At 43.0% G+C, this 72089-nt stretch overlaps 2 protein-coding genes and 2 long non-coding RNA genes across 8 annotated transcripts in view; 2 read left to right on the top strand and 2 right to left on the bottom strand.

The window, feature by feature from the left end:
• Positions 1-33864: 33864 nt before the first annotated feature.
• On the bottom strand, positions 33865-34952 carry LOC140650486 (uncharacterized). Its single transcript, XR_012042016.1, has 3 exons — positions 34886-34952; positions 34244-34282; positions 33865-33969 (listed from the first exon to the last, which is right to left on the bottom strand). It is a non-coding gene; the product is annotated as an uncharacterized lncRNA (long non-coding RNA).
• Positions 34953-47373: 12421 nt separating this feature from the next.
• SUB1 (SUB1 regulator of transcription) lies at positions 47374-60041 on the bottom strand. The gene is made up of 5 exons (XM_072859368.1): positions 59971-60041; positions 58009-58081; positions 56136-56255; positions 50122-50230; positions 47374-47694 (listed from the first exon to the last, which is right to left on the bottom strand). Exons 2-5 carry the CDS (start codon positions 58078-58080, stop codon positions 47615-47617), a joined length of 381 nt encoding a protein of 126 aa, XP_072715469.1. The 5' UTR covers position 58081; positions 59971-60041; the 3' UTR covers positions 47374-47614.
• Positions 59300-63534, top strand: LOC140650691 (uncharacterized). 3 transcript variants are annotated; one of them, XR_012042143.1, is made up of 4 exons: positions 59300-59436; positions 60450-60521; positions 60849-60909; positions 62330-63534. It is a non-coding gene; the product is annotated as an uncharacterized lncRNA (long non-coding RNA). The 3 variants fall into 3 exon arrangements; XR_012042142.1 differs by having other exon boundaries at positions 60450-60609; XR_012042141.1 differs by having other exon boundaries at positions 60450-60909.
• A 5271-nt stretch (positions 63535-68805) lies between these two features.
• The window catches only part of ZFR (zinc finger RNA binding protein), a 49779-nt gene continuing 46495 nt past the window's right edge, over positions 68806-72089 (top strand). For all 3 annotated transcript variants that reach the window (XR_012042003.1, XM_072858744.1, XM_072858745.1), the window contains exons 1-2: positions 68806-68915; positions 69209-69293. Coding sequence is in view for 2 of the 3 variants with exons in the window: in XM_072858744.1 (XP_072714845.1) it covers positions 68879-68915; positions 69209-69293 (122 nt within the window). In the remaining variant the exon portion in view is untranslated. The remainder of the gene's footprint in view (positions 68916-69208; positions 69294-72089) is intronic.

Genomic DNA, 72089 nt, shown 5'->3' with positions numbered 1-72089 from the left:
CTTGGGCTGTACATCCTCAATGCTGAGGGCTCAACTGCAGCTCTGTACAGGAGCCATTCAGGGAAATGGAAGAGAACTGCAGTGAGAAGCAGAGAGATAGCATTAGAGGAGCACTGACTGGGTGGCTGGCCACATCACAGCCCCTTGTGTTGTGGACTTTTCTTTGGGCATCTCAGCGAGCCTCTCCCAGGGTCTCCCCCAGCCTGACACTTTCAGTGAACACAGTCTTGATCCCAAGACCACTGAATAAAACCTGTGACTCAGGAGCTAGGAAACTGAGTGCTACTTGTGGAAGCCTCCTCTCTCCTGCCCCTGGGCAGGGCAGCTCCATGTATCCCACCACAGCCATGGGTGACAGGGCTGCAGCAGAGGATATGCACTGGAAGGCTGGAGCTGCCCCAGCTCACCTGCTGGATTTCCTGCATCACCAGGCACATGGAAGAGTGGAGGCGAGGGAAGGCCCACTGGTTGCCTCCCTCCTTGCGTGGGCTTGGCTTTGTCCTGCTCTTATCCAGGCTCTGTTGCTCTTGGCAATTCTGTACTAGCGTTCCCCTGTGTGTGCAGAAGAGGCCAAGCTGCTTGGCCAGAATGGGACACCCCCAAGAGAGATGCTGCCACAGGGACTCTATCAGGTCAGGACACAGTCCATGCCCCACCCCCTTTTACTGCTGCAGATCCTCAACATTCACCTGCCCACAGGGAACAGTCAGTATCTCCATGAAGGGCTGGACGCCCACAGTCTGGTGATACTGAACCAGTTCAGGGAGTGAGGCGTGAGCCTGGTCTTCCCCCAGGATGACATAGTGTGCATTGGGCTGCATCAAGATCATGTAGTGTCTGCAGTGGCCTTCACCCCTAGGGAGATGGACAGACAGAAATAGTCATGGCACGGGGCTGCAACATCTCTCTAGGACCCAGTCATTGCTTTCTGCGCTTGTTGTCTCAAGAGGCCAGGTGTGATCAGGAGCCACAGCAACAAATATCACAAAGATGCAGGAGATGCTCCATCCTGGAGTGTCACACGCTGTGCTAATAGATGCTGCAGGAGCAGCATTTTCCCCAAAGTCAGTGACAGGGGCAGGAGAACCCTGGCAACCAGATTCAAACCCCAGCAGACTGTACTGCCTCCCATGCCTGTTGTCCACACTACAACTCTGCCCTACCCCTTTCCTGATGCTGTACAAAGACCATGCCCTTGTAGCACTTTGATTGCCTCTCCTCAGGCCCTCCTCTAGACTCATCTCCTCTTGTGCTGGTTTTGTCTGGGATAGAGTTAATTTTCTTCCTAGTAGCTAGTATGGGGCTATGTTTGGGATTTGTGCTGAAAACAGTGTTGATAATACAGAGATGTTTTAGTTGTTGCTAAGCAGTACTTATACTAGTCAAGGACCTTTCAGCTTCCCATTCTCTGCCAGGTGCACAAGAAGCTGGGAGGGGGCACAGCCAGGATAGTTGATGCAAACTGACCAAAGGGCTATTCCATACCATATGATGTCATGCTCAGCATATAAAGCTGGGGGAAGAAGAAGGAAAGGGGGGACATTCGGAGTGATGGCGTTTGTCTTCCCAAGTAACCACTACGTGTGATGGAGCCCTGCTTTCCTGGAGATGGCTGAACACCTGCCTGCCCATGGGAAGTAGTGAATGAATTCCTTGCTTTGCTTTGCTTGCGTGCGCGGCTTTTGCTTTACTTATTAAACTGTCTTTATCTCAGCCCACGAGTTTTCTTACTTTTACTCTTCTGATTCTCTCCCCCATCCCACTGGGGGGGAGAGTGAGCGAGTGGCTGTGTAGTGCTTAGTTGCCGGCTGGGGTTAAACCACGACACCTCTGCTCCAGTCAATGCTTCTTCCAAACCGATTTGCCCACTCGGCCGTATAGCACAGCCCAAGCAGGACCTGCATCCTGCATGCCTTGGAGCCGCAGCACCCCACCCACAAACAGATCTAGTTTTTGGCAAAAGAGAGACTCTGCAGTGTCCTGTCTGCTACTCCAAACTGTCCGAGGCACCCACAACAGGAGAGGCTGAGCATCATCCTCAGTGGACTCCTCTGTGGAGGAGGTTAACTCCTCCAGCCATGCATAGCTCAGTTTAGGACCTTCTTTCTCCTTCTCTGCAAGGCTCATTATCTGTATGTCAGGGTGTAGCCTGGTCAGCTCTGGCTGATCTGAACAAGGAAGCAACCCAAAGGCTTGTCAATCAGCAAGTTTTCAGCTTCCCTGGAAACAAGAAAGAGTTTTTCAGTGGACAGTGAGCAGCTGCCTCTGTGCAGGGATTCCCAACTTATCTCACATGCTACCATGGTAGTGCTCCCAGTCCACAGGGAGGCCAGCATCAGCTCCATGTGTTCCCAGCTAGGTTTCCAGACTCAGGCTTGCTGGTGCAGCGAGGCATTAACATGCTGAGAAGGAACAATACTCTCAGCCAAAGCCTCTCCAAGCAGGGCTGCTCCAAACCTGCTCCAGCAGTCTGACTAGTGCAATAGCAACAGCTGCCTTCCAGCACAGAGCACATTACAAAGCATCACTGAGATGAGGAGGCTGTGTACATGCGCACTTCCTACGCTCCAGGGCTGACGGAAGAAGTCAGGATGCTATGGGGTAGTGGTGCTCAGCACAAGGTAAGCCCAGTGCCTTGGAAAAACACCAACTTGGATTACACCACTCTGGCTCTCTAAACTTCCTGCTGGAAGGAGGTCTTCACCGTCTCTGCCTAACAGACAAAGCACTACTTTGTGCTTATCATTTGCCTCGCTCCAGGCTAACGGTGACTGCAAATCACCAGTGCAATTTGGGATTGCTCTGGCTGCTCTGTTATATGAGGCTGAGCTTACACTGCTGTACAGAGACTTAAATCCAGCAGCAGGAAACACCACTTAAAAAGTATTTAATCTTCACTATCTTTGGGAAGGATCTGCAGGCAGAGAACCTGCTATGTCCTTCATTGTGAAGTGCTCATGGCTAGCTGTCCTGGTTTTGGCTGGGATAGAGTTAATTTTCTTCCTAGTAGCTGGTATAGTGCTGTGTTTTGGATCTTAGTATGAGAATAATAGTGATAACACACTGATGTTTTGGCTGTTGCTAAGCGGTGCTTATACTAGTCAAGGACTTGTCAGCTTCCCATGCTCTGCCAGGTGCACAAGAAGCTGGGAGGGGGCACAGCCAGGATAGTTGATCCAAATTGGCCAAAGGGCTATTCCATACCATATGATGTCATACCCAGTATATAAACTGGGGGGGGGAGTTGGCCAGGGGGTAACGATCGCTGCTTGGGGACTGACTGGGCATCAGTCAGTGGGTGGTGAGCGGTTATATCACTGGTTTTTTATTCCCTTGGGTTTTGTTCCTCTCTTGCTCTCTTGTTGTTTTCCTCCTCATTACAATTTACTTCTATTATTATTATTTTGTTCCAATTATTAAACTGTTCTTATCTCAACCCACAAGTTTTCTTAATTTTGCTCTTGCGATTCTCTCCCCCATCCCACCGGGGAGGGAGGGTGAGCGAGCAGCTCTATTGTACTTAATTGCCAACTGGGGCTAAACTACAACAGTCCTTTTGGGGTTAAGATCCAATGGACGTATGCTCGCGTGGGTTCGAACCCCACTCCTTTTTGTATCCACCCCTTATTCTATACCATCTACGTCATGCCCAGGATCTACCCTTTCCAATACATTCCAATTAATCACCACCACTTTTCCTGTCTTTTGATAGATACACACAGATATCATTCCCTTGGTCTATGGGCCATCCCTCTAAAATGTCCATTGAGTTCATTTACTCCATGACTTTGGGCTCCATCTGTCATAACAGTCTTTCAGGGCAGAAGAGATGGTGTGTGCTGTTGGATTGTTGCATGCTGAAGCCAGTTCTGGTTCCATCACTGCTGCACTTTGCTTGGTTTCATCAAAGTTCCTTCTTCATTAATCCGGGTGATTCTTACTGAAAAACCATTGATATGGTGTATAGCAACCATAAAAGTGATGACATACAGTATTATATAGCAATTAACATCATACCATTTAGTTCATTGGCTATTCTCACCCAAAATCAAATCTCCTTGAGGTACACAGCGGACTTCCCCATCCTTTCGCATTACCCACCAAGTGCACCCGGGTCCTTGAGCAAAAGCAATCCCACGAATGGGCTTGCCTTTGCCTGAGGCAGGAGTAACCCAGACTGTCTTCCCCAGCATATTTTTTACATGTACTACAGGGACTTTATCTCCCTCTACAGTACGTAAAAGTTTTGATTGGGCAGGGCCAGCTCGATTGACAGATCCCCTAGTGTTGACTAACCAGGTGGCCTTTGCTAAATGTGTATCCCAATGTTTGAATGTCCCACCACCAGTAAAGACTACTCAGTGTAGTCTTTAACAGTCCATTGTATTGTTTGATTTTTCCAGAGGCTGGTGCATGATAGGGGATGTGATATACCCACTCAATGCCGTGCTCTTTGGCCCAGGTGTCTATGAGGTTGTTTTGAAAATGAGTCCCCTTGTCTGATTCAATTCTCTCTGGGGTGCCATGTCGCCACAGGACTTGCTTTTCAAGGCCCAGGATAGTGTTCCGGGTGGTGGCATGGGGTACAGGATATGTTTCCAGCCATCCGGTGGTTGCTTCCACCACTGTAAGCACATAGCGCTTGCCTTGGCGGGTTTGTGGGAGTGTGATATAATCGATCTGCCAGGCCTCCCCATATTTATATTTCAGCCATCGCCCTCCATACCACAGAGGCTTTAACCGCTTGGCTTGTTTAATTGCAGCACGTTTCACATTCATGGATAACCTGTGCAATAGTGTCCATGGTCAAGTTCACCCCTCGATCACGAGCCCATCTATATGTTGCATCTCTTCCTTGATGGCCTGAGGGGTCATGGGCCCACCAAGCTATGAATAATTCACCCTTATGTTGCCAGTCCAGATCCACCTGAGCCACTTCAATCTTAGCAGCCTGATCCACCTGCTGGTTGTTTTGATGTTCCTCAGTGGCCTGACTCTTGGGTACGTGAGCATCTACGTGATGTACTTTTACAACCAGGTTGTCTACCCGGGCAGCAATGTTTTGCCACAATGCTGCATCCCAGATGGGTTTGCCTCTGCGCTGCCAGTTGCTCTGCTTCCATTGCTGTAACCACCCCTGCCGGAGTGGGAGACGGACCCGGAGTAACGATGAGTCTCAATATGAGTATGGTCGTTCTCCTTTAATTAGACTATTCGACAGGTTTATATAGACAACCAAGCAAAGCACGCGCTAATAACAACTATACTATTGGATAACTACATTTGTCCATGCACCTAAAACAGTTACTTGGTTGGTACAAAGCTGCTGTTCACGCGCTGCTCACGCGAAGGGGGTCCGTCGACATTTCCCAGGCTTGGTTCCGCTTATCTTGTTTACCAAGTGCTCCTCCTGCTTTCTTCCTTATCTCAAAGACATTCCACCGTGACATCTGGTTCTTCAGCCATATCAAAGGCTGGAATGCTCACATCAATCAAATCGTGCCCTTTGTCACTCAACCACTCTCCCACAATTCCCCCTTCTTGTTTTTGAGCAATCCAGGCATGATTTACTATGGTTAAAAGGGTCCTTTTAATACAGCTAAATGCTATACAAAAACACAAACCTACAATAACTAAGATTATTAAAAGTCGCAACCCTTCAGCCAACAAGCCTTTTAGCCATTGCGGCAAAGGCCCAAATGAACTGGTTAACCATTCATCAAGAAACCCCTGATCCTGTTGAATTTTGTTGGCATGCTCTTTTAGCCGCTGCAGCTGTTTGTGAATTGATTCACCATGATCAGACAGGTTCATACAACACATGCCTTCAAAATCTTCACAACCATGACCTTGAGCTAATAGCAAAAAATCAATTGCTGCTCTATTTTGCAAAATTGCATGGCGCAAGCTATTTTGATCCTCTAATAAAGCCTCTATTATTTCGGTAGTGATATTTGCTTGTTTTTCGGCCCAACAGGCTAGTTGCCCTATCTGTTTTGAAAAGGTGTCTATAGTTACATGCGGATACTTCAATCGACCAAACTCGGGAACATGTGTGACATCCATCTGCCATAATTCTAATGCCTTTAGTCCTTTTGGATTCACTCCAGACCCTATAACCTGGACCATGATTTCCACATTTTGGACAGGCCTGAATTATACCTTTTGCCTCATTTTCTGTTACATTAAATTGTCTTTTTAACCCCTTAGCATTTTGATGGAAATTTTCATGACTTTGTCTAGCTTGTTGGAATTTATCCATAGGAGGTACATGACACACTGGACTGACTAGACTATCAGCCAGCTGATTACCTTGGCCAAGACCAATGTCCAATTGATGACTACGAATATGGATAATACAACAGGCTGCTGTTCGTTGACCTAATACAGATCGTAGTTTGACAAACAAATTCCCCAATCTAGGATTCGTTGTTTCCCTTAATAGGGCATCTTCTAGACGCGGCACTACTCCAGCCACATACATTGAATCAGTCACCACATTTAAGGGAATATTTATCCAGTTAGTCAAAGCCCAAACTACGGCAGTCAGCTCCAAAGTCTGGAGGGAATCTTGAGGTTGTCCCTCCATGATATGTCGCTTCCAATTGTCACCTTCCTTCCAGACACAGGCTGCACGCCGCAGATGCTTGCCGGCATCAGTGTAGACAGTGACACCGCCTGGCAATGGGTTCTTACTTACTTTGGATCTCTGTATCCATTGATTCCGCCTTAACAATTGCCATAATTTCCCTTGTGGCTGCTGAGAATGTATCTTGCCACCATAGCCTAAAAAGGCATTCTGTATGGCCTCATCATTACGAAGCCACCACTCCACATCTACGGCGCTAACGGGTATGCTAATATCTCCTGGCTCTTGGCCACTGATTTCTATGGTTCGTGACCGTCCTTTCCGTATTAGTTCACCTATTGCTTCAGTCCATGTTTGGATACTCATTTTTGGTTGTACACCTAAGAATACCCATTCCAAAATATTAAACATAGCTCCTTGTCCTTTGCATTTGGCAGTGGCATCTAACTGAAGGGGAGAAATGAATTCCCCTTTCTTGTTTTGCCACTGACAAATGACTGCATAAGGTGAGTCTTTTCCATTGCATATGATCAATGATATTGGTAGTGGCAGGATGCGGCGTGATGACCAAGCCGCGTGCATTTTTTGAATAATTTGTTGTAGCGCTGTGTGGTGCTCCATTGTTAACGTCACTTTGTCTGCAGGATTTGTTCCGCGCAACAGCGCAGTCAGGGGTGCAATATCAGTATTGGAAATACCAACACAGTTGCGAACCCATTGAATGTCTCCAAGCAAGGTTTGGACATCATGTAATGTATGCAGTTGAGTGGCAAGTTCTGTCTTTTGTGGTCGGATTTTTGAGTCTGAGATGGACCACCCAAGATATTTCCAAGGGGCAGTACGCTGCACCTTTTCTGGTGCAATGACAAGCCCTTTTTTTGCTAAGATGCAGGTAAGCTGCTGTAACGACCCGTCTGAGAATGGTTGTTCTTGACAAAGAATATCGTCCATATAATGACAAATTATTGTATTTGACCACTGGGCTCGAAGTGGTTGCAGCGCCCATGCTACATACAATTGACACAACGTGGGTGAATTTTTCATCCCTTGTGGCAAAACAACCCATTCGTATCGGTCTGCCGGTGCGGCCTCGTTCACTGTCGGCACCGAAAAGGCGAAACGTTGAGTGTCTTGCGGGTACAGTGGAATGGTAAAAAAGCAGTCTTTTAAATCAACTATCAAGACGTGCCATCCACGTGGTAACATACTAGGAGATGGCATCCCAGGCTGCAATGCACCCATAGATTGCATTTGTTCATTGACTTTATGCAAATCATGCAAGAGTCGCCACTTTCCACTCTTTTTTGGGATTACAAAAATGGGAGTGTTCCATGGACTAACAGAAGGTCTAATATGACCAGCTGCAAGCTGTTCAGCAACCAGTTGTCTGGCGATTTGCAGTCGCTCTTCAGTCATGGGCCACTGGTCAACCCACACAGGCTCGTTTGTAAGCCATGTCAATGGCGGGTTGGGCAACTGCTGCCCAGTGCCCATGACTGAAAATACTTCGTTGTTAAAACTGCTCCAATTTGACTCAAAACATCCCTTCCGATTAGTGCTTCTAATGTCCCAGGTAAAGGTAACACATACACCTTAAGAGTGGCATGCTGCCCTTCCGGAAATTGCAAATGTATTGGCTGTTTACTAATATAGGGTGTTGATTGTCCACCTACTCCTGCGATACATGATGTCGGTAACTCTACTGGCCACATTGAAGGCCATATGTCACGGCTGATGATTGTAACATCAGCCCCAGTGTCTAACATTGCATCAATTTTTTGTGATATGCCCTGTTGAGTAATGGTTATTTTTATCCTTGGCCGTTGGTTCAGTTTTGCTGTAAAACAAACGGCAGGTCCAGTGGACCCAAAACCGCGATTGCCTCGGTGAACATTTGATTGTGGCAAATGGCCTAGTGGATTGCAAACTGCGACTATCTGTGCGATTTTACTACCTCCAGGGATAAACAAAGGTGGACAAACGGTATAGACCATAATATAAATACGACCCGTGTAATCTGCGTCGATCACTCCGGGCAACACAATGAGACCTCTTATACCGGCGGAGGACCGGCCTAGTAACAATCCTCCAACGTTGCTATCTTGATGAACGAGAGGCCCTATAACGTTGCTGGGAATTCTTTGAACGTTAGAGTCAACAAGGGTGACATCTATTGTGGTTTCCACGTCGACTCCCAGACTTCCTCGGGTGGCTGGTTGGTACTATTGTAAAAACCCTGTGTTTCGTTTTGGGGGTTCATTTGTGTCTGCGCGCGACCTCTCCCCGCGCTCGGCTTCCAGTTTCCCGAGCATGCCTTGGTGGCATGAGTGCTTTTCTGACAGCGCTCACACCAAACTGCGACACGACAATTCGTTTTAACATGGCCTGACTCCCCGCAGCGGAAACAACTTCCCCGAAAAGGTTGTCCAGGTGGTCGATGAGACTTTCCCTTGGGAGCTGGGCCTTGTATTTTCTGCACCACTGCGGCTAGGGGTTGCATTATTTCTCGAACTGCTCCCTGGACCGCAGCAGCGACGGTGTTTCCATGTCGTTGTGCCTCGGCTCTTTCCACCCGCAGAAGCATTTCCTCTACTCCAGCTCCTTTGGGCAAACTGGCCAGCGTTTGTTTTGTCGTTTTATTGGCATTGTCAAAAGCCAATATTTTGAACATTTGTTGTTTGCTGTCTTCTGATAGATCAGGGTGATTCATGATCGCTTCCCAGAGTCGATCCACAAAATTACTGTATTTCTCTGTTGCACCTTGTTGTAGATTACTAAATGAGGGGACGCTTGATCCTGGTAAGCCAAGGAATGCTTCTAGTGCTAACTGAGCAGACAACTGCAACATGTTTGCCGGAAATGTAATTTGTACCTGAAGGTCACTGTATGGTCCTTGCCCTACGAGCATGTCGACGGTGATTCCACGAAGTGGATCCCCGTCCCTTTGTCTTTGAGCCGCAGCACTAGTGGCTTGTTGCTGCCAAGACGACATCCACAGTAGATACTGTGTTGGGGTAAGTAACAGTCTCATTAAGTTTCGACAATCCTGCGGACACATGAGGTCGGCAGCAAAAATCCAACTAACAATTTGTCGTGTTGCTTCGGACTTTACTCCATATGTTGAAATAGTGGTTCGGGCTTGTTGTAATATTTTCCAATCATGCGGCGCCCATTTTCCTTGCCCGTTCTCTTGTATGACCGGGAACGCTAATGTTGCAGGGCCCTCAGCCCCTCCAACAGGCTTCCATTGTCCTTCTAAAATTGCATCTTTGATGACAGCACTCCAGCGTGTAGTTCTAGGGAGTGCTGGAGGGTTCATTAAACATGGAGGCACAGCTTCTCCTTTCCTTTTTGCTTGTAATTCCAGATCGTCAAGACGTTTTACAACTGTTTGCAATATTTTTGCAGTGACATCTGAGGATTGTGGCAGCTCCTCCCCGCTAGTCGGCGTGGTGGTTCCAGAGGATTCGGTAGAGGGAGGCAGGGGCGGGTAGAGCGAGGATGAGGGTGGTACCGGAGGCGCGGAGGGTGGTTCACTGGAAGGGGCTGTAGGGGGGGGTCGGCAGGATGCTCTGCCCAAGTCATTAAGTTTCGTCAACCCTGCCCCTCTAGGGAGCCTTTGGCGGAGTTACTTCCGCATTTACTCCACAGTTCGCATCAGCTCTGCTAGCAGGAACTTCCGTTTTTCCCGGCGTTTGCATCGACCCCGACGTAGCACTACCCATTTCATTTAATGAGATGAGACCTTCTTTTTCCCGCAGTTCAGAAACATTTTTACAGACAGCTCCAGACATGCCCTTCACGGCAGGCAACCCAAAAAATCGCGCAATAGGTCCCGGTTTACTTCTGGGCTTATCACTAGACACTCCCGGACCTAACATTTGGGCAGCGGCGCAAGCTACTTCTCTCTCCGCCTTCATCGCTTTCAAAGTCTCTAACACAGCGTTCCAGAGCCCACGAACCGCTTTTATTTCCTTCTCATCCTTTTCATCTCCCTCTATTGTTTTTTGCCACATTGTTCCTCCAAAATCCCGCCATTCCGAGACGGAAAACAACATGCAGGTGTCAGAAAAGTGACCCCAACTTTGTCCCAGCTTAATTAATCGAATTAATTGCTTCACTGGTGCTTCTATCCCTCTCTTGGAGAGGATTCCAGCGAGCAGCGTGGCTGCAGCTTCTATTTCCATCACTGCACCTGAGAGGTGAGGAGCGACCTCACACCAGCGTCTGCCCCGCTCTGCCCCAAGCAGCGCTTCTCTCAGCCGTGGTTTCCCACTCCCCTCCTCTAGCTGCTTACCGCAGTCACGGAGATCTCACCGGCAAGTAATCATCCTCTGCTACCAGATGCCGGAGTGGGAGACGGACCCGGAGTAACGATGAGTCTCAATATGAGTATGGTCGTTCTCCTTTAATTAGACTATTCGACAGGTTTATATAGACAACCAAGCAAAGCACGCGCTAATAACAACTATACTATTGGATAACTACATTTGTCCATGCACCTAAAACAGTTACTTGGTTGGTACAAAGCTGCTGTTCACGCGCTGCTCACGCGAAGGGGGTCCGTCGACATTTCCCAGGCTTGGTTCCGCTTATCTTGTTTACCAAGTGCTCCTCCTGCTTTCTTCCTTATCTCAAGGACATTCCACCGTGACATCTGGTTCTTCAGCCATATCAAAGGCTGGAATGCTCACATCAATCAAATCGTGCCCTTTGTCACTCAACCACTCTCCCACACACCCCCACAGGGCATTTGCCACCATCCACAAATCAGTATAGAGATAGAGCACTGGCCATTTTTCTTGTTCAGCAATGTCTAAAGCCAGCTGGATGGCCTTTACTTCTGCAAATTGGATCGATTCACCATCTCCTTCAGCAGTTTCTACAACTTGCCGTATAGGACTCCATACAGCAGCTTTCCATCTCCGATGTTTTCCTACAATACGACAGGACCCATCAGTGAACAGGGCATATTGCTTCTCATTTTCTGGTAGTTTATTGTACAGTGGGGCCTCCTCAGCATGCGTCACCTCCTCCTCCGGAGATATTCCGAAATCTTTGCCTTCTGGCCAGTCCATAATTATTTCCAAGATCCCTGGGTGATTGGGGTTTCCTATTCGATCCCGTTGTGTGATCAGTGCAACCCACTTACTCCAGCAAATCACAGAATCGTATAGGTTGGAAAAGACCATCGAGTCCAACTGTAAACCTAACACTACCAAGACCACCACTACACCATGTCCCTAAGCACCTCATCCAAACGTCTTTTAAATACTTCCAGGGATGGCGACTCAACCACTTCCCTGGGCATCCTGTTCCAATGACTGACAACCCTTTCCGTGAAGTAAAATTTCCTAATATCCAGTCTAAACCTCCCCTGGCGCAACTTGAGGCCATTTCCTCTCATCCTAAAGACGTAGAGGGGACCCTCCCTTTGAACATCCAGCCCAGCACCGGCAGCCAGGGTGCCAGGAGGAGCAGTGCTTCAGTACCAACCACTTCCGAAGCAGCTCGAACCCCTTCATATGCTGCCAATATCTCTTTTTCAGTTGGAGTATAGTGGGCCTCGGATCCTCTGTATCCCTGACTCCAAAACCCTAGGGGTCGACCTCAAGTCTCCCCTGGTGCTTTCTGCCAGAGGCTCCAGGTAGGGCCATTCTCCCCAGCTGTGGTGTAGAGCACAGTTTTTACATCTTGCCCTGCCCGGACTGGCCCAAGGGCTACAGCATGAACTATCTCCCGTTTAATTCGTTCAAAGGCTTGTCATTGCTCAGAGCCCCATTGGAAATCGTTCTTCTTCTGGGTCACTTGGTAGAGAGGGCTTACAATCACACTAATTTGGAATATGAATTCTCCAAAAACCCACAACGCCTAAGAAAGCTTGTGTTTCCTTTTTGCTAGTTGGTGGGGACATGGCTGTTATTTTGTTGATCACATCCATTGGGATCTGACGACATCCATCTTGCCATTTTATTCCTAAAAACTGGATCTCCTGTGCAGGTCCCTTGACCTTCCTTTGTTTTATGGCAAAACCAGCTTTCAGGAGGATCTGGAACATTTTCTTCCCTTTCTCAAAAACTTCCTCTGCTGTATTGCCCCATACGATAATGTCATCAATGTATTGCAGATGATCTGGAGCTTCACCCTGTTCCAGTGCCATCTGGATCAGTCCATGGCCAATGGTAGGGCTGTGTTTCCACCCCTGGGGCAGTCGATTCCAGGTGTACTGAATGCCCCTCCAAGTGAAAGCAAACTGTGGCCTGCACTCTGCTGCCAAAGGGACTGAGAAGAACACATTAGCAATATCAATTGTAGCATACCATTTGGCTGCTTTTGACTCCAGAAGTTCCAGCATCTCTGGCATGGCAGTACTCAGGGGCGGCGTGACTTCATTCAGGCCACGATAGTCTACTGTTAGTCTCCACTCTCCATTAGACTTTTGCACTGGCCATATAGGACTGTTAAAAGGTGAACGAGTCTTACTGATCACTCCCTGGCTCTCCAGTCGACGAATCAGCTTATGGATGGGAATCAGGGAGTCTCGGTTGGTACAATATTGCCTCCAGTGCACTGTTGTGGTAGCAATTGGCACCTGTTGTTCTTCAACCCTCAGCAACCCCACAACAGAAGGGTCCTCCGAGAGACCGGGCAAGGTAGACAGCTGTTCTATTTCCTCCATCTCCAAGGCAGCTATACCAAAAGCCCACCAGTACCCTTTTGGGTCCTTGAAATACCCTCTCCTGAGGTAGTCTATGCCAAGGATGCACGGAGCCTCTGGGCCAGTCACAATGGGGTGCTTTTGCCACTCATTCCCAGTTACGCTCACTTTGGCCTCCAATACAGTCAGCTGTTGGGATCCCCCTGTCACTCCAGAAATACAGATGGGTTCTGCCCCTGTATAGCTTGATGGCATTAGGGTACACTGTGCACCTGTGTCTACAAGAGCTTTATACTCCTGTGGGTCTGATGTGCCAGGCCATCAAATCCACACAGTCCAGTAAACCTGGTTGTCCCTTTCCTCCACCTGGCTGGAAGAAGGGCCCCCCTAATCCTGGTCATAATATTAATTACCCACTTCTTGTATATACGAGTCAGGAGCTCCTTCATTAAAATCAGGAGTAAGATCAGCCCTTTTACTCTGTCTGGGGAACTGTCTGCTGGAAACCAGAGCAGAAATTTTCCTGGAAGAACTCCCTTTGGTGATTGTTTTTCCTTGCAACTCATGTACCCGTGCCTCTAGGGTTGAGGTAGGTTTTCCATCCCAATTCCTCATGTCCTCTCCGTGGTCACGCAGGTAAAACCATAGGGTGCCCCGTGGTGTGTACCCTCTATATCCTCTCTCTTGAGCAGAGGAACGCTGACTCCTAATAGCTGAGACACTGGTCTCTACAGGTGGAAAGTAGGACCTATCTTCTTCGAGTCGCTGGACCTTCCGGGACAGTTTCTCCACAGCCGAGACAAGGGAGAAAGAGATACTTTCTTCGTATTCCCGGAGCTAGCTAGCCGCTTCATCCACTGTTGGACCTTCTCTGTCTTTCCAGATCAGTATTGCCAATGAGTTGGCACACGACGATGGTGCGTTCTGCACCAACTTCCGCCACATGGGTCGTGTGCACTGGACCTCATCTGGATCTTTGGATAACCAGGTCACCATAATAGTCATCCAGGTCACCATAAACCACCTCCAGCACGGCTAATTCCCTCAGGTACTGGTTACCTTTCTCCATGGTGGTCCATTTCCCAGGGCGATATACAACATCTTCCTTGAAGGGATATCTTTCCTTCATAGCTGATAGGAGTTGCCTCCAGAGGCTGAGGGCTGGTGCCCCTTTTCCAATCACTTTGCCAATGCCCCCTTCCCTAGAAAGGGATCCCAGCTGGTTGGCTTCCTTACCCTCCAATTCCAGGCTACTGGCCCCGCTGTCCCAGCATCAGAGCAGCCAGGTGACAACATGCTCACCTGCATGATGGCTGAAATCTTTTTGCATATCTCGCAGCTCACTCAGGGATAGGGATCGGGTGGTTTCTGTCTCATCCACAAGTTCTTCCTCCTTTTCTCCTTGTGATGGCCCTGCTCTTTCATCTATCCTTTCTAAACGAGCTGACTTTCGCTTCCAGGATTTCTTCTTGTGTATAGGGGCGACTGATACTGACACGGGTTGGTTCCCTGGTTGAACCGCAGTGCCTGTCGCAGCGGGGGCTGGAGTGACCGCAGTGCCTGTCGTTTTGTCACCAGATCCTTGAGGGTTCTGAATAGTGTTGAACAGGGCTCGGTAGGCATGGGCCAGGCCCCAGCACATTGCAGTGATTTTTATCTCCTTAGAATTGTCAGGGTGACAACATACTTTTTCCAAATATTCTACTAATTTTTCAGGATTCTGCACTTGTTCAGGGGTGAAGTTCCAAAACACTGGAGGGGCCCACCGTCCTAGGCATTTGCCCATGCTGTCCCACACACCCTGCCACTCATAACTATCCAGCCTTGGGGCAGATCTCTGGATGATATTCTTAAATTGCTTATTAGCCTTACACAAAACCGAAACAATATTCCCAAGCAATACCAATAGATGTATCTTAACTACCCAAGGATGTTCAAGATACTGATAAGTTATTGTAACGAAGGAGGAAACATCATAGAAGAAGGTAGCGAAGGTGCCATTTTATATTTCCTCCATAAAAAACCTCTCAGAAGAAGAAGTATAATTGCTAATTGTCTCCATGAGGTGGTACCCAACATACAGTAATGGCTTCAGTACTGCACTTAGATACCAAAATAAACCCAAGGTCACTGTTTTAATAACAAATCTCACAGGAAAAACATCACCAATCACTACAGAGCACAGCAAACTGCAAAAACCAACACCGATCTTTAACACGTACAGCAAAAAAAATGATCATGGTGCAGATCAGGTAAACCAATATCGAGAACAGATGAATCAATATCATGGCCTGCAACTACTAACAGATCTAAATTCCTTAATACGCTCTGGTTAATCTGTTATCTGAAACCCTTCGTGCCCCACGTTGGGCGCCAAAAAGGACTGTTGTGGTTTAGCCCCAGTCGGCAATTAAGTACCACACAGCCGCTTGCTCACCATCCCTCCTCCCCAGTGGGATGGGGGAGAGAATCGGAAGAGCAAGAGTAAGAAAACTTGTGGGTTGAGATAAGAACAGTTTAATAATTGGAACAAAATAATAATAATAGTAATAAATTGTAATGAGAAGGAAAACAACAAGAGAGCAAGAGAGGAACAAAACCCAGGGAAAAAAAAAAAACCAGTGAGACAACCGCTCACCACCTGCTGACTGATGCCTAGCCAGTCCCCGAGCAGCGATTGCTACCCCCTGGCCAACTCCCCCCCCCACAGTTTATATACTGAGCATGACATTATATGGTATTGAATAGCCCTTTGGTCAGTTTGGATCAACTATCCTGGCTGTGCCCCCTCCCAGCTTCTTGTGCACCTGGCAGAGCATGGGAAGCTGAAAAGTCCTTGACTAGTGTCAACATTACTTAGCAACAACTAAAACATCAGTGTGTTATCAACATTATTCTCATACTAAAATCCAAAACACAGCACTATACCAGCTACTAGGAAGAAAATTAACTCTATCCCAGCCAAAACCAGGACACTAGCCTATATTCAAATTCAGACAGTTGTGTCTTCCAGGTGCTAGTTCCTCTCCTGCATTCTTGGATCTGTGGACAAAAGCATTAACACATGTGGGGACCTTGTTAATTATCTTAAAAAAAAAAAAAATGCAGGTACCAGAGAGTTGTCAGCTACTGTAGTGTCCTTTACTAAGCTGATGCGCTGTATAATGTCTCTCAGTAATGTTCACACTGATAAGCTAACAAAATCCAGCAACTTTTGATCTAATAAGACTGAAGGAGACTTACAGCTTTAATAGAAAAAAGTTATAAACTGGAACAAGATGATAAGAGTGTTCAAATGACAGGCATGTTTGGCAGCAATGCCTACACACAAGTCCCCTTAAATAAGGGACACTGGCAGTTAGCAAGCATGCAACACCATACATTAATTTGCACACAGAGGAAGCTATAGCCAGAAACTCTGATGTCTACCTACTAACCCCACTGTCTTGCTCCTATCGCATCACTGGCATAATCAGCATTTCACTTATTATCACACTGCTTGGAAAGAAGTAGTGCTTGGCTCAGCCAAGAGAGTGGAAACATACCCAGTAGCAGAATTTCAGGCATTTAAATAAAGGTTTTCCCAAAAAAGCTTGAGAGTTCAGAGTCTCCTAAACATCTTCACAAGAAGGTAGGGCTTTGTGGATGTCTCTCGCAGCCTAAAGGGTTGGAAATTCCACCTATGCTGCACTCTCCTTAGGTGGGCAGAGGTATCACCAAAAAGCCTTCCTTTTCCTGTTTCTGGGGGCTTTGGGGAATCTTGCTATTGGGTACTCACTAAATCACAGAATCACAGAATCATATAGGTTGGAAAAGACCTTTAAGATCATCAAGTCCAACCGTAAATCTAACACTACCAAGACCACCACTATACCAGGTCCCTAAGCACCTCATCCAAACGTCTTTTAAATACCTCCAGGGATGGCGACTCAACCACTTCCCTGGGCAGCCTGTTCCAATGCTTGATAACCCTTTCAGTGAAGTAAAATTTCCTAATATCCAGTCTAAACCTCCCCTGGTGCAACTTGAGGCCATTTCCTCTCGTCCTATCACTTGTTACCTGGGAGAAGAGACTGACCCCCACCTCTCTACAACCTCCTTTCAGGTAGTTGTAGAGAGCAATAAGGTCTCCCCTCAGCCTCCTTTTCTCCAGGCTAAACAACCCCAGGTCCCTCAGCTGCTCCTCATAAGACTTCTGCTCTAGACCCTTCACCAGCTTCGTTGCCCTTCTCTGGACATGCCCCAGCACCTCAATGTCTCTCTTGTAGTGAGGGGCCCAAAACTGAACACAGTATTCGATGTATGGCCTCACCAGTGCCGAGTACAGGGGCACGATCACTTCCCTAGTCCTGCTGGCCACACTATTTCTGATACAAGCCAGGATGCTATTGGCCTTCTTGGCCACCTGGGCACACTGCTGGCTCATATTCAGCCAGCTGTCAACCAACACCCCCAGGTCCTTCTCTGCCTGGCAGCTTTCCAGCCACTCTTCCCCAAGCCTGTAGCGTTGCATGGGGTTGCTGTGGCCCAAGTGCAGGACCTTGCACTTGGCCTTGTTCAACCTCATACAATTGTCCCCAGCCCATTGATCCAGCCTGTCCAGGTCCCTCTGTAGAGCCTTCCTCCCCTCAAGCAGATCAACACTCCCGCACAACTTGGTGTCGTCTGCAAACTTACTGAGGGTGCACTCGATCCCTTCGTCCAGATCATTGATAAAGATATTAAACAGAACTGGCCCCAATACTGAGCCCTGGGGGACACCGCTTGTGACTGGCTGCCAACTGGATTTAACTCCATTCACCACCACTCTTTGGGCCCGGCCATCCAGCCAGTTCTTTACCCAGCGAAGAGTACACCTGTCCAAGCCATGAGCAGCCAGTTTCTCCAGGAGAATGCTGTGGGAAACCGTGTCAAAGGCTTTACTGAAGTCTAGATAGACAACATCCACAGCCTTTCCCTCATCCACTAGGCGGGTCACCTTGTCATAGAAGGAGATCAGGTTGGTCAAGCAGGACCTGCCTTTCCTGAACCCATGCTGGCTGGGCTTGATCCCTTGGTTATCCTCTTAAAGCCCCTCAATACTTTTAAAAATAAATGTACATTGAATTCTGTATTCTCCTGCTGTAAACTGAGGTCTCCTCCAGACCTGAACTGAGAGATATGAGACACTCCTCCTAACAGAGCCAGGCAAATGACCTTCACCACGCTGCTCCTGCTCCCCACAGAGAAAGCAGCACTTTCAAATGGCAGAAACATTAGCACCTCCCTGCCCACTGCATTGGTGGAGCCCCCAGCCCCACAAGAGAGCCAAGGGCAGGCCATCATCACCTGGAGCTTATAACACTTCCAGGTGATCATAGCACAAGTGGCCATGCATGGGGGCAGTGGGAGTGGGAGCAACTCACTCTGGGTCTCTGCTTCCACCGCTAGCTGCTGGCTTCTTTCTCTCTCTGCCTCCTCCTGTAGCTGCTGTGCCTGAGCTCTCAGCTCAGCCACCAGTTTTAGGTAACTCTTCCTGCATCTGAATCCCCGGAAAGCTGTTCAGAGAAAAGCTGTGTTTAGAAAAAAAACGCTGACCATGCCTTTGTCACTCCCTGGGAGAAGCACACTGGGTGATATTCCTTCACCCAGTGCAGAGCCAACACCTAAACCACATTAAATAAAGAGAAATGCAGACTCTACTGTGAGCAGGCAGTCAAATCCACACGAGAACTGTCTTCTTCTCTCTAAACTGCCAGATCACAGATTTTAAAAAAAAAAAAAATCATCAAATTACAGATCTATGCTCTCATCTCTAATGCCAAGGCACAGGATGCCTAAAAAACAAAATCTCACAGAAGGGCCTCTGTTAACCATCTATCTCATCTCCCTGGTACCCTTCAGACACTACTCAATAAAAGCAAAGCTCTTCTGCACAGTAGACTGTATTTCCTTGGTGTCAGCCCACAGGATAACCTTTCCTATAAGCAGCCATCACAGGGTTCATCAGGAGCGTTAGAGACATTGCATTATCCCACCTACTTTACCAGGTACTAAAGCACATGAACTGAAAGCTGCACCCTCTCATTCCTCACTACCCACACATCTTCCCCACGGATGAGAACAAGGCACAGCACATGACTGCTCAGCTCAGTTCTCCTGTGCACATGCTTTCCCCTTCCAAGGCTCACACTGCCTGATGGCTCTCCCTGATTGAGGATGAGCACTGAGGAGGTGGCCTTGATATGGAGATGGTGCCTGGCCTACCTTTCTGTCATCTGCAAAGGTGCAATGGTGGATCAGGGACTGGAGAAAAGTTTTTCCTTGCCCTGGTCTGAGATCAGAGTTGAGGGACTCTCCTGCCCCAGTGCTCACCTTTCTGTATGACAACTGCTGCTCTTTCCAGTCACTCCATATACTTTGCCAGCTGTTCCTGGTGCCAATATTTAAAGAAAAGTTGTGACTTTCTGTGAAGTTGGGGAGAGAAAGAAGCAGTGAGAAACACTGTTTGTCTAAACTTGCATCCAATCATCCTTTGAATAGGCCTTTCCTACAGCTATAAAGTTCTCCCTGAAGGGAACCAGATAACAGTCTACATGTATAAAGTCTCTGCAGTTCAGGCCTCCCACTCCCAGCAACAGTGATCCACACCTACCCACATATTCAGCCTGTCAGCTCTGTACTTTGCAGTATCTCCAAGCAGCTGAGAGGAAAAAAATGAAATAAATAGTTTTCCACCCAAAGTGAACACTATGCAGCCAGTGGTTTTAGGTGCGTAAAGGGGGAGGAAAGTGCCTCAACATTTCTGCATTACATTCTCTGTCCCATCACCCGATCACATTCAGTAATTGGTTGTCAATCTGTAGCACTCCTTGAGGCACAGCTAGGATCACATTTGGGAACATCAGCAAAGGGGTTCCCAGAGACAGATTTCCTTCAGCTCCCTGGGAGGCAATTCTGCAGAGCCTATTTTATTCTTAGAACTGTTTTTCCTCATTTCATTTCCAAGCTCTTTGGAGCACACAAGTTGCAGGGTCGGCACACCAAGGCTTCCGGGAGAAAGCCTGTTTTCCAATTCCAGTTTCATTTTGCAGACTCTAGTGATAAAATTTGGGTCACTCAGAAAGATTCCCCAACATTTAAAACTGAAAGCAATACCCTGGCTACACCACACAGGCAGCTTCCTCTTGCAAATCCAGGCTGTGAAACCATAGTGGCACTTTTTGCTAATATCTCGCATAGCAAAGCGGAAGTGATTTTCCTTCTATCTCAGCCAACTTCCACTGTGCCAGAATCTATATCCAAGGTAATTCTTTCCTCAAGAGCATCCTATGGTTTTTGTGTCTGAAAATACACTGTGTTGCCTGTCTACCATCACCTCTCTCTCATCCATGAGATTCTCTCTCGACCTCACTTGGGTTTGCAATTCTTATTAATTCAGTATCGTCAGTAACTTCAAGGAAGCTCTGCGAAGGCTGGAGGAGTGATCTTTTCCAGGAGAACATTCAAATTCTTTTCTTAAAAGAAAAAAAAAAAATCAGCTGGCTGCCCTACATGCTTCATTCTCACTATCAGTCACAATTGACCATGGCAGGAAGGAGGGACTGGGAAAGTGGAGGAGAGGAGGTGGGGAATTGCTGCCCTAGATGTAGGAAGGAAAACACTGACAGGGTAAGACTGCAGAGCCAGAAGGACATTTACGTGTGTAAGGAACAAACAGTCAGGTTCTGAAAGTGCTGTGGGTATATTATGCCTGTACACGTAAAAAATTCTTGGACCAGAAACATCCTCTCTAGCCTGGGAGACATTCAGTGCTGGCTGCTTAATCAGCATTGTCTTTATTTTCTTTTTCTCCCATGAGACCATCAGGGAAAAACCTGGAGAGACACCTGGCAACTGTGCTGAGACCCTGCCATACCGAGTTCAGCGGACACCCTTGACCATTATTATGACTCCCTAAATTGAGTACGTTAGCCAGTTCTCATTCCACAAGATAGCAAGGCTTTATAGCAACTGAACTGAATTGCTACATAGCAATTCAAGAAAGATTTCATTCATCATTGTACCAAATGCTTTTTAAACACTAACTGTCTTTGTCTAGGAATTTGTGTTCCCCATCACCACAAAAACCCATCCTCACTTTGTTCCTTTTACTCAGTTTGCTATGCTACCCTGAGAGCAAAAGTCTCTGAAGAACAAACTGGATTACACATAACAAAGTAAGGGTTCCTACCTTTCTTTTATGAGGGAAACATCTGGTTTAAGTAGAAGAATTCCATATCTGTGAAAAACAAACCAATTCAGCAAGGTAAGAGCCCCGTCCTTGATGTGCTGAGCTGATCCATGTCACCCTCACAGCAAACAACAATAAATCAGTGTCCTTCCCACTCAGCCTCCCACAAACAACCCCATGATCTCAGGCACATGAACTTCAAAGAGGTAGTTTCACTCCCTGTCCATATCTGGTTACCAGGGTTGCTTCCCTAACAATATCTAAGAAGGAACATTCAGAGGTTTTAACAAACCTTTCAGCAAATTCCTCAAATGAGGGTCTCCAGGAGAAACTGTCTCTTTGGATCCGGATCGTCTCCAGCAGCCCATTGTACCAGAGCTGAAGCAGCACCACAAAGAGGATCAGATAAACAAACAGAAACATGTCATTAGGACATCAGTTTGTCCCTCTGCAGACAGAAATTCCTACGTTCAGCCCTAAACCTCTCTAGTTCAAAACAAAAAAGTTTCTTTCTGAAAATGTTTCCTTGGTTAAAGACTGAATTTACCACATCCTGTAACTCTGATGATTAATCACTCTCAGTTGAAAGTTGGAAACCATAAAAACCAATGACTGAAATAACTTCACCTTCCAGCCATGGGTACTGCAGAGGGTCCAGGTGATTAGAAACCATAAGCTAAGTGGTGCTATAAAATTCTGTACTATGCTACTTATAAAATTGTACTACACAGATTCTGCTTATAGAAATATTGTGCTATTCTGATTATAAGTTCTATGCTATGCTAATCATAAAATCCTGTTAAGAAAGTAAAGCTTTAATTGTAACTACAACTTAGTGCTGTCGTCATTCTGCCAAGGATCCCTAAAAGAACCTGTCTGTCCCCTTAGTGTCAGGTGACAATAGAGGCAAGCAGAAAACCCTGTAAAAAAAACAAAGGAGAAATTGTTGCAAGCAGATTGCTGTCTGCTCTTATTTTCAACCAATTCCTGTCTGTTCTCATTTTCAGCCAGTTTCTCAAATAATAAATATCAGGTAACTATGCCATCATTTATCACTTGTCATGTGGACCTGAAGTGCAATACCTTGGCTTTCACATGAGGCATCAGTGTCCCCATCCTGGAGATAGTGCCTGGAAGAACAGAGACAATAGTTAATTTCGTACCTTTGCTCGCAATCAACCATGTATAAACATTCAAACCTCGCTTCACACACAAATTTCACTACAAATATTGAATCACAGACAGGACTTTAGGTTTCACCATCTGGAAATACAAGGAAAGAGCTAAAGAAAGGGATAAGAAAATGCAAATATATGAAGCATACAATCCAGGCAATATTATTTTCTGCCACTGAGAAGACAAGGCAATCAGGTTATTGAACAACCCTAAATGACCTTCAAAAGAAATATCATCAACAACAGGCATCTAACAATGCAGAAAAAATTATAGATAGCAAATGGGAAGCTCACCTACAGCAGTCAACATGGGAGATTATATAAAATCAGATAACTAATTCAGTGACAAGATGAAAAATTCAGGGAAGTTGAATTTACTGAAGGATCTAATGACAGTCTTGCACACCCTTGATGCAACAGTCTTATGCGAATCATAGAAACACAGAATGGTTGAGGTTGGAAGAGACCTCTGGAGATCATCTGGGCTCTGGCAGATGACCCTTTGCTCAGCAGGGCCACCTACAGCTGGTTGCTCAGGACTGGACAACCAATCTGCACTGAGAACAGGTTATCTCTGCTGTTTATGAACTTTCAAAGAGTTGGAACTAGACTAAATATCTTCAGTAACAGTGAGGAAGTGGTAACAAAGAAAGATACTTCTGAGCAGAAGAGCTGAAAAACACAGCAGAGAACAGAAATGAAATTCATCACTTACTTGTAAATCCCAGGAAGTGGCTTGGACTGTGTGATGGATGCACTCGACCTCTTAACCAAACTAGCAGTAGTTTGGTACAGGCTCCAAAGGAGGTAAAGGCCTGAGCCGTAGCCGGGCCAAGAACTCCTCTGGTTCCAATCTGTTCTCTGAGAACCCACAAAGAAGCTGAGTGGCACAGTGAGCATTGATGCATATGAGCTTGGAACACCGATCATGCAATTGACACATGAATAGCAGGTGGCTTTTCCAAGACTCATTTATCAAGGAACAAAGAAAGTTGTGGATACAAGGAGCCTCATGCATATCTTTCCTATTGCATGTAATTTGACTACGAGCCAACCACTTTATCCCATAAATATGACAGCCAAAGTGAGCCTTCTTCGAGCTCTCCCTGCTAGGCAGTGTGGCTGCATGGCAGTGATCTCCCCTTGAGCTGGGACACCTCTCAAGGTTGCTCCTCGAGGCAGAAAGACCTTTTACCAATAGCAGATCTTTGGTAAGTGACCAATATCGTGCATAACCTTATAGTATGGTAACATTGATTTTGTCTTGGTATCTTCGACTGCATGCTGAATTGATAAATTTTGCATATATAATCCCTTAGACATAAACTGTTATCCAAGTCTGAGACTAAGATTGGACCTAGCCGCACCTAAGCTCCATCAGGAGTTTAGAAAGCGAGGGGGTCTATTCTGAACCTCGTGACTCAACAGGAGGGTCCTCCGTACCCTTTTATATCCTTGGTCTCTCTGTGAATCATTTTAACTCGAGTGTAACCCACTTTTCCTTTGTATGTTTCTTCCATGCAGTAATTAATAGAGTGAACCTTGCCATCGAACTTTGTTAAGTTGCACTTTTATAAATCACATTAAAACCACTTTTGCTATTACCTTTGACGGTGATTTTTTTTAAGTGATCTAAATCACTCATTCACGACAGACTGAACAGAACAACAAGAAAAAAAATTCTGCACCAGAAGCACTGTGTTCAGCCAGACAAATTCCAAAGAAGCATCCACCTGACTTTCCTTTAAACGTTTACTTTTATAGAAGCTTTGGAGACTCTGAAGGTTTATCAATAACTGGAAAAAGGGAGTGTAGTGGTGGGAGAGAAATAATGCATGACCTCAGAGTTTTTTTAACAAGTTATACCTGAAAAACAAAATGTGTTCAAAAAGGACCATCTCTACACCCATTGCTTGTGGCTCTACAGCACTCTATTTTCAGTGTGAACAGTTAGGAGCTATGGCTTTGTCCACCTTCATTTCTAGACAAGGACAGAGCACATGGAAAGGGCCAGTGGAGACAGTCCTGCACTGGCCCTGGAGAAGATGGGCTATCTGATCTGAGGGCAGACATCTGAGCAGTGGCTAATTCTCTGGAAGAAGATACAACCTGCCTTGCTTTCCAGCCATGGTCAAACCAAAAGATGCTGGCTAGAAAATCTACTGGGTAGATCCCAGGAGGTCTTGCTGATGGGAAAACTCACATCCTGCTTCAGCAAAAAGACAGCAATTAGCCAAAAACTGATCCCTGGAAAGAGCAGGCTCTGCTGTAAATACCATCTGTAAAGAAGGTCAAGCTTGTGGTCAGAACTATGCCTATGCAGTGGCCCTTCAATTCCACAGGAAGAACGCCTCTGAAGGCTATTCCTGCTATCGTGCCTAGGTACCAAGGGGAACAAACAGCTCCAACAGCTCGGTATGCTAGCAGCCCCACTCCAGGCTGCAGCCTTCCCAGAGTCTCCCTGAGGCTGCCAGCTGTGAAACACATTCGTAGTACATGAGCCTCATCCCCACACTTAGATCTTGCCAAGGTGGGCCCTGATTCACATGGGATATCCTATTGTAACAGAGGGACTTGCCTATGAACAGTATACTGAGCAAGGGGGTGATGCTGTTGATGAAGAGGCCATGAACATTGGCTGGCAAGGTGTCTCTCTTCTTCTCTAGAAAGCCCACAGCAGTATATTGTACCTAGGGGAAAGAGCAGCAAGTCACTAAGGCCAGCAGTGCCCACAGGCTTGCTGTGAAAGCCACTTCCACAGCTTGCCAGGAGCAACTGTTAAACTGAATGTACACTGGCTTGAAAGTGAATTCTGTAAATGCATATGCACCCCATTCAGATACAAATCCTGAGGAACAAAACCCAGAGGATGGCACTGAGGCATTAGAACCACAGGAGTGCAGCATAACGCTGAGACATTCACCTTTTCTTGTTCTGCTTTCCTTGATTATGAAGTTTAATTTACTTTTGGTTTATGCTTCACTTTTCCTTGCTCTCTCCCTCTTCCCTTTGAATAGGCTTCCCTCCAGTTGTCATGCATCCCCTTGTTTCTCTTGCTCCTTTTCTCATCTCCAGTCTGCCACTCTCCTCTCTATGTTAAGTGTTAATTTTTGTAATAAAGAATGTCACAAACTTAATCAATAATTGTAGGATTAGATTACATAGTAAAGTGACCCAATTTTAATCTCTGCTACTGCATCAAAAATTATCTCCAATCAATTCAACATATTTGGGACCATTTCTTTCATAACTGGTAGCAGTAAGGTTAGATGCAATAGTCCTAGAACCCAAGCTGCTTAGTTACCATTTGAATGGTAGGTCCTGCTTGACTAACCTGATCTCCTTCTACGACAAGGTGACCTGCTTAGTGGATGAGGGAAAGGCTGTGGATGTTATCTACCTGGACTTTAGTAAAGCCTTTGACACTGTCTCCCACAGCATTCTCCTGGAGAAACTGGCTGCTCATGGCTTAGGCGGGTGTACTCTTCGCTGGGTAAAGAACTGGCTGGATGGCCGGGCCCAGAGAGTTCTGGTGAATGGAGTTAAATCCAGTTGGCTGCCAGTCACAAGTGGTGTTCCCCAGGGCTCTGTGCTGGGGCCAGTTCTGTTTAATATCTTTATCAGTGACCTGGACGAAGGGATCGAGTGCACCCTCAGTAAGTTTGCAGACGACACCAAGTTGTGCGGGAGTGTTGATCTGCTTGAGGGGAGGAAGGCTCTACAGAGGGACCTGGACAGGCTGGATCGATGGGCTGGGGACAATTGTATGAGATTCAACAAGGCTAAGTGCCAGGTCCTGCACTTGGGTCACAACAACCCCATGCAACGCTACAGGCTTGGGGAAGAGTGGCTGGAAAGCTGCCTGGCAGAGAAGGACCTGGGGGTGTTGGTCAACAGCCATCTGAATATGAGCCAGCAGTGTGCCCAGGTGGCCAAGAAGGCCAACAGCATCGTGGCTTGTATCAGGAATAGTGTGGCCAGCAGGACTAGGGAAGTGATTGTCCCCCTGTACTCGACACTGGTGAGGCTGCACCTCGAATACTGTGTTCAGTTTTGGGCCCCTCACTACAAGAAGGACATGGAGTTGCTGGAGCATGTCCAGAGAAGGGCAACAAAGCTGGTGAAGGGTCTAGAGCAGAAGTCTTATGAGGAGCGGCTGAGGGACCTGGGGTTGCTTAGCTTGGAGAAAAGGAGGCTGAGGGGAGACCTTATTGCTCTCTCCAACTACCTGAAAGGAGGTTGTAGAGAGGTGGGTGTTGGTCTCCTCTACCAAGTAACTAGCGATAGGACGAGAAGAAATGGCCTCAAGTTGCATCAGGAGAGGTTTAGATTGGATATTAGGAAAAATTTCTTTACTGAAAGGGTGGTCAAGTATTGGAACAGGCTGCCCAGAGAGGTGGTGGAGTCACCATCCCTGGAGGAGTTCAAAAAACATGTAGACGTGGCACTTCAGGACATGGTTTAGTAGGCATAGAGGTGTTGGGCTGACGGTTGGACTAGATGATCTTAGAGGTCTTTTCCAACCTTAATGATTCTATGAATGTATAAATGAGTGCCTCAATTTTCGAAACATTAATAACCTGGCTGCTCTCACTATGTGTCATGGTTTAACCCTAGCCAGCAACTAAGCCCCACACAGCCGCTTGCTCACTCCCCCCCGGTGGGATGGGGGAGAGAATCGGAAGAGCAAAAGTAAGAAAACTCCTGGGTTGAGATAAAGGCACCTTAATAGGCAAAGCAAAAGCTGTGCACGCAAGCAAAGCAAAACAAGGAATTCATTCACTACTTCCCATGGGCAGGCAGGTGCTCAGCCATCTCCAGGAAAGCAGGGCTCCATCATGCGTAACAGTTACTTGGGAAGACAAATGCCATCACTCTGAACATCCCCCCTTCCTTCTTCTTCCCCTAGTTTATATATGCTGAGCATGATGTCATATGGTATGGAATATCCCTTGGGTCAGTTGGGGTCAGCTGTCTCAGCTGTATCCCTTCCCAACTTCTTGTGCACCCCCAGCCTACTTGCTGGTGGGGTGGTGTGAGAAGCAGAACAGGCCTTGACTCTGTGTAAGCACTGCTCAGCAATAATGAAAACATCCCTGTATTATCAACACTGTTTTCAGCACAAATCCAAAACATAGCCCCATACAAGCTACTATGAAGAAAATCAACTTTATCCCAGCCAAAACCAGCACACTGTGTTCCTCAGTGCTTGCAATAAAATAATGACTGCTATACTCTGGACCCCAATAGGTAAAGGTAAAGCTATTAGACTTCTTTTGGTGCTGCACAGTGGATGCAGGGCTTTTACTTTATAAAGGACTATTTTAAGACTAGAGCTCCAGTAGAGTGCTTTCCAATAGAAAGCCCCACTTTCCTCAGGGGTCCTCTCTTCCTATACCTTCTACAGAGCTCCCAGGGAACCCTAGGAGGCAACTCCCTGGGAACACATTACTTCTGTGTCGTGGTTTAGCCCCAGCTGGCAACTAAGCACCACGCAGCTGCTCGCTCACTCCCCCCTGGTGGAATGGGGGAGAGAATCGGAAGAGCAAAAGTAAGAAAACTCGTGGGTTGAGATAAAGACAGTTTAATAGGGAAAGCAAAAGCCGCGCACGCGAGCAAAGCAAAACAAGGAATTCCTTCACTACTTCCCATGGGCAGGCAGGTGTTCAGCCATCTCCAGGAAAGCAGGGCTCCATCACGCGTAATGGTTACTTGGGAAGACAAACGCCATCACTCCAAATGTCCCCCCCTTCCTTCTTCTTCCCCAGCTTTATATACTGAGCATGACGTCATGTGGTATGGAATAGCCCTTTGGCCAGTTTGGATCAACTATCCTGGCTGTGTCCCCTCCCAGCTTCTTGTGCACCTGGCAGAGCATGGGAAGCTGAAAAGTCCTTGACTAGTGCAGCAACAACTAAAACATCTCTGTATTATCAACGCTGTTTTCAGCACAAATCCAAAACATAGCCCCACACCAGCCACTATAAAGAAAATTAACTCTATCTCAGCTGAAACCAGGACATTCTGTTATATCATCTCCTTAACTTCAAAGTCTTATTTTTCAAGCAACACATTTCCCCCCTCCTACATACATTGCAACAGCATTCTTCCTGCAAAAAGTACATAACCTTCCTAGCATAGTGAATGATGCTGAAGCCCAAAACACGGCCTCGGCCTGGTTGGAAGTGTAAATTCCCTTTAAAGCTGCTGTTTAGTTTATCCACAAACATCAGTTGCCTGCAAGAGAGCAGATTTCGTAATCAAACTATAAGGCTGCAACAGAGACCTGATCAGAGCACATGGAAGCAAAACAGGGTTGGAAGTGGCCTTGGCTGTGCAACAGTTTCGTACTGTACTCTCTGACTCTCCACGGGGATGCCGGTATCATTAGACTGTCCCTGATCTGGCTGTCCTGTCTCATCAGTCACACATAGGGACACCTCTGCTCATCCTGCTCTTTATATTCACACTCCAACATAAGAGCTCTCTCTGCAGCCCAGATATTTATTGCTACATTCCCCATACCATTTTCTCTGCCCCCTATCTCATGCATACCTGAGGGAATGCACTCTGCTCATCCAGAAGAGACAGCAGCCCAAGTGGCTTGGCCAGGAGCAGATTCTGCAGGGAAAGGAGAAACATTACATATACCTAAAGCAGTACAGGGCATCTACTCTTGCCTACACCACCCTTTGAAGAGGTTCTTCCCAGGTGCATCTCCTCCCCATGACAGAAAGAGCAAGAGTCCTCTCTTGGCTGGATGGAGCACCTCTCTTCTGTCAGTCCTCTTTCACTCACCAGAACAGGTTCATTATTGTTGAATATGATAGTCTCCCAAGGCAGCTCTCCTTCCCTATAGGCAGCCTGCTCCAGCTGGAAAATATGCTGAGACAGAAAAAACAGAGGTTGGAGCACCCAGCAGACTTGGTTAGACAACCCCAAACATCTTCCTTCCCACCCTGAGCAGAGGACAAAGGTGTGGCTCTCTCACCCATGGCATCAGAGGCCCAAGATGAAACTGCTGTTCTGCATGCTCTTCCATAAGCTTGTCGCTCACTGATGCTGGTGCATAAAGCAGGAACACTTCGCAGAGTGTAAGTGTCCCTGCTCTGCCAACTTTGGTCATTGCTTGACCCTTCTACTCTTTCCTTCCCTGCACCAGTGGCTCCTCTACCACAGAAGAGAAGGTTGCTGCTCTCTACCCTGCTTCGCTAATCACCATTTCTGCACTTCCAGACAATAGACCTGTTTTCCCCCAAGCTCTCCTTCATATGCCAGGTAGATCAGTGCTCTGCTTTCCCCACCACACAAGGTGAGATCACCCACAGCAGACTTACATGGTTGAATAAGTGCTGCAGCTGCTCATTGGCCAAATTTATGCAAAGCTGTTCAAAATGATTCACTGCAAAGTTTTCAAACCCAAAAATATCCAAGATACCTAAAAGAGGGAAGACGAGCGCACCATGGAGCCTGCAGACCATCCCTACAGATAGCTGCATACCCCAACACACAACTAAATCTCCCATCACCCAGCTCTTGTGGCACATGGAACCCCCAGCCAAGTCACCCACGGCGCCTCTCCCATAACTCCTCTTGGAGAACTAGTTAGGAGAAATCCCACTCCAACCCCCAGCTCCTCAGCAAAGCCAGAGTGCCCCGGAACTACAGTCTCACAGTTGCTTTAGACCAACCAACTGCCCAGAGTTGGCTGAGGCCCTACAGACTTCATGCTGCTGACTAGTATCTCCAACATGATCACATTTTTGAAAATGGAGCCCTGTACGCAATTTCTGTGAAACCTCATATTGTGCCTTTCCTTCATCATGGCTGAGGGATGCACATTTGAGGACAGACCAGGAGCAAGGCAGGCAGAACTCACCTATCTCCCTCAGCTCCACCTCAGGATCCACATTCTCAGCCAGCAGCTCATTGATCTTGCAAACGATCCAGCCAAATGCTCGGCCATATGTCACCTTTGCAATGGAGTCCCAAGCATCTGCACAGAGAGAACAACAGCAGCTCACTGAAGGGCTCCGAGGAGAGTAGGGAACACAGCACACAAGCTGGCTCAACACATTCACCTCTAGCAACAATGTTTAGTGGTTTATGAAGCTATTTTAAAGATCAGATAAACATTAGATATCTGTCTGATCGTCCCTGCCCTCTGCAAGCTCACACAGAGCTCTTTCATTCAGAAATCTTCATTCAGACATCTTCACAATCTTTCTACAAGATCAGATATGGCATACTAGGGCATTAGTGAGACCATCTAAAATGGAAAATTTCATTTCCAAAAAAGTCCAGCCATTTTTTAGAATATCCAGAGACTTGCTTTCCCCTCTGCAGGTCTACTGAATATGGATCCCCTCACAGCTAAACCAAGCAAGAGGCTCCAAGTTGTACTTGGAAAATTGAATGGTTCTGTTCCTCCTGGCCCACAGCTGCAAAGTGTTTAAACACTGTGGGCAAGAGGAGGATGCAACTTACAGAAAACTTGCTGACATTCTAAGAAGGAGGAGACCAAATCAACATGACCTACTGCATGATGCACCTACTGATGGGAGATGTTTATTTTATTGTCTAGAGAAATGCAAGAGAAGACATTTGGGAAGCAGAACTAGATAATTTGCCGTTTGCACTTTTTTCTTCCATTTATTTTAAGCAATAATCTAGGAATCCTGGGATTTCATGCTTTTTTTAAAAAAAAAAAAAACAAAACCAAAACCACTTTTAACGGAACCTTTTTGTGCAGATTATCTTGGATTATTTTCTTTTCTTATTGAAAGGGAAAATAACACCTTGCGCTTGTTACTTTAACATACTTCCCTTTCATCTCACTCCTTCCCTGATACTGTGCTATCTCACTGATTCTCTCAGTTATTTCTCCATCTACTACCTAGAGCTCTGCACACTGCCAGCACTCTGCTACAGGAGCCTTCCCCTCTTTTGTACAAATACCTACAGTTTTCTTCTAGGCTGGATTGAGGGAGAAAGCAAGGATAATTCCTTGGTTTCTCATTTAATCTCTGCAGTCTCCTGGAGACTGTCGTGGTTTAGCCCTACTTGGCAATTAAGTACCACACAGCCACTCGCTCACCCTCCCTCCTGATGGGATGGGGGAGAGAATCGGAAGAGCAAAAGTAAAAAAACTCGTGGGCTGAGATAAAGACAGTTTAATAGGTAAAGCAAAAGCCACGCACGCAAGCAAAGCAAAGCAAGGAATTCATTCACTACTTCCCATCGGCAGGCAGGTGTTCAGCCATCTCCAGGAAAGCAGGACTCCATCATGCGTAACAGTTACTTGGGAAGACAAACGCCATCACTCCAAATGTCCCCCCTTTCCTTCTTCTTCCCCCAGCTTTATATTGCTGAGCATGACATCATATGGTATGGAATAGCCCTTTGGTCAGTTGGGGTCAGCTGTCCCAGCTGTATCCCCCCCCCAACTTCTTGTGCACCTGGCAGAGCATGGGAAGCTGAAAAGTCCTTGATTTAGCATAAGCACTACTTAGCAACAACTAAAACCTCTCTGTATTATCAACACTGTTTTCAGCACAAATCCAAAACTAGCCCCATACTAGCTACTATAAAGAAAATTAACTCTATCCCAGTCAAAACCAGCACAAGATCAAACAAAAGCAGCATTCACGGTCCTACACGTCAGTAAGAGACTAAGCAGATAAACACTGATATACTTGCCTTTGTGCAAGAGAAATGAGGAAGTGGCAGACAGACATCTTTGTTCCCAAGAAGTTGCACATGTGTGGGAACACCCTTCCATCAAATATGGTCAGTCTTTCTAGCCAGCACATCTGCAATTCATTATGTTTCTTACCTTCTGCCTGCTGCTGGGTATGAAAACACTGAATCTGCTTGCCTCGGGTCACCGACATTGTACAAATGAGGCATTTTAACAGTTCATCTTCTTGGACTCCAAACTGACCCTGGGAGAGAGGAAATAGATGAAGACAGTAAATACTAAACCCTTATTCTACATGTGAGGATTTTATCTCCTTGTGTCTGTGTGACACCCAGTGTAATGGGGCCATGATTCAGATTAAGGCCTTTGAGCTCCGCTGTAAAATAAGTATTACTGATAACATCTTGCAGCACTGGAGTCAGATGCACACTCTGAGATCTGCATTATCCCGTGTAGTGACCAAGCTCACTCTTGCGCTCTCTCTGAAATACTTTCCGTTTTGCTCTCCCAGTGCTGCCACCTTTCATCATCTTTGGGAGTCGCACCAATCCCTGCTGAATGGTTTGACTTATTGAACAGCACCACACCGAGGTGACTGTGCAGGTGCTGAGGTGTCTGAGCTTCAGCAGACATCAGAGTCACACGAACCCACAAGACAGGAAACAAAGGGAACTCAGATGCAACTGAACTCCTCAGTGATTGCTTAACAGGAATTCCCCTCCCGTGGGCAAAAACCAAGGAGCAGATTTTAAGAAGCAAGACGAAAAGAAGTTGGCTGCTGAACAGATGTAGGTGGTTGTTTCAGGTATGGTGTAGGAGGGAAACAGGCAAAGAGATGGGAGTGAAACCAAAAACCAAGGGTGCTAGGATTTCAAACGGGTCAAAATAAAAAGACATAGAAAAGGCATAGAAATATGTTACATTTTTCTGTTCTGTGTTGTTAACAAAGCAGCATAATGTATCCATCCTATATAATAAAAATGGGATGGTCCTGGGGAATATATACTTCTTAATCTGTGATAATTTCATGTGAAATAGTAGAAAGTTTATTTCAGGATTACCAACAAAAATTGATGGCAGTTAAGGTGGTATCCTTGGACAAGATCTGTCTAAACCACAAAACTAGTGTTCAGATACTGCACACCTGAATTTCTCCAAGGCATCACACTTAGTAACATATAACATTTGATTTTAAAAAGCTTGCATTATATGAAGTCAACAAACAAGGCATGTGTAGTATCACCATATGCAAGACACTGGTCCTAAATACACAAGAAACAGAAGCTGGGAAGCGTCTCTTTGGGCATCAACAGCAGTGAACACAAAGGCAGTCATGGGGTCATACTGTGCATTTCTGGAAAAACTCCTTATTCCTCAGGAGTATACATACTCTGAGGCAGAAACATCCTCTGCCATCTCTGGCAGGAGCAGCTCCTGCAGTCACACTGCCAGCAGGAACCAGCATCACATCCATAAGGTTTCAGTCAACTCTTCTTATGACTCACTGCTGGAGCCTTCAGCCATCGCCCAGGAGGCTTCACTCACTTTTACAGACCCGTTCCTCTCCTGAGGCTCAAAGGACACGTTGCCCAGAGACAACACACCAGCCAAGATTGCCTGCATGTCCACTTGCTCCTAAAACACACAAGAAAGGTGACTGAAAACCTATCAGCATGTAACATATACAACGTGGAGGCCCCAGAAGGCGGAGAGATGAGGGAAAGGCACAGGCAGCCTGTGTGAAAAGGCCCTACACAAAGTCTAACAAACAGATTCAGGTGATTTGGAAGCAACATGGAAAATCCAGAAAGGAGGGAGGGAAACAGGACTGATCCTCAAAACAGCAGCCAGAAAGACACCCTATACCTGCCGGAAGCACAGATGGAAATGAAACAACCCCAGAACTGACCTGTTCTTGGAAGCCCACCATGTCAAGGGCATTGCACACCTGTGCTGGTTTTGGCTGGGATAGAGTTAATTTTCTTCATAGAAGCTAGTATGGGGCTATGTTTTGGATTTGTGCTGAAAACAGTGTTGATAATACAGGGATGTTTTCATTATTGCTGAGCAGTGCTTACACAGAGTCAAGGCCTGTTCTGCTTCTCACACCACCTCACCAGCAAGTAGGCTGGGGGTACACAAGAAGTTGGGAGGGGACACAGCTGGGACAGCTGACCCCAACTGACCCAAGGGATATTCCACACCATATGACATCATGCTCAGCATATATAAACTAGGGGAAGAAGGAAGGAAGGGGGGGACATTTGGAGTGATGGCGTTTTGTCTTCCCAAGTAACTGTTACGCATGATGGAGCCCTGTTTTCCTCGAGATGGCTGAGCACCTGCCTGCCCATGGGAAGTAGTGAATGAATTCCTTGTTTTGCTTTGCTTGTGTGCGTGGCTTTTGCTTTCCCTATTAAACTGTCTTTATCTCAACCCAGGAGTTTTTTTACTTTTGCTCTTCTGATTCTCTCCCCCATCCTACTGGGGAGGAGTGAGTGAGCGGCTGTGTGGGGCTTAGTTGCCAGCTGGGGTTAAACCATGACAACACCTCTTGGTATTTGTGCTTCCAGCGCTGAGATACATCCTGTGTACCAAATTGTCCACTTATATACCTGAGAAAGTGTATATCCCATACAAAACCATCACCCAATCAGCACAGCAAGTCAGTCCTACCCCAAAGGAACAAGGCAGATCAGCAGCAGTGAAGACATGAAAGGGAAAGAAACTTTTACAAGGTAATGCAACAAAGAAGAGACTTCAGACCTCCCAGCTTCCATGATGATCCATAAGATCTCTTCATGTAGCTCCATTCAGATCCCACTCCAGCTTCCATTCATTTGTTTACCTACGCCAGGCTCTACAGGTAGAGCCATAGGGTAGAGGCATAGGCTCCATTATGTTGCTTCCCCCTCCACCCCCCATCATGAAGACTAAATTAGGGTCTGCCTTTGAAGTACCTGTAGAGTGAAGGATCCAACAGCCCATACATCTCTTTCTTCTCTGAAGAGAGTCCAGCAAACATGTAGTAGAAGATATGGAAATTCCTCTTCCTGGTATCTTGTTGCACTACCTGTGACTTCTCTAACAGGTACTCACTCAGCTTTGCACCTCACACTGCACACAAGAAGGTGACAGAGTAAACTTTGCACTGGGGGACATGAAGCTGACTGAGCTGTCCCACATCTCTTATTCGTGATAGGAGCATGGAGTTGTCTAAAATAACTTTCATAGAATAGTTTGGGTTGGAAGGGACCTTTACAGGTCATCTAGTCCAACCCCCCTGCAATGAGCAGGGACATCTTCAACTAGATCAGGTTGCTCAGAGCCCCGTCCAACCTGACCTTGAATGATTCCAGGGATGGGGCATCTACCACCTCTCTGGGCAACCTGTTCCAGTGTTTCACCACCCTCATTGTAAAAAATCTCTTCCTAATATCTAGCCTGAATCTACCCTCTTTTAGTTTGAAACCATTACCCCTTGTCCTATTGCTACAGGCCCTGCTAAAAAGTCTGTCCCCATCTTTCTTATAAGCCCCCTTTAAGTACTGAAAGGCTGCAATAAGGTCTCCCCGCAGCCTTCTCTTCTCCAGGCTGAACAACCCCAACTCTCTCAGCCTGTCCTCATAGGAGAGGTGTTCCAGCCCTCTGATCACTTTTGTGGCCCTCCTCTGGACCCGGTCCAACAGGTCCATGTCTTTCCTGTGCTGAGGACTCCAGAGCTGGATGCAGTACTCCACGTGGGGTCTCACCAGAGCAGAGCAGAGGGGCAGAATCACCTCCCTCGACCTGCCGGGCATGCTTCTTTTGATGCAGCCCAGGATACAGTTGGCTTTCTGGGCTGTGAGCGCACATTGCTGGCTCACGTCCAGTTTTTCATCTACCAGTACCCCCAAGTCCTTCTCCACAGGGCTGCTTCTCAATCTCTTCATCCCCAGCCTGTATTGATAATGGGAGTTGCCCTGACCCAGGTGCAGGACCTTGCACTTGGCCTTGTTGAACCTCATGAGGTTCACATGGGCCCACTTCTCAAGCTTGTCCAGGTCCCTCTGGATGGCATCCTGTCCCTCAGGCATGTTCAACTGCACCACTCAGCTTGGTGTCGTGTGGAAACTTGCTGAGGGTGCACTTGATCCCACTGTCTATGTCATTGATGAAGATATTAAACAGTACTGGTCCCAATACGGACCCCTGAGGGACACCACTTGTCACCGATCTCCATCTGGACATTGAGCTGTTGACCACTACTCTCTGGATGTGACCATCCATCCAATTCCTTATCCACTGAACAGTCCATCCGTCAAATCCATATCTCTCCAATTTAGAGAGAAGGATGGTGTGGGGGACCGTGTCAAAGGCCTTACAGAAGTCCAGATAGACGACATCCATAGCTCTTCCCTTGTCCACTGATGTAGTCACTCCCTCATAGAAGGCCACTAGGTTGGTCAGGCAGGACTTGCCCTTGGTGAAGCCATGCTGGCTGTCTCGAATCACCTCCCTGTCCTCCATGTGCCTTAGCATAGCTTCTAGGAGGATCTGTTCCATGATCTTCCCAGGCACAGAGGTGAGGCTGACAGGTCGGTAGTTCCCAGGGTCCTCCTTTCTACCCTTTTTAAAAATGGATGCAATGTCTCCCTTTTTCCAGTCTCTGGGGACTTCACCTGACTGCCATGACTTTTCAAATATTATGGAGAGTGGCTTGGCAGCTACATCAGCCAATTCCCTCAGGACTCTGGGATGCATCTCATCGGGTCCCATAGACTTATGTATGTTCAGGTTCCTCAGGTGGTCACAAACCTGATCTTCTCTTACAGTGGGAGGGACTTTGCTCCCCCAGTCCCTGCCTTGAGGTCCATCCACTCAAGAGGTGTGGGAAGAGAGGGTGCCAGTGAAGACTAAGGCAAAAATGTTGTTGAGTACCTCAGCCTTCTCCTCATCCATTGTTACCAGTTTGCCAGTCGTGTTCATCAGGTGGGGTACGCTTCCTTTGACCTTCCTTTTCTGGCTGACATACCTATAGAAGCCCTTCGTATTATTCTTTGCGTCCCTTGCCAAGTTCAGCTCCAGCTATGCCTTGGCCTTCCTGACCCCATCCCTACACAACCGGGCAGCGTCCCTATACTCTTCCCAGGATACCTGTCCCTGCTTCCACTGCCTGTGCATTTCCTTCTTGCCCTTTAGTTTGACCAGCAGGTCTTGACTCAGCCATGCAGGTTTCTTGCCTTCCTTTCCTGATTTCTTACACCTGGGGATCGAGAGCTCTTGCACTCTAAGGAAAGCATCCTTAAAGATCTGCCAGCTCTGTTCTGCTCCCTTGTCCCTGAGGGCAGTTTCCCAGGGGGTCCCATTGACTAACCCCTTGAACAGCTGGAAGTTTGCTTTCCTAAAATTCAGGGTCCTGACTTTACTCTTTGCCTGACCCATATCCCTCAGGACTGCAAACTCCACCAGTGCATGATCACTGCAGCCCAGGCTGCCTCCAATCTTGATGTCACCGATTAGCTCACTTGTGTTGGTGACCAACAGGTACAGTATCACAGCCCCTCTGGTAGGGCTGTCTATCACCTGGCTTAAGAAGTTATCCTCGATGCACTCCAGGAGTCTCCTGGATTGCCTACAGCTCACTGTGCTACTTTTCCAGCAGATGTCAGGGTGGTTGAAGACCCCCAGCAGGACGAGAGCCTGTGAGCATGATGCCTCCTGTAGCTGGAGTAAGAAGGCTTCGTCAATAGGCTCCCCTTGATCGGGCGGCCTGTAGTAGACACCGACCACAAGGTTCCCTTTGTTGCCTCGGTCTCTGATTCTTACCCATAAGCTTTCAACCTGCTCATGACTATTCTTCAGAGACAGCTCTTCACAATCTATCCATTTCTTGATGTAGAGGGCAACCCCTCTGCCCCTCCACCCTCACCTGTCCCTTCTGAACAGCTTTTAGCCATCGATAGCCACACTCCAGTCATGGGATTCGTCCCACCAGGTTTCAGTAATGGCAACTAGGTCATAGCTTTCTAGCAGCACAGTGGCTTCCAACTCCTCCTGTTTGTTGCCCATGCTGTGGGCACTGGTGTAGAGGCACTTCAGCTGGGCTGTCAGCCATGTCACCTTTTTAGAGGAACACCCCTTAATTCCTTTGAGGTATTTCACCTGTGTTTCCCTGTGGGCTCCTATTACCTCAGGGGCCCCAGCTCATCTCCATAAGATGTGTTGTCTAGAAACAAGTTATCAGACTAGAGACACACTTCATACAGCTGTTCTTGCAATTTTTCCTAAGAAGAGTCCTGAGACCTTTGCAACAGTACCTTACCTCATTTCAGAGCAGACTTTGGTGGAGGAAGGCTATTCTCCTTTTTCCAAGTGCCAAGGAGTGCTGGAGATAACAGGTACCAAAGCAGACAGCAAGATCTCATAGGTGCCATTGCTGCTGCTACCAGTATCCCAGGAGGTATGCCCACTGGCACTGAGAAGCTGATGGGGTGAAAGATACTTTAAGGAGCATTACAAAAGCTAAGACCATAGTAAGATTGCTGATCATTCAGGAAAACCTGTATGTAGTAGAGAGATTAATTCACACTTCATGTCACAAAAAATACCATATTTCAGTACCAGAAGAACAGATATGAGCAGAGCCCACCTTGTCAGAGGACAAGCCAAGAAGCCCACATGCAGTAATCCATCCTCACAAATTTTGCAAAGGACTCCTCAAGTTTTCATATATTTTACAGCAGTAAATGCTCAGTGCTGTCTGAAATAGCGAAGTCCCAAGGCAACAGAGGCACTATGTGGCCAGTGTGATCTGTGCTGGTTTTCATCTCATTGCTCTGGCAACTTTCCTACAGGCCGAAACAAAATTCTTAGCAACAAGTAAACACATGTTATTCTAAATATCTTGAACAATGAACAGTCTTGTTTGAACATATTGCTCAATGTAGTCACACCAAGACAAAAATGTATCTGCAAAACATTGGCCAATTGAGTCATTAAATGGAATTGACACAGGAACGTTTTTCCCCGAGGGCTGAAGACTACTGTTTTCTAATATCCCCAGTCCCATCATTAACACAATAAGAAGGTGTTAAGACAATGCTTTTAATTTCAACTCATTACTTTGAAAACAACGACTCAAATCCTTGTCCCACCAAAGTCCAAGTATTGACCAAAGGTTCATGTGTGAAGAAGTGGAGGAAAGCACTCCAACAGCTGTTTCATTTCTCAGTAGTGCCGAGGCACTTGCAGCATCAGCAGCCAGCAGTACAGAACACTCAAACAAGCTTTATTCAAAAATATTTGCCATCATAACCTAATACTCCCTCTGAGCTAGCTTCAGACTTTACTCTTTTCACAAGAGTCCTCCGTAAAACATGGAGGAGCTTGACCTCAAGATCAAGCAAAGTACAGAAATTATCTAGGAGGTTTAGAAATACTTTCAGAGTGAAGGATTCCAATCCAATAACAGAGTGTTATTATGGACTGCACACATGTAGATTTTCAGTTCTTCTGCAACAAATACTTGCAATGACCTTTCTACTCTATAACATCCAAGAAATCCAAGTGCATAGATTGAAACTTATTACCACTTACAAATTTATAGTTGCAGTACACACATACACTGCACTAACCTATACTGAATTATTACCTAAGCGCTGTTGTCAGCACAGAACTTGCATTTAGTAGCCACTTAGAGAGGTTTGTATGAATATTTGTTAGAGAAAATATAACAGTTATTAAAAAGTAATTATCAAGGTTTACCCAGAAAAAAAATAATGAAATCTTACCTCTCTGAAATATCACATACACTGTTGAAGATTTACCAACAGGTTGTCAAACTGTTTTATACAAAGATTTTCAATTCACATTTTGTATACTTTTAATGTGAAAAGTAGTGATTTGGGTTTTTCTATTCCACTTTTTATAACTTCCATACATGTTGCATTTGAAAGATCCATAATGAAAAAAGATCTGCTTAGCAACAGAACAGTATTACCTTACTTTGGTACAGCATCAAGGATGGGAGTCATGGTGCAATGATGCCTATGGAAGTACATCAGCAATGCCTCAAGCAGAAGTGTAACCAGATGCAAAATAGAACTGGAAAATTATCTAAACTATGTATCAATTAGCAGAATTATAAATTTCTTGACTATGTGCTAATCTGAATCCTCTTGAAGACAAAAACCACACAAAATAGAATGTTTAATTTCAAAAGCTAAATATCCATACAAAGTTGAATAGAATAAATACACCAAAAAAATAAAAATGTCAGTTGTGCCCTTCATTAATATAGCAGACTGATAATACCAAGGCTTTGAGGCAATACTGACCTAAAGCAGATCCAACTCATTGCCCAAAGCACACAGCAGCCTCTTTGTCCAAGAATTTCCATACAAGAAGTTAACAGGTCTCTTCCTTCAGCCAAGGATGAGACCTCCATCTGTGGAAGGCTCCAAAGTTCTCACAAAGCTTCATAGAAGTTTACCTACTCAGTCAAGATGAATGCTTCAAAGTATCAAAAGCACAAAAAAAAACCCACTTTAAAACTATATATTGTTATAGACTCAATTAGCTTTAAAAATGTTGTGGTGCTAAACATAGTGTTATCTAGGCGGATTTTTTTAAAAAATTGCTATAACTTTTTCAAAAATATTGCATTAAAAAAGGGCACATTTGATGAACTCACGTTTGAGTAGAAGCAGTTCCAAATTTAAGCTTAGCATTTTTTAACAGTTTTGGGTTTAGTTTTTGCCTTCAAAATGAGAAAAATATTGTTTCTGTAATGTGTCCTGAAAAAGTTCAGAAAGTAACTCATTTCTTTAGCTGCACATTTCCCTCTCCTCACCTTTTCACAAGGCATATTACAAGCTTGCAATTTTATAGTCCTGACAGACACTTCTATCTTTTCAACAGGTGCTCAGACTACAGAGCAAACAGTCTCAGCCAGATAATCTAGGAATCTAACAAAATCTAGTAGGAAATGCATCCAAGCATGACCTTTGCAAGTCCATTTTCAAAAGCTGCAACTGGAGCATGTTAAAAAATAAGGAGTTGCAAAACTCCTTAGTGATCACAGAAAAGAATCATTTCACTTTCCTGCAAAACAATGCCACAAAATTAAAATACCAAGGCATATACAAATTTATAGGAGGAGCAGGGAAAAGAGCTAGATAAGTTATTTACAAAAAATTCTCCCCAAAACCCAAAATGTCTGTCCCCAAACACTTTCCACAGGTTACTACAAATTGTTTCGATAGATAAAAGGCACATTGCTATGGAATAGTAACATAATAGACGCTGTGTGAAAACGAGAAAAAGATATGCACTTTCCCTACAGCAATCTCAGAGTGACTCAGAGTAAATCAGGATGACTAGTTCTCCTATTACTGAAACAGGACTACAGAACATACACTGACAAATCTCTAATTTTTTTTAAAAATCACAGGTTTAAAAAGTAGGGTATATGTAGGGACAAGTATGCAGCAAATTACTATTGATCAAAGGTTTCTTTGAACAGACAAGAGGGCAGTCTTTACATCATAAATGCTACTCATGTTCTACATGGCATTTTATGAACTTCTTTCAGGCTACCCAAGCAACTGAGTTTTCTTTCCATTAACCAAACCATTGCAATTACAAATACCCTTTCTTATGGCAAGCAGATGTCCAGGTGATAACTCTATTCATTTTTACCCCAGAAACTGTCTCATAGCATTTTCCGAGTTGTTAATAATCACTTCAGGGGAAAAGGCATTTGTCTAGTACTTTCACTGCAGACAATAATCCAAGCTAGTATGAATAAAATTATTTCCTTTGGGAAGTATGCATGTTAGCAAAAGTAATCCAACTATTTTAAGTATACTTTATCACAACATTAAAAATATAAAGACATATGACTATTAAATTTGCCTGTGTTAGCAATAGCAGCTATATCTGCCAACTATCATTAGGATCCAATCGTTAAGATATTTCTTGTCTTGTGATAACGTGAGTGTCGCCAGAGATGCTTGTGTTCCAAGAGATGGAAAGATGCTTCCAATCAGAATACAAATAATAGAGGAAACACAAAGGGAGCTGTAGGTCTCAGGTAAGGGATGGCAAATGGAAAGCAGAGGAAACAGCAGAGCTCTACGAGGCTATTTCACATTGAGATAGCTAGCAAAAAGCTTTAAAGATTATATAAAATCAACACCACAAGCAGACTGCAAAGTTTTATTGCTATATACAACCTAAGTTTCAATTTCAAGTAGTTAATTGTTAGGGTTGCCTCAATCTCGAGTTTGTTCTTAATATATGCAGTGTCATTTGTCTCTCCCTCAGATATATTGTGAGATGATATTTTAGTGAATAGAACAACTTAGGTCTTGTCATTCTTAAGATGAAATGGGCTTTATTTTCAACAGCCTGAAAATTATTCTGACACATTAGCCTATTAGTGAAAGCAGAAAACATTTAAATTCTTAAGGTGTGAAACAGTTCTTCTTTAGATGCTATTCTCTATGCAACACAAGTAACAGGGTTATGTTAAAATCTTACCCTTTCTTTACTTCAGCAGTTTTTACCTCATTAACTTCTGCCCAAGTGAACTGATATCTAACAATAGTCTACTACGCATGCTGGCCAAGGAGGCATAAAATGTTTTTCTTATTTAGCCTTATCAAATACACCTAGAGATTTCCAAGAAGATACTCTCTGCACATTGCACCAACTTTTGCAGTTTTACAGCAAACTCTATTCACCTTTAGGATTATGGAGAGCCCACCTCCTTCCAAAGGACAATGATGTTTTTAAAAACTTGACTCCTCAACCCAACCTCAGTTCCTACCTCATTTGCCATCCCATCAATGATAGGCATATGGATTCATTCAAAGCAAAAAGTACATTGAAAACCAAATTAAGCAGTTCTTACAAAAAAATTATAACATTTTTGTTCAATGAAGTGCCATACCGAGGGAACAGCTGTCACCAAGTTCTCAGCCTTTAAGTTATCCCCATGACTAATGGCATGTCCCTCTGCTCAGAAGACAGCACAGTTTAAGCTTCCCTGATAAACCATCACTGAGCCAAGGAATGCTTATTTCAGTTCTTCAGCAGGTGTCTTCACATTTTTACATAACAATATTAAGTTGAGAGCAGGGGACAATAAGCTTGATTCACAACAGGAAAAATATTGCCTATCAGATTGCTCTTCCATACATAGTCACCAGAACTACAGTCAAAGATTAATCCTACCAATAAGTGGATGGTAATAAATGGGAAATAGGTAGAGGACACGATGACCCTCCATCTACCCCAAACTGCATTTCTTCCCTTTGAGCCAAGGTAATTTCTGATTCTGTGGCTATAAATTGCTAAACTAATCAAAATTACTTGAAGAAAAATCTGTTTGGTTCAAGACTACAATCAGTTAATCCACTCCCTACAGATCAGTCACAGCATGAAAAACAAATATCCTCCCTAAAGAAGCCTACACTCATCTAACTATGACCAATGATAGAAAAAAGCTTCTCACCCATTTATCTAATCTATGGTTACATTTATCATCAGATCAAAAATAAAGTCCACTCAAAAGATAATCAGCCATTTTCTTAACAGTAGCAACTTATTAGGCATTTTCCTTCTGTTTGGTGTTTGAAAGTGTGTTTATATCTGCTGCTTCCATATTCACATGACACTTGTTCTTTTATCATAATGAAAAACTTCTATCCCTCTGGGCTAACACAAGCAACCACCCACCCACAAACATGGACCAAGTATAAGATGATTAAGTTTTCAAATTTCCAAATTATAACAGTTGCAAGAAACAAATTGTTATGAAAACGGCTATTTAAGAAAAAATAAGTTTTAGTGCAGCTAAATTTCTATTAAAAATAACACTATGTCAACAGAAGTCTTCATTTATTTCCAAGTGTTCAAATTGTTATTACACATATGCCATTTAACTACTTTTTATTTGAACATTAAGATAATTACAGTTGGAGGGCACATTTTCAGTGGCCTCTCTGCAGTAGATACCACCAGAACAAAACATAAAACATTCCACATAGTTAACAATATGACATTTGAGTTACCAGAATTACAATAATTTTTTTGCTAACAGATCACATAACTGGCGCATTTCCTTTAACAGAAATATCAAACATAGTACTGCATTTGTTTAACTGCGATATGAACATCTCTACATAAGAGCAACATTGTACATGACGGTTTGATTTAGCACACATATGGTACTTTGGCAGCTCTGATGTATTTTTTTCCTCCTAAGCTCCATAGTAGGTTTAATTTATAAAACATATTGCTAATATGCCCAGCATAAATATCAAGAATCAAATGCACCTTTCTTTTGCCACTTCAATGGCAAAGGGAGCAGTGGTTTTTATCTCATATGTCTTTTCATACATGCACAATTTTCTTCCATGGACGCTTCCACATGTACCCTAACTACCATTTTGTCTGCAAGAAAATAATCTTTATTCAGAAAAATCTGAATTTTCTTCTCAAATTAAAAAGACCACAGCCATAGACAATTACATGACAAATTACTACCAACTATTTATTTCAAAATAACATTGAATGTGTCAAGTAACCAGGCACACCAGTCATCTGGGGTGCAATGAATTCCCTCACAATTAAACATGTCCCATTTTGAGTTCATTTGTGAAACTGACTAGTTTGTTAGTTACCTTTTTTGTAGAACAGTCATGCAGATGTTAAGACTGGCTCAGGTAAAATATATGATATTTTATCATTATTACAGTTAGAAATATAACTGGCAGATGGAAAACTATTTTTAAATACACGAGCTAAGTAAAATCAAACTGCCCCAAGTTTTCTCAAGTAAAATGGGATAAATGTCTCCAGTAATTATCACCACAAATTCAGCAAGGGTGTTATCTATAAGAGGAACAAATAGTTCTTGGCTTACAAATACTAAGTTCTTTGAACATCTCTACCATCAGTTTCCACAAGAGAACTAATCATCATATTAAAACTTTTTCACTTACTCCCCCAAAATGAATGAATTTAATTCTCCACCTTCCTGAACACAATTATATTGTACTCTGATACACAACTGCCATCTAATGACCTACTACCACAGTAGTCTAAGTGAGGACAATGTTCCCTCTATTATGATAATCATGCACTTTAAAGTAGCCACATGAAAGTTTTGAGATAAAATGGGTGAAATCTGGTTGCAAAATTTCAGATTTAAAGGAAAAAAAATCTACATACCACAGATAAAAAACCCCCACCTAGAATCTGTTGATAGTCATCTGAAGCAATTTATTTCATTCACTCATCTGTGAAATTTTAGCAGATATTTCATATTTATTCTATTTGGTCCAAATACCCCTACATGCCATTAAGAGTCACTTAAAGAATGTTGTGCCCAAAAATGCAGCTGCTACCACAAAACATCTCTTCACCCTTTTATTCAGCCTCAAGCAGTTCTTAAAAAGACCTCAGATTTCCTGAGCTATACAAAAACAGATCTTAACTTTATTTGAAATATGTCAACAATGGATAAGTTAAAAAGCAGGTGGAGGTATCTGACATAATATTTAAATTAAGTAATATATATTTAATTTTATGAAGTCACCCTTCAATACCCATTTGTATTGAATTATACACTCTGCAGCACAGGAACAGTCTGTGTATGGCACTTAGCAGAACAGGACTTCCATGCATGTCTGCAATATAAACAATTACGTTAAGATATTTCAAAATTAAATGAATAGTGAATCCTGTTTATGTATACAAAATTTAAAAAAATACATTAAATTTAACATCAAATGGGAAAATTACAGCCAAACCAGTAAGTTGTACATTCACTACATAGTCTTGAAATGTCAATTTTCATGAAGTTGTTTTGTCTTCTTCCTTTGATTAACTGAAGTCAGAAGATAAACTCTTCTCCAATTCCACTAACATACATTTCTTCACTTTAGTTATTATGTGTCAACTAACTTTGATCTTTCACTGTTAACTTCTGGACCAGCATGCTCCTTATCACTCCAAGTTCTACTCAAACATCATATTCTCCCTTCTCCATTCCAGTTTGTGACACCTACCAAGAAGCCCTTCAACTGGGGCAGCATCTAGTCTAATAGAGCTTCCACTGGACAGAAGCTTCTCTTACCAGAATAGTACACTGGTAGATAAGCAAAGTTTGCTAGAGTCATGATCCACTATGTACCAGCACTCCATTGTAAGTGGTGAGTATCTTCTGTACAAAAGATAAAACAGTTGTGCGCATGTAAGCCACACAAGGCAAGCCAAGTTAAATGGTTTGGGCAGGTAGTGTGGACAGGGCAGAAGCATGGTAGTCAGACATTTTGGCTGAAGTTTAACCTGTGTTAACAGCCTAGTTTAAGCATCATTGTTTACACAATACTCTCAAACAAATAGAAGCCCTACAAAAGACAGGTTAACTGTTCTTTTCTATAGAATAACTAGTCAGTATGTGTTCAAGAATGAATTTAATGCAAATCTTGAAAAGGGTACCTAACTAATAACCACATTTGGAGCTTTTAAATACTATCTTACTCTGAGGTATATGTCTATTACTGTAAAAGTTTATGCATCACATTCTAAAATCTAGGGTCCGAGAATAAAGGCTAATTGTATTTTCGAAGTCAAGCAAGCTATAGAAAAACAGGAAGAAATAGCATGTGGCTTGTGTTCAAGTGTTATTGTTTAGCATAACACTTCATGCAAGTAACACAAAAAAGTCTACATACTCAGGACTGTTTACATCTGAATAAATACAGTAAGTTAGCAAATACAGTATTTAAAATTATCTACAAAAAAATGTGTTTTACCAGGTATTCACTGTTTGTATCAAGTCAAAGCAGAAAGCTGTCAGGGCAATACCAAAGAGTATGAAAAAAAAGAGAAAAAAATTAAATTGAGACATTTTAAGAAATCTCCTCAGAAAACAAATTAATATTAACAGTTAACTAAACTGAAACTAAAACAAAGACTAAAGCTATTAGGTGGCCTTATCAGCAAACACCTTAAATCAAAAGGCCATAAACAACTATGCTTTACATATTATTTGTTTATTTCACACCATGAGGTAAAAGCAACACATTTCCTTTTAGTAAAGTATACACAAATAGCCTCACTCAGAATACACTTTTAATGCACATAAAAAAGTATTCATCTTACAAATTGTTTTGCAATCCAAATATACAGTAGCTTGGAAAACAATATTTTAGAAAACAAAAGCCAATGTAAAAGGACCACTTAAAACAACTAAAATGATAAAGGTTTCTGTATGGCTCCGTATTTACAGTTTTCTTACTGCATCATCAATATCAGAAATCTGTTCCTTCAGCTGGTTCCACTGTTCTGGATTTAAAGAAATACCTGAAATGCATTCAAAAATAAATACTTAGGACAAAAAGAAAATTGTAGTGCAGGATCTTGCATAATTACTGTCAAGGCTGGTTTCATACACAAAGTCTGTCACAACTATTAATGCTTAAGCTACCTCAAGTGTAACAACCATCTCAGTTACAAAGCTAAAACTACTCATTTGGAACACTTCAGTTAAACTTCAGACCTTAGCTTATCTCTGGACAAGTTTAACTTATGAAGAAAACAAGTGCAGCATAACAAATTCATTCACAAGTGTTAGGCTAAACACAAGTAGTAAAATACAGCTCTGGCCTTGATAGAAGACAGCACAAAAGACATGTAGGAAATCAATCATATTCCTGTTGGCTCCTAAAAGCCATACCTCTGTGGACTGAACTTCTATGCACTTTTAAAGTACCATAATTCTGGGGGTTTTTTTCCTCCTGTTTCTTAAAGCACTGTGAATAACATATACTATAAGTAACATTTTGGAGAGACTCTTTCACTCCCTAGCACTCACAAACCAACGTGGAAGTTATTTTTTCACTTCAAGTTCACTATAGCTTCTAGTGACATTCAATCAATAATTATTCAGTGCCCCACAACCCATCTCCTCAGTTCTAAATTTGTACTTCCTCAAGTTCAAGTCCAGACACGTTTCCTTTGTGCTTTCGTCTCCTCATTCTTCCCCTAAAATCTCTATGCAAGTACAGACTCACAGGCCTACCTCTCATACTCTCTCCAGCAAGGCTCTTCTACTATTTACCCCCACTCTCCCCCCTCAGTGATCAGGCTTCCTTCATTGCTTTCTCCCTGTAGGTGGAGCAGGACCTGAAAACAGGTGAAATTTTGAATTCCATTTTTGGGGCTCATCACCTTTTTTTTTTCTTCTACCATCACTGTCTTATCAGAGCACCACTTATCAGAGCAGCAAGCAGTCTGCATGGAGCTATTCTAAGCAATTTTCCACCAGTCTTTAGAAGGCAGGTTTCTTTTGAAAACATTTAGGCCAGGTGTGCTAACCATTATTAGGGGACCAAACATCAAGATGCCCCTGAACAACATATCGGATAAACTACATGTAGTTCAGACCTGCTGTTGGAAACAGTCTGACAACAATTCTAAACTGTTGGGATTTTTTTTTTTTCCTACATTTTATTACACAATTTCAACTGTTCATACTGTTTTTAGGATAGCTAGATAAGGAGCTCATAAGTGCATCAATGGAACATTAGACTCGTATACTGTATCAGATTATTATTAATTTTACCCTAATAAAATTCAGATCCTTTTGCCACATTGATAAACATTTCTGTCTACATCATGTAATTTTTGTCACTTGGCATACCCATCAAGTTTCATTGTAGTTTACCACTCAAACTGCATATACTTTTGATTTCCACCTCAAAACACAGCAGTTTAAAGTCCTTAGAAGTTGGAGTAATCTTTTTTGTTAAGTAGCAGCTCCAAGAAATTTTCCTTTACAGTACCAGTACACCTGTTCATACAAACCTATTCTCAGTGATTATTTAAGAGCTGTTGAAAACACTTCTCAAGCTTTCCAAATATCTATTTGCTCCTGGACACACTAGGAGAATGTAACAAACCTTATGCTGATTCTACATTAAACATTTTCAATATCCAGGACAGGATGTTTCATACTTACCTCTTTCCTTGGCACAATATGAAAAGTGATTAAAAGTAAGCTTTTCTAACAGAAGCAACGTGACATTAAGGAAAGCACTACTACTGCAACTATCCTCACATCCCCATCTTGCAGGTGGCAAAGTTCTGAAAATGGTTCAGTAAGGCATGCCATAAAAAGTAGGTATGGGAGTAGCAATTAAAGGTACAATGGCTTATGCTGTGTTGCAGATTAGAAGCACAGTACCAAAACTTGAACACTTGAGGTATTTTCACCTGAACTAAAATCTTGAAATATTGTTTACTAAATTAGTCACATTAAATATTTTAATTATTTTAATCTAAAATTTGACATAAATTGAAGATCATCATTGTTTTAAAGAAATTAACATCTTATTACAAATGAATAACTTAAATCTTTACAGTGACTTTTGAAATAAGAAATCCAATTGTAATAAAAGCAAGAAATTGAGTTGATTAATTTAATCAATTGGAAAATGTATGGCTCGGTATATAACTTCCATACCAAATTTGCTTGTATTTGATGCCTTGTTTTCCATAAATCATGGGGGATCCATTTAGGAAAACAGACTCAGGCCAACAAAAAAACCACTTTGCTTTTGTTTATAATCTACAGACAAAACTAATCATTTGTTAAAATATAAATTATAAAAAAGTAAAAATACTCTAAAAATACCGTGTAGTAACAAAGTATAAAAATCTGATACATAAAGTTCTCCAGCAAACTGCAGACAATGTTTTAATACAAAATAACATGAAGCAGAACAATACCTTTTCTGCCGGGCTTCATTTCACCTTCTTGATCCATCCAATATTCTCTAATATCAATTAAGACTTTCCCTTTAAAGTCACGAACACTGACATACCTCATTTTACCAATCTGTCAAAACACATATAAGGATATCTTTTAGATATTTTACACATTACAGCATTCACTTTTCCCAGCAGTATCAGACTTGGACACGTGACATTGCACACCGCAGCTTATTTTAGACACCAGAGAAACAACTAGATCAAGAGCTTAACGCAGAGTAGTCAGTAGGCAAATAAGTAATGACAATACTGTCCTGGTTTCAGCTGGGATAGAGTCAATTTTCTTCCTAGTAGCTAGTATAGTGCTGTGTTTTGGATTTTAGTATGAGAATAATATTGATAACACACTGATGTTTTGGCTGTTGCTAAGTAATGTTTACACTAGTCAAGGACTTTTCAGCTTCCCATGCTCTGCCAGGTGCACAAGAAACTGGGAGGGGGCACAGCCAGGACAGCTGACCCAAACTGGCCAAAGGGCTATTCCATACCATACCATTATTTTATCTTCCTCTGCTGTCCTATTAAACTGTCTTTATCTCAACCCACGGATTTTATTCCCCCCCACCCCGATTTTCTCCCCCATCCCACCAGGGGAGTGAGCAGCTGTGCGGTGCTTAGTTGCTGACTGTGTTTAAACCACAAATGGATGAATGACTTAAAACCAGTTGAGCATTCAATGCTCAATGCAAAAGTGGCTCTCCCAAAATAAAAATACCTATATTTTTAACAAGCTTACCTCTTACAAAACCCACTAATTTACTGTTTTCTGAAATAAAATTTTGCCTCTATTATAACCATCTTTGTTAGTAGCAGTTGTAAACAAACAGGGAAGAGGAAGCTCTACTCCCAAATCCAAAATTTTAGTCCATTCCATATGTACAGAAATCAAATTAGATATTCACATGAGATAAGCACAATTTCGGGGGGGGGGGGGTTGGTTGGTTTTTTTATATATTTTTTTTTTTAAACAGTAAATACAGATGGAAACAAAAGTAAGCCACCAACTGTCCCATGCCTGTTCCCAAGTCCTCATAGCACTTCATTGGAACTGTGGTTAGAAGACTGTACCAGATGTTCCAAAAAAACATCCCAATCCTTTAATCTTACCAGCATGTAGCACAGTATGAAATGACTTTGGAATTTCATAATTTCATACCACAGCGGCTTAACTGAATTATAAGGACTTCTTTTTTCTTAGGACAAAAAAAAAAGGGGGGGGGGAAGGGAGGAAAGACAACAGGCACACTGACAACTACACATTACACTACATATTTAGGCTTTATCAAATTTGGAAAAATTTGATAAAAACTATTCATTCACATAAATTCAAAGTATAATGTGAATTTCAGAATCAGAAATTAGATAATAAAAACAATCAAATACAATTCATGCAAGAAATTCTTAGTATTCTGTATGCACCTTCTGGATACACTTTATGAAGAACAAACACATTCTAAAGTAAGCAATTTTAAAAATAGAATATTCCTTCCTGATAAAACATTAGTTTTCAACTTCCTTAATTTATGCATCTTGCACTTTGACATAATTTAACGGGGGGCCAAACACATCTTACTAGCATTAAGTCTAACCAGAAAGCATGAACAACTCTCCAACTAAAATCATCCACAGATGTTTAAGTCATAAAAACTGTTATTTCACAAAATTATATATAAACAAGCACGCTTAATGTTTGCTTAAAGTAATTTTTCTTCTTATGCAGATCATGCTAAATTAACCCTAAAATTTGTTTTAAAACAATTGGGACATCTTTAGATACCATAAGCTTGAAGCAGTTGTTTTCATACTTCAATGCATCCTTTAAAATGAACAAGGGTCATTTGTGATTGATTTGTTCAGTTCTGATGTGTTCAGTTGTGATTGATTTATTAAATACTTTCACAGTACTACAAATTTAACATTCAAAAATAATGTATGATGTCACGGTAGTCGAGTTCTTTCAGACCCAACTTGATACCGTGCCCAAGTCCGTCAGCACTGCTGGCAAAGGATATCCTAAATAGCCTACATGAACAACATTTCTTGGTTTTACCCTATAACACTTCAGTGACTTTTAAGGTCACCTCTAAAACCAGCTTCAAGTAGTAGTACTCCATAACATCTTTTTTTTCCAGGTCTATCAAAGAATATTAGTGCATTGCCAAGTAATTCCAGATTTGCTCCAAGAAATAAAATCTGATACAATACAGCAGATTATAGCTGCAAATACAGTAAAAGGGTTTAGGATTTGACTATTAGAGATAAGACTACATGTCTTAATTCAACTACATAAGGCAAGGGGCAATAATACAAAGTACACATCATTTAGTCAATAAGTCTACCTTAAATGTAAACAGTTCCATATGAAAATGCTGAAATTAAGTTAGGTTTTATGTCACTGTCTAGATTTCAGCTGAATGCTCACATAACATTTTGAATGTTTAGTTGAACTCTATGCAAAACAGTTGCCACTGCTAAAAGCTTTAAATAGGCTCCTAAAGCACAGTTTAAAAACCTCAACCAAAATCTAGATTTATTTAATTAAATTGATGTTTCTTGAAGTTCAGTTACCTACAATTCTGGCATTGAGTAATTTCTGAACAGTTCTTTGTTCACACAGCAGCTGATAGATCAATGAAATTATTCTAGGACTAAGACACCTTTGTATCTCTCTAACCACATTAGTGTTCCAAGGGCTGTATTGATTTATAGCAGGGTAGTTACTGCAGTTCAACCTTCATAGACAAGTTCATATGCTTTTCATTAAATATCACAGCTCCTTAGATATACTATTCTATTGAATTAAATAAATCAGAAAACATGAAAAACACTATTTCCAGGTTTCTGTTTCTTAGAATAAAATGCACTGAACTGTGTCTAGGTTTCTGTCACAGCTACGCAACTGACTTCCTGTATGAGTTTCAGCAACCACCTTCTTCACCATTTTTCCTCCTATTTCCAGTTTGCCTTGATTAAACTGTATACATGCTGTGGAAGTAGAAACAACAAAAAAAAGCATCCCTCTTTCTTAGCTGATAACTATATGTATAGCATTAGAAGCAGCACAATAAGCTAATATAAACTCCTAGAATAGAGAGTCCTGTAAACAGCTGAGATCTGCAACACATCAAATTGGTTTAGCACATTAATTCTGAAACTTAGGTGGTCACTGATGCATTTCACAATCAATCACCTTCCAGAGCATCACAAACTTATATATTTATCTACTTTCAGGAGTCTATGATAGGTAAAGGCATTACACTGGGAAACTGAAGAACTTATTTCTCACAAGTCAAAAAGCAAATTCGACCCAAACTTTTTTTAAAAAAAAAAAAGAAAGAAAAAGAAAAAAAGGGGGGGGGGAGGGGGTGTGACACGACAACAGGCAAACTACTTCTGAAGTAACAATTTCTGTGAAATACCTGATCACATCATGTGGTTCCACTCTGGATAGTCATTAATACTGTATCCTGACAGCTTTAACAAACCTTTTCCAAATCAGGCATAGGTAGATGACAGGATCTGTAAAACTAACCAAAGCACATGATGCAGAACTCACGTTGGCTCAAAGCCACAGACAGGAATTTAATATATCAACACTAAACCCTTCCACCTTAACATGAATGATGCTTGTCCTTAGGGCCTCTAGTAATACATCACAAATGGGAGCAAGATAAATTTCCGCACCCCAACTGCGCCCAAATCCTTTAACAAATTCCAAAGTATACTAGGGTACCTAAAAACCTAAAAAGGCCAAGACATGTAAATAAATAAAATACACTTGGTCTCTTATACTGAATTAATTCCCTTCTTACAGTTATTCTATTCTTCATAATTAGTTTCAAGAACACCATTACACCAACATTTAATTACACCAACACAGTTTCAAACAAAAATAATAAAATGTAGATCTTTATGAAAATGCCAAATCTTCTGAATACAGCAGTCACAATGAGCTCAACATTAAGAGAAGCTGTATACTTTAAGAACACAGCCTGAAGGTGTAGAACAAACCACCAAGTTTCACATAATTTGCTGCCACTCCCACACACAATATGGACGCCACAGAACTTCTGACTATCCTACAAATGCTTTACAGCCTGATTTCCATCAATCGAAGCCACACTTGTAAGTTATACTGCAGAGTCACTTGCACAGAGATCATTTTACTACCATGGGGAAGCAGAAAGGAGAGTTTCTAGTATTACTAATAGTCCCAGAACAAACAAAACCATACCTAAAAATTAACACGCAACTACATCTTCTAGCATGCTCTCCTGGGTAGGGGGGAGAGAGGGGAAGTATCCTCTGACCTACAGTGCTATTTCTACACTGAAACAGTTGCATCTTAGTTAACACATATAAGCTGATGTAGCATGAAAAAACCACAATGCTTCACATAACACAATAAGCAATCTAAAAAACTTTTGTTGTTGAGTAACTAAAAGGCAAGCAGAGACTAAGGAACACTGATGGTTTGGGTCAAGGTGATATTGAAATATTTTTTCTATATTTTACTCAAACACGAAGAATCCTACTCTTATCAGACTAATATGAGTCCTCTACTGTCTGTTTTTAGTAACTTTTTATTATCTTAGGTCAAAAAGGTTGAAAGAAATCAGAGCACACAAATACTTTAATTTGAAAGGGTTTGGTTGAGGTTTTTTTGTTTGTTTGTGGGGGGGTTGTTTTGTTTTTAAATCAGGAGAGCATTAAAAATTTTAACCATTTTCCCCAAGGCTGGAATTTCTGAACCTATTACAAACATAGCATAAAGCCTATACATAGTTTTTTTGAGTTCTAATTGCAGTTCACCTCATTAGGCATAGAAGATACTATCTCATTTTTCCTACATGGATCAAAGCGTGCCCCAACAGAACTAAAAATATTATATTCTTCCTTCGATGGGGAAGTCCAGGCATCGATGCCCAGTGTCTTAAATTGAAGCTCTCCCTCCAATTATACATGAAGAGGAAAGTGAGAAGTGATACATTAAAAATAACTGCCCTGTATTACAGTATCAGTTAAGCAGGTCTTCTCTCTAGAAAAGTTTTGGGTTGGTTTTTTGTTTGTTTGTTTTTTGGGGTTTTTTTTGCCATATTACTTTGCACAGCTACAGCCCCAAACCATTTCTTTTGCCTTACTCAGTGTTGGGACCATCTTATTAGGCACTTCTCCTATACCCTTTCACAAACTTAAGAATCAAAGTCTCTAAGAATTTAAGTTCCTTTCCTATCCCCTGCCCCTTTCAAGCCAGCTAGTCACAGACATTTAATAAGTCTTGATCCACACCCCTAAAACAGGTAATTCTGAGCTACATATATTCTTGCACAGCTTTCAGCACACATTGCTGCTGCCTCAGCTAACCCCAGGAACTGCAATACCCTGAATTCACAAATGCTTCTTGCTACTGAAAAATGTACATTCATCCCATCTTAAAAATAAGGACAATATCAAAAATTACAATCTTGTTGGATGTTCAGTGAGAAAAACCTGCATCATAAAGGAACAAGCAAAACTTATTCCAAGACACTGTCTTATAAGACAGAAGCCAAGTTGCCCTTGACCTAGTTAAATAGGAACGAAGAGTCCATATTTTGGTTTCCAAGAACCTTTCTTTCAAGAGCCCTGATTAAAAACACTTCCATGTAGAGACTGTCCTGATCTAATATTTACAGTATACTCATGGTAAGCGTTGTATTTACAGACAAAATGACTACCCAGAGAGTTACCATGGGCAAAGACATGAGGGTTAGAATTAATTGCCACAACTCAGATTCTTTTACTCTGCTGAAACCTGACAACGTTTTTTCTGAGCATCTTATCTGCATGCTAGCATAGTAATCCCCTTTGGCCAAGGCTTCAGGAGACCAAGCACTATGCTATCAAGGTATTCAGATGGCCTCATAAAATTTATACTGAATATGATGTAAATGGTTACCTTAACCAGGCTCTAATAGAGTCATCAATTTTACCTGAAACATATTCTCATCTCTGTTACTGCTTTGCTTAGAAGAAGCTGCACCTTTTGAACTTTCACCAGTCTTTTGTTTCTTTACAGGCTTTTCTGGAGCTGCTTGCTTTTTCCGCTTTGCCTTGGAGCAAGAACAAAAAACAAACAAAAAAAATAAATGCATGAACCACAACTCATTTTATAAGTTACAAAAAAGTTTACGTTAGAGGTCACAAACTACTACTATGCAATACACATTATCACCTTCCTTCTGTGAAGGCAGGAATCCAATATTGTACATTTAGACTGGAATTAAAAAAAAAAAAAATCTTCAAACGAGCCTAATTCTGTTCCCAGTGAAGTTTACCATAATACTTTGGCTTTAAAGAGAATTGAATTAGATCAAAATACATTTCAAAAAGCCTACTATTTTTGTGCAGTAATACTGTCGGTTGAGTAATTTTAATTAAAATTTTTAAGTCTGATGGAAGTTTCACCTTCCTTTCCACTGAGTGCAATGAAAAATGCAGGACAGCTAACAACTCTTCTAAAAAAGAAAAAAATAGATGAGACAATGAAGAAAGGATCTGGAAATCAAATTCAACAGAGAGGTTTTTTTTTTTAATTGGAGTCCAATTTCTGTCCATAGCATGATAAATTAAACATGTTTTTAAAACATTCAGATGATATCACTTGTAAATCAGATTACTTAGCTAGCAGATGCTACAAAGTTACTATTTCTACTAATGGTTATGTAATAATCATGCCTGCCCCAAGGAAAGAGTAATACAAAGATACCAAAAATTAGTCTCACCTGCTAGAATCATATTGCAGATAATCTCTTTTAAAGACAAACAGTTCCAACAAATATGGGAGGTTGTCATAGGAAAAAAAAAAACACAACACCTTACTGCCCACTGAAGCAGACTGTTAGACTATGTCTTCTCAGGAATACATTTCCCTAACAACAACAACAAAAAAATCACCTGACCATTTTCTCTTATATTGAGATTTGACAAAACACCTAATTTGCTAAGTGCAACCAAGTCACATTTGAACCAATTCAGTAAAGCAGACCGAGTCTCTTCGCATACTGCACTAAAAGACCTGATATGTCTGCATTACCACCCAGCATTTCTTAAAAAGATAAATTCACTGTTGTATTCAGTTTTTGTTTACAATGACTGGTACATCTATACAAACTTATAAATTAAATAACTATTAAAAATAAATGAGAACACTAAATTTATACATTTAAAACAGTTAACTTAAAAATTATCAACTCCAAGACATTCAGGTTGGTTCAGCTTTTAATTGAGAAACTAGTAGGTGGTATTACAGTAAATGTAAGAATCTGAAACAGAGAAGAACAACATGTGAACAAGATAAGCAAGTGGCACATGGATGACAGGACAAGTGGAGGCTTTTGTTTTGGACTTGCAAGTAATCCAGATACCAAAATGAAGGGGGGCGGGGGGGGGGCAAGGGAAGTGTCCTCAAAATTAGTCCAAATTCTTGCCATCAGGGGCAGCTTATACAGAAGCCTTCTATCACTTGCCACAAAGCAGCAAAGAATTCCAAGAAGCTTGTGGCTAGATATACCATATGGAAAATCCTGAAGAAAGCAAAAAAGCAACTTAAAAAGTTTACTGCAAAGCAAAAAGCATCCACCCAAACCCTAATCTTGGGGGGTTTGGGGGGTGGGTTTTGTTTTGTTGGGTTTTGTTGTTGTTGTTGTTTTGGGGTTGAGAGGGGTGTTTTGGAGTTTTTTTTAAGTGTCTGATAAATCATATGGAATGACATGCATTTTGTGACATAATGCTCACCTAATTCCTTAACCCCAGCCTGAAATATAAGAGTTAATACAGTAATTATAAACTGCATATAATGTTCACCTTTTTGTCAACTTCACTATCTGAATCACTGGCAGATGAGCTTGAAGACACAAGTTCCTTTGACTTAGGCATTCTAGGAAGAGAAAGATAACATGAGAACACTATACAATGAATACATCCCATTATGGCTAAAAGCCATCTTCAAACCTGTTTGTAAAGGCTTATCTTATCCAAAACCCTCCTAAAGACTTTCCTGCCTTTTCATATAAGCTTTACTACACATTGTAGATGTGATCTCAAACACCCTTCCCTCTTATCTCTCTTCCCCTTTTTGCTGCAACTTCCTTAAATGCAGTGGTTTAGATTCTGAACTGTTTAACAAATAGACAATTTTTCACCAGTTTCATATACCCCCGGTATGGTAGAAACCATAATGTAAAAAATACAATACAATACTGTCCTCCAGTCGAATTCTCAATATTACATTCATAAATATAAACGATTAAGGCCCCAGCATTATCTATATTCTTACATGGGCATTTCACCTAGTTGAATTTGCAAGCAACAGCTGCATAATTGCCATACACGAAGCTAAAGTTCCCATCAATAATACAAGAGTCTGAAAAAACATCTTAGTTACAGTGAACTACAGTATTGCAATTAATATTTCCACTGCAGCTTTACCACATCAGTCACTAGTCTATTCACTTGCCAGACAAGCAGACATTCAACTTTCCTTGAATGCATGCTGCCAGGTGTGCTTCTACATCTCTCTAGTATGCAAACATGTGGTTAGATATAGCAGTTGAACACCTTGCCCGTTCTTTCAGAATAAAAATAAGCATCACAGGGAGAAACTGTATAAAATAAACTACAGCTAAGCTAATAAAGGCTAATAAAAGATTAAAGAAGCATATCTCAGGAAAGAAAAAAGAATAGCAGTGTTTTTAAACTGGCAATTAAATAAACCACGTGCAAAGAAAAAAAACGGAGTCTGAATAATGCTAATGGATCAGTGTGGTTCTGAAGTAGGGCAAATTCTGTTGTAATAGTTTGGAGCACAACAATGGAAGCTGTAGCACTGAAAATGAAACAGGGTATGAGAAGCACACATAAGCCACGCTGCAGGATGGAGGCAGAAGAGAGCTGGAATGGGACAATACAAAAATAAGCACAGCGATTACACGAAATCAGGAAGCTGAACAAGAAAAGTCTGATACGCGGGGGGCGAGGGCACCGGCAGAGGATAACCCCAGAGACCGCATTAGGATGAGGGAGTAACAATATGAAGGAAAGTGAGGGCGGAAACCGCAAGAAAAAGAAATGTGGGGGGGGGAGGGGGGGAGGTGCCCCTCAGGAGAAGCTGGCAGGCAGAGCGTGAGGAGACACCGAAGCACCGTGGAGAGCGAGGGTAGAACGAGACGGGCCAAGCGAGGACGAGGGAAAGGAAGATGAGAAAGACAAGCGAGTACGAGCTAGGAACACCAGGTAGGCGGATCCCAGCCGCCATTTTCCTCTCCTCTTCCTCTTTTTTACGGCTCGTATTGCCCCCCCCCAGGGGAAAGGAGCAAGGGCTCGATAGGGGGGCGCGGACAAGGACGTCCAGGTCCTCCTAGGGCAGTGTGGCAGCAAGAGGGGTGCAGGTTACCAGCAGGGGCGGAGAGAAAAGGCAACACAGAAAAAAAAAAGGTGGAGAGTCGTCAACGGACAGGGTCAGATCCCGGCGTGGGTGGAACAGAACCGAGCGGTTGCCCACCGCCATTTTCTCCCTCACTCAAATCCTCCTTGCCCCCCCAACATGGCAGCGGCTCCTCCTCCCGCCCCAGGCCCGCTCCACGGCGGGGTATTCCTCCCGCAGGGCACAGCAGGCACTTAAAGAAAAGGGGAAGCGTCGCCACATAGTTGCCCAGCGCGCCTCTCCTGCACCAGCCGGTAGAGGCTAAGCCCCCAACAGCCGAGAGTGGGAGATAGAGAAAATGGCGGCGGTCCCGACTGAGCACGAGGAAAAACCCCAACACTCACGTTCTACTCCGCGCGCAGCTCCTCTACACTACGACAGAAACAGAAGTGACGCATCACGGAATCCCCGCCCTTGCCCTGCACCATGTGGGAGGAGAGGGGGAGATGTTTAAAGAGGAAGCGTCCCTTTATTACTCGTTCCCACCTTCCCCGCTCCGGCTAGGGCAGCAGCAAAAAAAAATTTAAAAAATAATTAAAAAAAAGTTTCTTACAGAGCTAGTCCCCGCATCCGCTGCTTCACGCTAACTGACGGAGACCTGTGGGGTTGACGGCAGGGCCCTGCCCACAGTCCAGCCTGGAGCCAGGTCCCGTCAGGACTGCGGTCCCGCTGAGGGGAAGTGCCGCCGAGGCCGAGCCTTTACCAGCTGCCTGCCCTCCGCTAAAGGGCTGTGAGAGGGGGCCGGGAGGAGGGCCCTTAATACCTAAAAGGAACCCTTAAAAAATTAAATCTGTAAATCGTTGTTTTCTTTTGCACGCTACAGCAGTTCCTCGATCTTGTTCAGAGCCGCCCCGCCAGCAGCCGTGCCCGAGAGAAGGAGAGGAAACGCTGTGAGGTGGTGTAGCTGTGTTGACTTTGCATACTGAAACCGCGGCACCTGAGGCGCTGTTCAGGAAAGTGCCGGTTCCCCTTTCTTTCACCGGGTGACTTGCATTTTGTTTTCTTCCTGACGGGCTTTGCGGTTGGGGGGCGGGTGAGCCTTATGGCTCCTATCTTGGCAGTCACCTTGGGTCAAGTGCAGGTCTGAAGCGCTGGGGACAGAAGATTAAAGAAAATCTTAGCTTCTGTTCTAAACACTTACTTTTTAAAAGCCCTTCAAGCAAAAAACCCTTGAAAATATAATCTGACAATCTTGCCTATTTCTGTTGCATGTTTACACCAGAATGCTGCATCATAAGTGCCCTGCTGATGCTGTTTCCTGTGTCAGGATTTGAAGAAGAGCAGTAAGTTTAGTTCATCTAAACAAGTATGCAACAGCTTTTGAGATAAACCAAAATGACACCTCTTTGGAGGGGAGGTGAGGAAAGGGTCCCCTGCCCCCATCTTTGTGAAAGGAGATGACTTTTAGCAGCCTTTACAAACTGCAATAGGCCAAGCATGCTGTTGGAGCATGAGTGGTTTCATGTTCTGTCTTCCCGTGTTAGATATTTGAGCCTGTACATTCTTTCAGTTTATGATAAGATTTATTAACATTAAAATATTATCGTAGTCAATACAACTTCACACAAAACTAACGCAGACTGTCATTGTTTGCTTATCACTGCACCAATAGGTCATGTAGTTGTGCTGTAAGCAGCAGGATGCAAGTGCTTCAGATACCCGTTATCAGTTTTAGTCCTTTTCTCATTGTTATTACCTCTAGACCTGTGCTTTTGCTACCATGACAATGCAAGCTTTTTGTAAAAAGTGTAAACAAACTATCAGAAATAGGAAGTGGACTCTAGTCCCAATCCTAACTTCCAGATAAAGCTATTGTTGGTACAGATAGTGGGGTGGTGGGTGATCGGCCTCTGTAGTTCCAAGAACAAACACCTCTTAATAAAGTGGTTAAAATCAAAAGTCTTGGGCTTTCTAAATTCCAAAGATCCCTGTTCATTAACATGGGCCAGAAAGATAAACATCATGTTTGAAGCGGGGGATAATCCCCAAAAGTCAGCATGAGCTGATTCTGATTCTAAGCAGTTTCTGAAAAAAAACTGCTGAAAAACTGAAAAAAACTGAAAAAAATTCTGCTGATTCTAAGCAGTTTCTGAAAAAATACTTATGGGAGGTGGGAGAAGAGGTTTTTAGAAGGGATCCATGAGGTCTGCACAGTCCTCACTATGAATTGAGGTAAACTGTCTCTCAGTATGACCATTTTTCACTTTAGTAGCAGGAAAACAGGAAGTTAATACCAGAAAATAAAAGTGCACTCTCTTAACTAATTCTTGGAAATTGGCTGTTTCATAATGTTATTATATATCTTGCAAAACAAAAAGAAAAATAGAAAAATATACAGTTCTTACTACATGCCTGGCCTTTGGAAAATAAAACTATGGTTGTTTACACAGAATCAAAGCACAGTAAATCATATGTATGTAGACATAGTAATTATCACCACTGTGCAAATATCAAGCTTGTCAAGCCACATAATTGTGGAAGATGAACAGATGATCTTTTAATACTTAATGCTTAACTCAAAAAAAACCAAACAAACAAAAAAACCCCCAAACAAACCTATTCCACACAAGATAGTCTCCACATATGGAATATTAATTTGAAAAATCATAGCTATTCTTTTCAAGGCTTTTACTAACTTTTCATATTAGAATAGTAATGGCAGTTCAGGTCTTTGTAATCCCTATCTGCTTTGCTTTCTTATAGGTCAATACCTGGTACACAAAGAATGCTAAGGTTTTAGGAGCATCACATTCAAATCAACAATTATTTATGCATTTTTAATCAAGTCCTTCAGCCTTGAAATAAATCAAAATGACTAAAAGAAAGAGATTTTTCTGCTGGATCTTAATGAGTTAACCTCTCCCACCTGCAGTGTTTCCTCCAAAGCAAGCACCAAGTTTATTTTTACAGCTGAATTCCCAAATAACAGGTCAGTGAGGGAAGGGAGTGTTTGCTAGGACTGGGGATTTCAAGTTATGTTTTTCTGTAATGATGCGTTTCTCTTAAGAATTATTCTGGTAGTTGAGTTTAGTGGCTGAGCTTTTTGGTAAATTACCCTTACTATATTTTATTCTGTTTAAAAATAAGATACTAAGAAAAGATGCTGGCTTTAGAAAAGTGGGGAAGGAGCCTTAATTTTCTAAGGTAACTTTCTTCTGTTACCTTCTGAATAAGTCATCTATCCACCCAAGGGTTATAGTTCACTTTCTGAGCTCTTAAAATAGATTTTTGTAATGGGTTTGCTCCCTCATCAGACACTTTCCTTCTGTAGCTGCCTTAAAAGGACTTAAATTTTTCTAGTTACAGCCTGATTGCCTCCTTTCATATCACACGTTTTTGGCTGAGAAGAATGTTGAAGTATTAGCTTTTTCTTCAAAGAGAAATTTTAGCATGCAGATTTGAATGAGAATGCTGAAAAATACAAGCTCATGCTTTTGATCACATAGCAATTATTAACTGCAGTTGTTGACTCCTCTTGTTACAAATAGTAGAGCTGGTAGGAAACACATTTTGGGGCAGGCAGAATGAGGGACAGCTCTTTAAGATAAAGTTTGAGTATTCAGTGCTTACTAGTTTAAAAGGTAGGTGAAGAAATCGGCTGAGCAAGGGAAGGTTAGCCTGTAATACAAACAGTAATTTTATTAAAGTGTCAGGAAATAAAGTGTAAGGGATATTGCTAGGCAGTGTTTTTGCTTGTGTACTGTAACTGGTTCATTTACTGCATGCATATGATGTGTAATTTGAGTTTGCATTAACACTTGCATAATTTTGTATTATGCTTGAGTGTTGGGACATTGGATTTTGTGGTTTTGTTGGGTTTGTTTTGATTTTTTTTCCTGTTGCAATTTGGTATTATAAACACTGATAACTTCCATGTATGATTTAATAAATTATTTTATTAACCCTTCTGTTGATATGGTTACTGCTCAATGTCTAAACCCTGTTGTTAAAAGGTAACACTTTTTTGCTTTTAATCACTTAAAACCTTGGTGAAAACATCTGGTCTTTTTGTCTTCATTACTTAAAAAAACATAATTTCACTATAAAATAAGAAGGTTGATAAGCTGATGAATGTCTTGTCTCTGTGTAGCTATGTGAAATAATTTCCAGGTGAGAAGATAGCATTGGACTCCTTATACGGATTTTAAAAACTCCTCCTATCTAGGGCTTTTACAAAAGGAGCACTAAGTATTAAATTAACTTTTCAGGAAATAAAAGTGCAGCTTTTGTTAACGTGTTCTTTACTTACTGTGTAGGAAAGCTTTAATCTTCTGCTGCATCTGCCCTGCCCTCTGGTGGTCACACAAAGGCCACCTGAGAGTCTGTTTTTTAAATAAACGGGAAGGTTGCCTCTAAGAAATCTTACCTGCATCCGCTACAAAAAAAAAAAGTCTATGTTTGCTCAGTTTTAGTGGTTTACAGAGAAGGTACAAAAGATTTAGTTTTCTTCGTGTTTCAACTACAGTCTTGCAGTCCTGTGGTAGCAGCTGAGACGTATGTCTTAGACATTAAACTAAACTAGTAGGATTGATGACACTGCATGTTATTTGGTGTTGCCTTCTTCTCACCATATTTTGGAGATCTCCTTTCATACAGATGAAATGAAGGTCAAAGATTTGCTTTTCTGAATGCTACCTTGCCACTTTTGTCTGTGATAATTTTTAGATGCATTGAACTTCGGACAAATAGAGTAGCTGTACTGTTTAATCCCAAGTTTAAGTTTTGCATTCCAGTGTATGTTTTCATTCTAGAAATTCTTGGTTATTCTTCTGTAATCTTAATAGGAACAGAGATGGAGAAGTTTTTTTCCTATTAAAAAAAAATACTTTGAACATTTCACTAAAGCTTTTCTGCCTTTCTCTGCCACATGATTTGCACTTTATCACTCCATTTATTTTCCTTCCAGTTATGGGTACAGAAATAGGTAAAGTTCAAAATGCCCTAAAGGATCTAATCTGAATTTATTATGGTTTCATTTTGAAGCAAATCTGATACACGTCTTACAGAGATGCAGTCTTGTTTTATAACCCACTGAGGTTTTTTAAGTATAGACTATGAATCTGATCCTGCGAGCTAGTAGTAACATAAATAGATGTTATGTAATGGTTCACAAAGTCACCAGGAAGCATCAGGTTTTTATTGGGAAACTGCTGAGGGAAAGACTTGCATAATACCACTGGGAGTTTTTTTCCAAGAAAATGGGAAACCTTAATTTATTTTTTTTTTTTGCTCATGCTTAGTAAGTGTGACTTCTCAAAGTATGTTGTAATCTTTTAAAAGTGATATACGCACTGAAGATTTGATATGCAACATTCAACTGGAAAAGTAATCTGAAACTTCTGCTGAAATTGCAGCTGAGTCGGGCTGCTAAACAGGAGCTTATGTGCAGACATATGCAGGGCTGAAATGACAAGATATAGGGTGAAATATTTGAATTAGAATTACTAGAAATTACTTGGATGAAAGAAGTTATGAAACCTAAGACAGAAATCTGTACTGTGAAAAATAAAGCTTCCCCCCCCCCCTTAGCTTTTGGAGCCAAAGATTGAAAAGAGGGTAAATATTCCAAATTCACCTCATCAATCCAGAAGGAATAGGCAATTGCAGGCCTACCCACTTGCAAAATATAACTTTAGTGATACAGTGTTAAAAGGTGTGTGAATGTCTGTGTCTGTATATAGATGTTTATATTTTTAAAGGAATGTGTATTGAATATGTATATTTATCAGTATATTGGAAGGTTTATAACAAAAAACTTGAAAGACAGTGGAACAAAGAAAACTTCCATTTCTTTTTTGTCTAAGTACTATGATCCAGTGGTCCAATTATGAACAATTTTTCATAAAAACAAGAAGAGGAGGAGAGTATAAATATATCTCACTTACGTATCCCGAGTCCACTGAGGCTTTTGTGGCAGAGGTCATGCCCTGTAAGTTCTTCTATAGAAGATTTGTGTAGAGCCCTCTCCTGAAGTACACTCTGTCCTGGTTTTGGCTGGGATAGAGTTAATTTTCTTCCTAGTAGCTGGTATAGTGCTGTGTTTTGGATTTTAGTATGAGAATAATATTGATAACACGCTGATGTTTTAGCTGTTGCTCAGTGGTGTTTACACTGGTCAAGGACTTTTCAGCTTCCCATGCTCTGCCAGGTGCACAAGAAGCTGGGAGGGGGCACAGCCAGGATAGTTGATCCAAACTGGCCAAAGGGCTATTCCATACCATATGACATCATGCTCAGTATGTAAACTGGGGGCAGTTGGCCAGGGGGTAGTGATCACTGCTCAGGGACTGGCTGGGCATTGGTCGGTGGGTGGTGAGTGGTCATATCACTGTTTTTTTCCCCCTGGGTTTTGTTCCTCTCTCACTCTCTTGTTGTCTTCCTTCTCATTACAATTTTTTAATTATTATTATTATTTTTGTGTTCCAATTATTAAACTGTTCTTATCTCAACCCATGAGTTTTCTTTTGTTCTTCTGATTCTCTCCCCCATCCCACTGGGGGGGAGGGTGAGTGAGCAGCTGTGTGGTACTTAATTGCTGACTGGGGCTAAACCACAACACACTTGTATATAGCTTCAGGATTAGGGCTTTTGTTTTTCTAAGCAATAGGAATTAAATTTCTTCACCCAATAGCAGCTTTCTTCACAGAAAAGCACTTTGACTGAAAGTGCACCACAGAAGTTGAAAATTATTCCTTTTCCCATGCAGGATCCTTTTCCTGTTGTGCTTGATTAGGATAAGAAAGAACAAGAGGTATAGTACTATTTAGTTCCTATTCAAAGCTAATAATAATGACTAGTAAATTATGTTTGTTGAATTAGCAAGGATATTTGGCATCTTAAGTTGTTATACTTCATATGCAGCTGTGTGGTGGGTTTGACCTTGGCTGGCTGCCAGGTGCCTGCCAAGCCACTCTATCACTGCTCCCTCCTCAGCTGGACAGGGGAGAGAAAACTATAATGAAAGGCTCATGGGTCAAGATAAGGACAGGGAGAGATCACTCAGCAATTACTGTCATGGACAAAACAGACTCAACTTAGGAAATTAATTTAATTTATTGCCGATTAACAACAGAGTAGGATAAGGAGAAATAAGAACAAATCTTAAAAGCACCTTCCCCCCACCCCTCCCTTCTTCCCAGGTTCAACTTCACTCCAGATTTCTCTACCTCCTCCCCCTGGGCGGCACAGGGGGAGGGGGAATGGGGGTTGCAGTCAGTTCATCACACGTTGTGTCTGCTGCTCCTTCCTCCTCATGCTCTTCCCCTGCTCCAGCATGGGGTCCCACCCATGGGAGACAGTTCTTCACAAACTGCTCCAACATGGGTCCTTCCCACAGGCTGCAGTTCTTCACAAATTGCTGCAATGTGAGCTCTCCACGGGGTCACAACCTTCTTCGGGCGCATCTATCTGCTCTAGTGTGGGGTCCTTCACGGGGTGCAGGTGGATATCTGCTCCACCGTGCACCTCCGTGGGCTGTAGGGGAATCTCTGCTCCGGTGCCTGGAGCACCTCCTCCCCCTCCTTCTTCACTGACTTTGGTCCCTGCATAGTTGTTGTTCTCACGTATTCTCACTCCTCTCTCCCAGCTGCTGTTGTACAGCAGTTTTTTTCCCCCTTCTTAAATATGTTATCACAGAGGTGTTACCACCATTGCTGATTGGCTCCGCCTTGGCTTGTGGCCGGTCCATCTTGGAGCTGGCTGGCATTGGCTCTGTTGGACATGGGGGGAAGCTTCTGGCATTTTCTCACAGAAGCCACCCTTGCAGCCTCCCCCCTACCAAAACCTTGCCACATAAACCCAATACAAGCTGCAATAATGTAAGCTTTAGATGATAAATGACTTTCCTCTTCTCATTTGTTTTATGAACAAAAATATCTTTGTTGAAGTCTTACTGCCTAAGATGATTGCTGGTACTGTGGGATAAGGGAAGCCCGTGCTTTTGTGAGGACTGTGGGAGATCCGAAGCAGAGATGTTTTGAACAGGTGTGGCTTATGGAAAACAAATACTTCTAAAATTATCACTTTTGAGTTAATCCAGAGGCAAGTGTTTCATGAGTCTTGATTAGATTATTAGAAAAGTGCACATCATAGCAAGGACAAAGCACACAAATGAGATGCAAGTATTTAAGGATTTAAGTTTTGCTTTGTTCAGAGCTCTGAGAAGCATCCGCTGCTCAGAGGGAAAGTAGAACAGGATCATGGGGGAACAGATGCAAATTCAGTCACTTTGAACGGGAGGTTACTGCACTGACTGTAATGTACTGCCCAACAGTTTTTAGGAGCAATCTGATGGACTGTTGGTTCCTAGAAACTTCAGGTAAATGGGCCTTGTATGGGTGAGGCTTTACCTCACATGTACAATAAGTACATGGGAACTATTGCACAATTAATTTGTGGATGTGCATCAGCTGTGGTGCCTTGAGGATAGGTCAGACAATGTGCACATGGCTTTAGCTGGATGACAGCTGCATTGCTCTTCACTTGTGTGATTGTGGTGGTGCACCCTGGCACCCAGGTGAATCTAAAACTTGTCAAGTCCTAGGTCTTGCTATGAACTCTGCACATATGCACTAGCTGCAGGTGCTGCCTTCTAGCTCTGTGGCCTTGCAAGAGTGCTAACTAGGTACCTGCTGTGTATGTCAGTCTTCAGCTGATAATGTGCTTGTGTGGGAAAGCTGGTAAATACCGACACATGCAGTATGTGCGTGGGGACAAACACCATATGTGGCAAGAGCAGTGGTGACCCATTTCACCTAGATTTCTGTTACTTGAGCTACGTACTGCAGTGTGTTGTGCCTTTGCAGGCAAGAATGAGAAACCGACCCTATCTTTGCAATATGAGTCCACGGGTGCAGAACACGGGATAATGGAAGGAGGAAGGGGGCAGGCGGGCGGTACGTGCAGCTCTCCCTCGTGCCTGGGCCTCAGGGAGGGGGACTACAGCTCCCAATAGCCTTTGCATATGCCGCGCATGCGCACATGAGGAATCGCGCATCAAGCGTCCTCTTCTGCGGGTGGGGAGGAGGGAGTGCAGTTATGGGCCGGACTACAGCTCCCAGCAGTTCTTCACACGTCTTGCGCGTGCGCACGGTCTTGGCTGCATTCCGCCGTTGTCGCCGTAGGTGTCTGTGGGGAAGAGAGCAAGCGCGGCGGTGAGGAGGAGGAGGGAGGAGGAGGAGGAGGAGGAGGAGGGGGTGGGGGTGAGAGTGAGAGTGAGAGTTCAGCCCCCATTGTCGCTGCTAGCTTGGACTCATGATTCCTATATGCCCGGTAGTTTCGTTCACCTATGGTAAGTAACGGTGGTCAGTGTTTATTTAGTGTTTATTTGTGTCTGTGCGCGCGGGGGGGTCGGCGCTGAGGGGGAGGGGATGCGGCCCGCGCGGGGTAGGGGAACGGGGAGGGGGGTCCTGAGGCGCCGTGTCTGACCTGGCGCTCGCGCGCTCTTTCTCTCTCCTGTCTGCCTGCCCCCCTCCCCCCCCGCCGCCGCCGCCGCCGCCGCCGCCTCCTCCTCCTCCTCCTCCTCCTGGGCCTCCTGTCATGGCCCCGACTGCCGCCGCCGCCTCTTGGTTATCGTCGCCACAGTGCCCAGCCGGCTGGGAGAAGATGCCAAAATGGCCACCGGCAACTACTTTGGGTTCACCCATAGCGGGGCTGCTGCCCAGTATAGGTAACCGCCGCGACCCCTCCCTGCCCTGCCCCGCCGCTCCCTCTGTCCGGGCCCGGAGCCACCTCTCCCCTCTTCGCCTCTGGTCCCGTGTCCCTGACCTGGATCTTCCCGCCCCCTCGGGGGTGAGTGTCCGGGACTGCTCCCATCCCCTGCCCCGTGTGGGGTTCGTCTTCTGCACCCCACTCCTCTGGGATGGTTGTGCTTGGGGCCCTTCTACTTGTTTGCCCCGCCCGTGGCTGTGGTTTTTTTATCCTCCTGGTAAGGGCCTTCCTGTATCCTCAGTGGTGTGAGGGTGGGGAGGTGGAGCCGGGCACCACGGAGGAGGAAGAGAATCAGCGGCAGCATCAGGTCCCAAGGCCCTTAAATTAAAATGGCCACTTACAGTCAACAACACCAGCGAGTTACCGTCTGCCGCCCCTGGGCCCTTCTCCTTCAGCTTCAGGGAAGATGGGGCTTGCTCCACAAGTCTTTGCCTCCCCCTATATCAGTACGGGAGGATGGAATCCTTTTTAACATAGGTTAAAATGACACCAACCCAACCTATGGGAGACTGGATGGATAAGGGAAGAGCTGAAGCCCTAGAAAATACAGGGTACTCTCATTCCACTGAAGCAATGTTATAATTAATGTCTCTCAAAGTAGAGAAGGTACTTTCAGGGCCAGGCACCTTTTAAAAAGATTTTCTACTTGGATATCTAAGACCAGGAGCAGGTCTTATAGTGGAGCTCAGGGACCTGTAACTGTACATCTTGTATAGACATACTGCCTTAAATCTTTGTATCTTTGTACTCTTTGTGCATCCAAATTGTGTATCGGAGTGTAAAAAAGTAATTGGTAGCATCTCTCACTTTTTCTGAAATCAAATTTATTAATTTGGCAAAAACCAGATACAATCAGGAACATCTTCACGTTTTTGTCTTGTATTGGAGTAGCATCTTGAAGTCCACATTTGAAACTACATTATTTGTTTCATAAATCTGTAATGAAGACCTTCCTTGACTCCTAAGTCTTGGTTAATGGGAAAAACAGAAGAATAAAGCAAATATATGAGGGGTTATTATCAAACAAATGCAGATGTGTGCTACTGTTAACTAGCTAATCAAAATTGCATACCTGATATAGTTTCAGGAATATACAGTTTTATGGGAGTCTTGGAATGACTCCCAGTCTATTCTTTCTATCCTTTCTTGGAAATGGACATGAAGTACATTAATTTTCATTTACTCCAATGTATAATAGTTAAAGGAGAGGATTAAACTTAGCTTGTCTTCTAGTTCTTTTAAGATTAGGTGCTCACAGTATGTTTATGTTTTACTTGATAGTTATAGTGAAATTTGAAACTGGGTCATCATGGAGTATGAAGGAGTCTCTAAATAGCATAGAGGAATTTTTTTTTTGTAAGTAAACAAACAATCTTTAAGTGAATAATGAACTGAGATCCATATATCTGCAGTTTTAAAGTGGAGATTAATTTTAAAAAAATTATTATTCCTTTTATTGTGGAGCTGAGGTGGTCTATAGACTTAAGAACCTGAACAACTCATTTGAAATTTCTTTTTGAATTGCAATATAAAAATGTATAATTGGAATAAAGTTCAAGTTCAAAACTCTTTTCATAGTTAATCCTAAATGTGTTCTTGAGAAAATGGAAAAACTGATTGAAAGAAACTTTTTCCTTTGCTATCACAAGCACAAGATACTATTCCATTTGTGTCTCAGTAAAAGACTCTGCATCCTATAAATGATTTGTATATTTACCACATCTGAAAGCGAAGAGACACAGCAATCGGTGTTAAAGCAGTCCTTTCATAAGAATGAATTTAATATTTTGAGCAGAAAACACAGGAGTCACTTAAAATGTCTAAAAAGGGAGCTTACATTCATGAAGTAGATTTGGCAGGTCCTTAGTAGCTTGTTTATGGAGTTCTACAAAATGTATATTCCACTCCAGTATATTTGAGAAAGATAGTGGTGGCAGGGGAAGATAATAAAAGATTTAATATTGCAACAAGTCCTCTAAGATTGTTACCAGTATTCAAAGTAACAGTTTATAGAATAACAAATGGATGTTGGATGGATACAACCATACATTATCCATTAAGAAATGGATAATGGGTGTTTATCTGCATAGTTAATGCATAGGTGAGTCTCAAAAAAAAAAAAAAAAAATTCTGGCCACAGGACTAATCCACGGTTTTTTAAAAAGTTGCTCAAAATATCAAGTTGTTTTAGGAGAGCAAATCAGACACTTGAAACTGAAGGCCTTAGTTTTTTGATATATGCCATTTAGAAGTCCTAGTGCTGTAGTTTTTATAGCAAGTAACAGAAACTTTCATAATAAACACATTATTAGTCACATTTTTTTGGGTTCTCTCTTGACAAAATGGTGGTCAAAAATTATCCCAGTGCATCAGAACTTTAGGCTGCAACTTTAAAGGAATCTCGGTCAGTGCTCCCTAATGATAATATATAAAATTCTGTTGATTTCAGCACTTACTTCAGCTAAGTGCAAAAAAAATCTGTGTAATTCTTTTTAGGATACAAGCCTTTCTTGGAATATATCAAAGTATGAAACTATTAAATCTTCAGCTGGAGACATGCAGAAGAAAAAAAACCCAAAACCAACTTTGCATCAGAAAGAAGAGAGTCTGAATAGTTTCTGATAAATAATTTCAAAGGAGAAAAATCTGCTATATTAACTAAATGATATTTGAAAGGTGCTTGTGGTAAAGGTTTTCCCTATTTAATTCTAGACTTGTTGTAGACCAGTATAAACCCTGTTGGAATTCCAGTTTC

Source organism: Ciconia boyciana, chromosome 4 (assembly GCF_034638445.1).
Source record: "Ciconia boyciana chromosome 4, ASM3463844v1, whole genome shotgun sequence".
Lineage (NCBI taxonomy): Eukaryota > Metazoa > Chordata > Aves > Ciconiiformes > Ciconiidae > Ciconia > Ciconia boyciana.
This window is presented reverse-complemented; position numbering and strand designations above follow the sequence as displayed.

Excerpts from the sequence above, each read along its gene's own strand:
- SUB1 (XM_072859368.1), bottom strand. The coding sequence starts at position 58,080 with ATGCCTAAGTCAAAGGAACTTGTGTCTTCAAGCTCATCTGCCAGTGAT. Across the intron at positions 56,256-58,008 it reads ATAGTGAAGTTGACAAAAAG|GCAAAGCGGAAAAAGCAAGC; the intron begins GTGAACATTATA and ends TCTTGCTCCAAG. Across the intron at positions 47,695-50,121 it reads AATGAAGCCCGGCAGAAAAG|GTATTTCTTTAAATCCAGAA; the intron begins GTATTGTTCTGC and ends AATGCATTTCAG.